At 42.6% G+C, this 72,089-nt stretch overlaps 1 protein-coding gene across 1 annotated transcript; it reads left to right on the top strand.

Annotated features, from left to right (window-relative positions):
- Positions 1–17,138: 17,138 nt before the first annotated feature.
- UGCG (UDP-glucose ceramide glucosyltransferase) lies at positions 17,139–50,156 on the top strand. Its single transcript, XM_087742465.1, has 9 exons — positions 17,139–17,506; positions 36,814–36,955; positions 40,574–40,676; positions 41,671–41,772; positions 42,206–42,318; positions 44,213–44,391; positions 45,654–45,740; positions 46,160–46,349; positions 47,703–50,156. The coding sequence occupies exons 1-9, from the start codon at positions 17,409–17,411 to the stop codon at positions 47,871–47,873; spliced, it is 1,185 nt and encodes a 394-aa protein (XP_087598591.1). The 5' UTR covers positions 17,139–17,408; the 3' UTR covers positions 47,874–50,156.
- Positions 50,157–72,089: the final 21,933 nt, after the last annotated feature.

The raw sequence follows: 72,089 nt of genomic DNA, 5'->3' as shown, positions 1-72,089 counted from the left end.
TGCAATCGAAATTCATGGTCTCACTGGCCATAATCTGCAGATCAATGTGGTCAGGTTTTGCTTAAGCACTACCAAATTTCACACCATTTGAATTCATGTTCTCTGACAGTGATGCAAATTAGCTTTTTTCTAAGAGCTAAGATTGCAAAATATGTGGGATAAATATGATCACCTTACTTCTAAGAAGGTTTGTCAGAAATCGACTATGCATATAGAAGAGGAAGGCAATGGAGTGTTAGCACTAAAATATCACCTACCACATGGGGTGGGGCCTAGCATGCAGTGAAAAAGCAAGGTCTGGGCATAAATTTGGAAAGCTTTTTTAAAGATGTTTAAAGGCATGACTCTAAAGACACACAGACCACATAATTCTAGGTCTCAGGTTAATGTTTGTAATGGGGAAAAACTTCTGTGGGGTGACAGCAACTATAGCCTTGGTGACAGAAAACCAAAGTTCTGCCCTGACAGGAGGACTGGAAACAAAACCCGACTCCATTCTGAATGGGCTGCAAATCAGTATAGCATTTCAGTCCTGTCCATCGTGCAAAACTGAGTTTTTTCTAGATCTGGTACACTTAGAAAAGAAGAAAAATTAAAAAAAAAAAAAACATAAATGGGTATAAGTTGGAAGAAAAAGTAGAAAAACATGTTGAACCTTGGGGAAGGTGGGAGAGGTTTGTTTTCTGCCCTGTGTATTGCTGGTGGCATGGTTGGCACTGTGCGCATCATAATCACAGCCATTAGAGATACACAAGTGTATGCTGCAGATATTCTCAGTAAAGCTCAGCCAGTAATGGCTCCTAGCACTGCACTTCATTACATATCAGCAGAAATATGTAATTCTGTGGGCCAAACATTCCTGCACATTGCTGTGCCAGCAGGCCACTCATTCATTTCAGTGAGAAATCCAGCTTGCAGAACAGTGATCGGGATTTCTCTGTTTGGAAAGCTGCGCACACAGTGCTTATTGCAAGCCAGACACACACATAGGCTTTGTAAAAAGGACAATGTGCCCCAAATCCGTACACACATGGCTATATTTCCAAACAATCTTGCCACATATTTTTCTGAACGACATTCTTACAACATATTCTGGTGACTGTCAAGGTTTATGAAGGCCTGCACCTCCCTGGCTTAATCCTCTTTTCCTGTTGCCTACCCAAGCTGGTTCTGTAACAACAAACATTTTTGGTTTTGTTTCTGTTGTTTTTTTTTTTTTTAAATCGTAACCTCTGCTTTTTGTTTTCATGCTTTACCACCCTTTCATTTCATCCTCTTTTTTGGTACAGGATCCCTCTTCTGTTCTCAGCTATGTGGGGTGAGATCTTTGCTCCTTTACAGCAGACCTAAGGCAAGGATGATAAAAAAGTGCTTGAAAAACTCCTTTGTCTAGCCAGGAGAGGATTTCTTCCATGCACGCACTTCCAAAGGCAGATCTCTGAGCCACAGACCTCCTCAGAAACCCCGAGGGTGGGGATGGTGAGGAAGCTGGGACAAGCGGCATGTGCTGGGGAAGATCTAAGCAGACCTGTAGCGTGTAGGAACATGCCAGGAGGCTTTTTGGACTTCAGCTAGTCCTCCAGGGCTACATACCTGGAGAGTTTACAGCCACCATGACCTTTTTGCCTGGCCCACACCTATGGCAGACAATCTCAAACCCTGTATTTTAAGTATGACTTACAATGTACTTCATTTTACTGTAATTTGTATCACTAAGGCTGGAGTGCCTTGGCTAGCTCTCTTTAAAAATCAAGGACCTGCAAAGGGATCTCAAATGGCAGCCAAGAGAGATTAAGTTGGACTGAAATGGAAAAATTATGGTGTCATATAACAAAGTTTAGCCAGTGTGTGCTCTTGACCATTGAACAGGAACATAGCACAAAGCGACTGGACTGCTGGAAATTTCAGCATCAAGCTACAGTGAGTAGCAAGAGCACAAGAGTCTATGTGCCATGTCAGTAAACGCACATGTAAGGTTCTAAAAGTGAGCGTTGGCAACAAGAGAGGTGCTTAGACAGCAGGGTCACTGAGGGGAGGTAGGTCTCGACGTCCTCCAGGCTCTGAAGGTCAAGTTAGCTCTTTGAAAACTTTGCTCCTCATTCTGATCTCACTGCTCAAGGTACCTACATCAAACACATCAAACAAACTACACTAAGTCTCTCTTGCTGACTTTTGGAGTACTCAGTCTCATGTTTTAAAGCAGGCATCTCCTTCTCTCTTATTTCAAGCTGACCTCTGCCCAGTTCCCCAGGAACAGATCTCCTTCAGCTGTGAGATGGGAGTGATCTTCCGAGGGGAGAGACAGAGGAGCAGATTCAGAGCATGGTGTCCACTACAGGGCAGACGTGGGGCAGCACAGCCAGGGGGCAGGGGGTCGGAAGGCCCTTCCAAGTCAGATGGGCACTTTCCTCTTCTATCCACATGCGAACGGATTGAAGTTCATGAAAAAGAATGAGGAGGCGTGCACAGATAGTACAGCACACAAAAAAGAGCAAAGTGTTTGGGGAGCACCTACTTTGCTCAGGGACATCCCAGATATTAAGGGTAGGGAAGGCAAAAGTTGAATCCATAGACAGTAATCTATGCATGCCACAGAAAAAGATGTGTGGCATTTGCAGTATCAGTATCTCCTCTCATATAACCTCTCTACTTTGGGGATGTTCTCCTGGTGTCCCTTTGGCACTGAATATGAGCACAGTTCTTGGGTGGAAGGGGTTTTTGAAATGTTGTTTCCTCTGTGGTTCCAAAGAGGATACACAGTGCCTCTGAATCTCTGTACATTAGATAGGTCTGGTGCTTCGTGAGAATGGGAAAGCTGGCTCCTCGACAGATTCTCATTCAGTAAAATGGGTGAATTGGAAAGGTAAGAGAAGTGCAGCAAGCTTTGGGACTAGAGGGGGAAAGCGCCTGACATATCTATGTATGTCAGAAAATAACTGCAGTATTTAGATTCTAAACTCAGAAGCAGACCTCAATATAATAGAAGAAAATTATTCTTCATGTTTGTCTCTTAAAAAGAAGTCTCAGTTCATTGGAGCCAACAGGCAGGAATCACGCAATGTTAGCAACTTGCTTAGAAAGTGTAACAAAGAGATTCTCTTTTAATGAAAACATTTTGCAAAACACTTCAATAACCTTCAGAATCAGTAAGCAGCTTAAGTCTGTTGTAACAAATATTTAATATTCCTCATGTCCTGAAACTGTTCTTTTGCTGTTTACAAAGCTCTGTGAAGCTGCTGAGGATCATTTCACTGGTCAACTGATGCATCCACTGAAACTGCATTTGCTTTTCAGTTGGGAATAAACAGAAGATCCCAGTAATGTGCCCAGTGCAGATGAACACAGAGGTTGCTTTCTTAAGAAGGCCATGATTTAAAACTAAGCTCTAATTTAATGGTGTGTTAGAAAGTGAATTTGTAACTCTAATACAAAAATACTTTTATAGTTTTGTATGGTTTGTATTTCTGAGGACACTGCTGCTACTTGCATTCTTATTTGGCTTACTCTAGAACTATCATAACAAAAATGATTCAGCTACTGTGCTTAAACATGTCTTTTAAGATATGGTCTTGTATTCTATATTTGTTACATTGCTGTAGAAAGACTATGAAATGGATTTCTGATGGCGTCTCTATACTCCACTGTATTAAAACTGTAAGCTAGTTGTAACCTTAATTCCTCTTATTTATCTCCCACTCTTTGTTTATTGTCTTTGTAGTACCATGGCTAAAATCTGACCAGAAGCTCCTTGAGGAACAGTCTGGTCTCTTTGTAGTACCACAGAGTATGCAACATAGAGTAAAAGTGAAATGAAATTGTAACAAAAAATCTAGAAGATTTTTCATGTAAGTATCTACGTGAATTATAACATGATTAGATCACATTGCACATTTGTAAGTTGTGTTAATTGGAAATGGTATCCTTGGGAATGATACTCCTAGCCCTCAGAAATGCGGATAAAATCTAGGAACAGTATATATAAGGAAGGCTGTTGGTGTTCATTGTATTTAAGGAAATAATAATCTGTTGAGCAAAGGTTCAATTCCATATGTGTAGGTAAAGTGGGAAAAGTTTACAAACATAAATTAATTCAGCATGATCAGATGTGAAACATCCTATATTTCAGATACCACAGTGAGATTCATGAGAGCAGAACACGGTTTTGTTCTGTTTCGGTCTTGGCACAAGAAGGTACACTGAGGTTTCTTTAAAACTTCAGAAAATTTCTAAGATAAATAATTAAAATCTCGGTAACACCTTGGACATGCAGCATGGACTTATTTTAATATCAGAGTTTTCTTTTTTTTAATGTTGGGCCAGGCTTTAGGCTGGTATAGCTGAACATAGCGCCATTGCAGTCAGGGTTCAATAATCCTCAACAACTGACGGTGCATTGCTTCAGTCTGGAATCACATTATGGGACATCAATTACAACAGTTGCTGACATGCTGCTTGCTCTTTTGCTTTAGTGATACCTGGTCATGAACTACTCTATATTTAATGTATAATAGCACGTATGAACATATAATAGCATCCTATCCACCCCTGAACCCAGGACCTAGTTAACTGTGCTGATATCTGTCCTTTAAATCAGGGCATATTAACAGATACGGCAAAACATAGCAGAGTTATTTATTTTACTTTTCTCAGAATTACGTAGACACTGCAAAAGTATTCACAACCGTAATATTCCTTAACCAATTGACTTTGATTGTTACATCTTTTTCATACTGCCTTGATATTTAACTGTCTCCATACAAGGTAGAATACCTGTAGGCAACAGATCCAGAAAAACAGTTGGAAGTTTTCTTGCTGGAGCCTTGATGCTAACACAGCTACAACCTGCCAGTGTCTTAGAGGGCAGACTCATACCACTATGCCAAACCCTGCCTGTAGGACACCGGGGGCCTGTGCTCTTACCCCTTACTAACAGGTTTCCCTAAAGATGCTCGAGGAGGTTGCATTCAGACCCTGTGTGGTGTGCCTGCTCCCCATGAAGGGTCTGGCACCTGCTCCCTATTCTCTAGGGATGGAGAGAAGCACTGCTGTCAATCCATCCCATCTTCTTTGGCCACACAGCCCTCTAACCAAAGACCAAGTTGCCATGCAAATATCTGAACTGGCAGAGAAATCCCAGTTTTTCTTTTTGCCTTTTGGGAAAGCCAGTTACTTCATCCCATGCATAGCTTTATTGCCCAATCAGAGTTTGCTTACCCGCTCCACTCTCATGAGTAGATAACTGTGAAAAGACTCAGTGGCGAATAAGTTCCTGTTGGAAATAGTCTGGAGATTCTTTTGAAGCCACACCTGTTCATATGATATAAGCCTCTTAGGTGAGCCTCCTGCTCTCTCATGGCATTGACAAACATATGTCACACCCCAGTGAAAAGCAAGGTAAGGCTGTATTGAGCACACAAACACATCTGCAAGAAAACTAATGTCTTTAGACTGCCAAGCAACATTGTGCATTTAGCCATATCTAATGTTTGCACTCACACACACAGTATTTGTTGCCTGAGTAGTATTTCTTTTTGCTTGAGAGGGAAAAAGAAATAAAGGGCAAAGGCAAGGTTTCCAGGAGGGGGCACATAAAATATTTTTGATTCAACTGTGATGGAGTCAGCTGAAGACAAAATGCCTACTGGTTTCTACAGATGCCGAGGTCCTTAAGGGTGTGATAGACAGAAACAGAATATAGTACTTCCATATCCAAATCTACCACAATTACATGCCTGAAAAGAACCTTTAACTGTAATAAAAACCAGAGCAAGTCTCTAAGAAATGGATGAGAAGATACAATCTTGTAATAGCCCCTTTCGGAAGATGCAGTAATTTGTAGACATTTGCTTCCTACTTATCAAAATTAACCGTCACACCTTACACTGACACCGTGGTGTTGGAATATATGACGCAATGCAACAACTCACAATGACGAGTTCATGGCATGAACCTGTCCCGTGTTTCAGTTAATCCACCAAGTTATGATTTACTGGTGAAGGACTGAACTGCTTGTCCTTAGGCAAAGGGCACAGCAGCTGTGTCTCCCAGACACGGTGCCAATGCTTCCATGACATCTCCAAGCTCACTCAAAGGAAGACCCATTCAAGAGCTGTTTTGTCTATCACAGGGCTTTTTGGCACAGACAGATGAGCAGAAGGACAAAATCAAGGGCTAACCCTGTGCCTTTCACTTCCATGCTCTGGGCTGAGGTCGCAAACTCAAAAGAAAGTGGAGGAACTTGCTCAGTCACCTGTTTATTCACTTTTTTCAATATATGAAGCAGATCATGCTCCTGAACAAGGCGAAATTTTGATGGATCCTGCATTGTTCCCGCTGTTTCTTCCTTGATGTCAAGGCTGATATCACCAACGTTGACACAACAGCAACCAGCTGCTTCTACTTCTGTTCCTGGCAAGCCTCTGCTCTTAGAAATGTAAGCATGCTTGATGACAGACACTGATAGTTGCTAAGGGCAGTTGATTCCAGAAGCAGGCGAGTATATACGCCATTTCAGGGGCATAATTTTGGACACCATTCTGCCTTTCATCTGTACCAAATCAAATTCATTCCTGTCTGTACATCTTTATATAAGTCACTCTCTGGGTCAATGGCAAGAACTGAACTGGGAAAAAAACTCCTGAGTAAAAGCAGAAGTCACTACATGAAAAGACCATAATGCTAAGAGCTCTAGTAATCCCACATCTTTTCTAACTAGTAGTCCCCAGTATGTACCAAGTTCACACAATACCTAAAAACTTAATATTTACAATAAAGAAACAAAAGTATGTTCTTCTTAGAGAAAGGAATATGTCTGTAGAATTTTATAAAATCACTATTTAAAAAGCAGGAGTTCGGACTTTCCTCAGAGCTGCCTCCTTTGTAATGCATCAAAGCTCAGCCTTCTCTCTCACCTGCTGTGTGATTAATTGTAAGAATATTCCATTGCAAAGAAATTCAGAAGAGCATTAAACTATGGGGCTTTTGTAATGGCCTTAAATGGTAACTGAAACTTGTTAATTTCCCCATCAGCTTTCCCCGCTTTCTTAAGGAGTAACTCGTGTCAAGCAGGATGTACCAACATAACCAAGTATGATCTTTCATTTCCAAAGAACCTAAAAATGCTATGGAAATGCTGAATATTTTTAGAAACAGAAACTCAGATAGCATCGGTTATCTAGAGAGAAACTGAAAACTCTGGTTTCAAACTGTGCCTGTCTAGACTCAATGTATATCAGTCTTCTGAGCCACTTAACAGCTGCTTCACTGTGAGAGTGGTAATTAAATAACCACAGCAGAAATACAAAGGACCACAAAGACTTAGCAGCTCAGACATGTCAGGTCACCGTGTTAGTTATCCGTTGTCATTGCTTCTAACTGGATGCTCGTCCCTGTGCAAAGCCAGAGCCTGTAACTACTGTGGAAAATGGGCATAGCTCAGAACAGATGATCCCTGTGATCTGGGTGAGCATGGTGAGAACATCTGAGGTGCCGATCTGAAACTCTCTGCGTGAAGGACACCCCGCTGTTGCAGTTAGTCTCGGTTCATCACACTCTGTGCACCTCCCAGCTGTGCAGGAGTGGCTACTGAGGTCATAACGACCTATTAGCGTTGCCCAGTTCAGCATGTAATTGTGAAAATGGCTGTGCAACTGCAAGCCCACAACAAAAGAGTGGTTGTATCCTTCTGGAAAAAACATTTCTCTATTTGAAATAGCAGGTCTGGACTAAGCTATAAACACATTTTGGGACAGTGGAGCTTCTTAGGTACAGAGGCCTGTTACTTGCAACTCCTTTAAACAGCAGGTTTTTTAAAAAAGCAGTCTGGAAAAGCCAGATGAGTTTTCCTCTAACACTTTTAGCAGTGTATTTTTATCCTCAGGCTACACTGTCCTCAGTTTCTTTCAGCAGCACCCAGGTAGAGACTGGACAAGTCAAGCTGTCCCTTTCAATCGCTGCTATGAATCTGTGGCTCTCTGTGATGAGAAGCAAGCGCACGGGTAGGACAGATGTCTCGGGGAGTTCTGGCTACTCATACATAACCTTTCTTTCCATCCTCAGTCTGCATCTCAATTCAAATTCTGGGAGATTGCATGCAAATAGTCACGGGTATCAGGAAGGAGATCTCAGCACTCCATACAGGAGTGCAGAGTGATTCCTGTATGCTTGGCAACCGTGCAGCAGTTGGGGAAGACAAAAATACAGCTCATATCTTTGCAGGCACTTGGGAAAGAGACATTCCTTAGGGATGCCTCTGACAAAGCTAGGGGAGCATGCTGTAATTCTAGCCCTTGAGACATGAGTAGGAAACCCTGTGAGATGTCTTGATGACTATATTCAGTCACAAGAGACATCTTGTAATCGGTGTGTTAATTGTGGACTTCAGAAATTGCCAGCCCACCTACTTCAAGGTGGGGCTGAACCTGATTTCTAAGCCAGGTATCTTTCTAAAGCACGTATTTCGTCCACTCCCCTAACAGTGGGGTGCTTTGATAAGTAAGGGCCAAAACATCTTCATGATTTTGCTCACCTGCCTGGCCAAGGTGGTTTTGCTTCCAAGCTGTTATGGCTGCAGTAGTGAGAAAGGACTGGGGGCTTTGCAGCTGCTCCTGGATCTGCTTCCACTGAACTCGGGAACCACCTCCCACCCTAGCCTCCATTTTTGTACCACAGGTGTCCAGTGCTGGGGCCCAGGAGTGCACCAGTTGCTTTAAGGGTTAATTTCTGTGTCGGTATCTATACATACATCTAGCTTATTATTTGCATCTATTTGTATTCTCGGACCATCAAATATTTGTTGACGGAAGCATCAAACACTAGTTTTAAATCTAGTGTCATATTCAGTCATGAAACATCACTGCTTCGCTCACTTCTTCTGTGGATGGACTCTGTTCCCCTTTCATGTTTCCCCTCAATTTCATCCTTTTTGGCTCTTGCTCTCAGCTTAAAAAAGCATTCATATTTTTGGTCCTCTAGCCCAAGGGTGCCCTCTGACCCCGATTTCTGTCCTGTTGCTCCCAGACCAACTTCTTTCCCCCGGTTCTAGCCCTTGCTGGATGCCTTTGGTTCCCAACTCCCGGAACAACCTTCCCTTTACTGAATCCACAGACTTCAAAATCGGGCTCTTCACTGCCCTTGCCTGGGTTCAAAAGAATGCAACAGCTTCACAGCAAGAAGGATTGCTAGATGCTAAGAACTGGGAGTGTCTGCTTGGATCCAATGTTTGCAAAAAGAACCCTGACTATAAGTTTCTATTGGTAGTACGCTTTTTAACTTACACTCAGCATTTACTTATGGGAGATTTTTATTTGCAAGAATGTTTGTATTGATGCAAAATCTCAGAAACTCTCCCACCGAATGAATGCTTGCTCTTCTAAAAGTCACGCAAGATTTACCTATATCTAATCAATTTGCCATTTTGTTTGATTCTTCTCCTTATCTTTATAAATCTGAATTGTCCGTACAGGACACTAACTATTATAAGGTGACTCCAATGGTCAGTTAAGCACCATGAATAAAAAATAAATCATAGTCAGAGTGAAAAGTCCAGGCATAGTGTGTATCTGACTGGACAATGAACAATAATTTTTTTTTTAAGATACTTGTGAAAAAATCAGTTTATTCTCGGAACTATTCATGAAAAACATAAATTTAAGACATTACCTAAACAGAACAAAATATTGTAAGACCTGATGACCTTCTCTTTCCCTCTTTATGTTCATATTCAGTATTTCTCTAATCTGTTTTTTGGTCATAGAAAAACAATTATATTTTGACATATATTCTGCTCAGCATGTAAAATTCCATGGACATACCTGCAAAGAGATTTAGCTCTTAACGGGAAGCCGTTTGCTTAATATTCCTTAGAGGGGTGACTTTTTAAACACTGGAACACAGAGATTATTTTTGGAACAAAGCTAGCCCCCAAAAGCAAGAGGATTTAGAGCTTAACCCCCACCCCCAAGCCTACAAACATATATATACTGTTTACTTTTGTACCTCAGATATCATTGTCCATGAAACATTCACATAAATTCCATTAGAAAAACTTTAGATGTGAAAAATATCACAGATATTGAGCTGTTTCAACCAGATGCTCTCACTGCTGATTGCCATCCCTTTTTCTCAGATCACCACACAGAGAGAGTCTTGGCCATCCTCCTCAGCCTGTGGCTCAGCAATAATTGAAATACTGTGGCCAGATGGTATTGTTTTCCAGGAGGTGAGGATAGCATGATATTCCACAGAAGGAGCATGTAATTTGTTTATAGGACATTACGTTTTTTAAAAAGCAAAAGAAAACACTGGTGTGTAGATATGACAATTTTGTGGCAGTCTGTATATTGGAAAATAATGTCTTTTTACCTTAAAGAAATTATTCTTGTCCTGAAAATCTCACAATAAAAATGAATGGAGACAAGGGAAGGTAAAGGAATTTTTAAAAGGGCAGATGAAAATGGGAAAAAGGAACTGTTAACACTTACTTATAACAAAACCACATTGTTCTTGCTCACTGATAACTGAAAATTAAAAGGAGAAACTCTGGAGTACCTCACAGAGGACGAGATAGAGCAAACACATTTGCGGGTGGGCCTCAGAGGGCAAACCCCGGTGAAATGTGGCAGAACATAGTCTAGGAAGCAAGCAGGGATGGAGTAAGTTTGAATATAAAAGGAGACTCAGAAAACAAAAGGACAAGACAACTGGGCAAGGCAGGAGAAAGAGCCATTAAAATGCAAGGAAGATTGAGCTCTACTGGGCCTCCAGAGTGAAGAGTAAGAACTTCAAAGGAGAGTCAGGGAAAAGCAGTAAAGAAAGGGTAGATATTCAGAGCATATGAAGGAAAAAGGCTGAAAAGGCCTGCATGGGTGAGCAAGGGCTCCTGACCAAAATCAAACATAAAAAGGAATCTTACAGGAGGTGGGAGCAGGACAGGCAACCCAGGAGGAATACAGACACACTCTCTGAGCATGTAGGGAAAGCCACAGGCCGTCTGGAGTTGAATCTGACAAGGAATGTGAAGGACACTGCGAAAGCATCTACAAGTAGCCTGCAGGAAAAGGAAGACCATAGAAAATGTGGGATCACTGCTGAAGGAGCGAGGGTACCTGGTGACAAAGGACATGGAAGTACTCAATGCCTGCCTTCAGTGGAAGAGGATCAGGTTAGGGAGCATTGAACTGAACTGGACACACGCGAGACCATTGGATCTGATGGGGTGCACACAAGTGCTGAAGGAGCTGGCTGACATCATCATGAGGCCACTTTTGATTGCCTTTGAAAGGTCAGGCAGAACAGGAAAGGTTCCCGAGGACTAGGAGAAGGCAAATGTCCCTCCTGTTTTCCTGAAGAGCAAGAAGTTAGAGCCAGGGAACTACAGGCTGATTAGCCTCACCTCAGATTCTGGGAAGGTGATGGATCAACTAATCCTGGAAATAATTTCGAAACGTATAAAGAACAAAAGGGTGATTGAGAGTAGTCAGCATGGATTTATGCAAGGGGAATCACGCTTAACCAACCTGATAGCCTTCTACGACCAGATGACTGGTTGGGTGAACAAGAGGCGATATCTGGATGTTATGAATCTGAACTTTAGCAAGGTTTTCAACACTGTCTCCAATAATATCCTCATAGACAAACTGACAAGGAACGAACTAGATACGGGTATGGTGAGGCAGACAGAAAGGTGGCTAAACAGCCGGGCTCCAAGCCTTGCGATCAGTGGTGAGAAGTCCAGCTGAAGGCCAGTCACTATTGGAGTGCATCAGGGGTCAACAGTGGGGGCAATGCTGTTTGACACCTTCATTAATGACAAGGTGCATCCTCAGAAAGTTTGCAGATGACACTGGAGGAGTGGCTGATACCACACATGGGTGGACTGCCATTCAGAGGGACTTTGACAGGCTAGAGAAAGGGGCTGACAGGAACCTCATGAAATTCAAGAAAGGGAAATGCCAAGTCCTGCATCGGGGGAGGAACAATCCCAGGCACCAGTACACACTGAGGGCCAGCTGTCTGGGAGGCAGCTTTGCAGAGAAGGACCCGGGAGTGCTGGCGGACACAAAGTGGACCACAAGCAGCAACGTGCCCTTGTGACAAAGGCGGCCAACAGCATCCTGGTTTGCATTAGTATGTGCATTGCCACTAGAGGAGAGGCATGGACAGAGCGGAGTGAGTCCAGCTTAGGGCCACAAAGATGACAGAGGGACTGGAGCATCTGACATATGAGGAGAGGCTGAGAGAGCTGGGATTGTTCAGACTGGAGAAGAGAAGGCATGGAGGAATGTCACCAGTGTCCACAATTACCTGGGGGGGGTGGGGAGTAGTGAAGATGGAGAGACTCCAAACTGGGAAAATTGCTCTAGTTGACCCTGCTTGGGCAGTAGGTTGGAATAAGTGATCTCCAGAGGACTCTTCCAAACTCAACTATTCTGTGACTCTGTGAAATTATTTACTTTGGTTTTCTAAATTTAATTATTCTCCAAGTATCCCATAGTATAATGCTGACTGCATAAGCCTAACTGTTTTCAGCACCAATACTTGGGAGAGGGTTTATAGGTTAGTGCAGACCTGGATCAGTTTCTCAAGAAAAATACCACATAACTGAAACATTTGCATGGAGATTTTTTTTTTTAAAAGTGCTTTCACATTCTCTTACAAAAAAGAGAAAGATCAAAAGTAGTGAAGCCTCATTCCTCACAGATTTGTACTTTGAGGTTTCACTGCAAGCTGTAGGTTTAACTTTTTCCGTTCTTGGGCATTTGTAAGAACTCTGGTGTCTAATTTTTCTGGTGTTTGATTTGTTGAGACCCTCTACCAGACAAGAGACAGCCTGCACTACGGCTAACCTAGAACTGCATTTGTTAAACCTCATGGGCCACTTTGTATATGCTGATTAGATAGCTTGTTACTGCCAAATAAAGAAGATACTGGCAGAGTTGCCCGATAAGTTGGGTCTCTCTGCCTCCCCCTCTACTAGACAGACATTTCCTCAATATTAACAAGTGCTGTAAGACTTAAATAAAATTCTGAACTCACTTAGGCAGGAAGACTAAAAGGCAGAGAGCAATTGCATACATTTCTATATCAAATCCAACTAATGACTGCATGCTTTTTTTCATAATCTAAACAAAGGAGATTTAAACAAGAGGAAGCTGCAAAAAAGAACATTTGTATAATAACAAACATGCTGAGCAGTAATATACAAATTTCTTTAATTCAAAGAAAAGGAACAAAAAAGGTGTTTTAATAAAAGGTTGCTTATACATACCCAACATCCTGCTTGGCCTTGGAGGCAGACTTTTCAGAGTTTAAATTATTAAAACTTAAAACTTCATTTCAAAGACACACAATTCCTACCAATGCATATTCCCTTTATGATAAGGTATTTTACAAAGCAGTTTCACACTGTAGATGCATGAATGGATCTAATCATTATGCACAGGGAAAACTTACACTGTCTGTCCCCTTATTTCCATATTTTCATAAAGAAAAACGCACATAAGCAAGAGAAAGCTAATTTGTCCTTGCTTGCTATTTGCCCAGAACTTCAGTGATATCATTCTGAACAGAAACAATAATAGTACAGTGAATTGGGGAGTGTATACTTGCAAATACTAACAAAAGCACACACAAGCTGTCAAATAGCATTTCAGCAGATTTTGAATACATTTTTAACTGGAATTCAGGTGACAAACTGTTTTGCCATCTGAAGATGGAGAACTAAAGCACAATTTTCTGTCTCCAAAGTTTATGTAAATGGTTTTCAACAGAAACTCTGATGGTTTAGGAGGAAACTGAAAAGCCTGCGTAGGGATTAAAGGTTTCTACAGATATACTAGTAATATAAACTTTTGTAGTTTTGGCTTCGAGTCTTCTTGGAACTAATACCAGTATCACTACAGGTTAACACACTAATGTTCTTTTGCTAATGATCTAAATATACATATCCCTTTTTATCAGTTCAAACTTACATAAGAGTGTTTATATTGCATCATTTTTGCTGTCAGAACAAGTAGTCTCATATCTAGGCCATTTAGGACCCTTAGGAAGGAGATTTCTATTAAATTAATCTTTTTTCAGTCTGCAACAAAGCTACACTCAAAACACTGTTAACTAAATTCATCAGTATTTTGGCAAAATAATGAATGAACCAAGAACAGTAGCTCTATAGCACATTGGAGGGCTGGGGTTTGTTTGTTTGTTTGTTTTTAATTTAAATACAGTACACATTAGCATAAGTCCAAAGCATTTGATTAAAACACCAGGGTGCATCATGCCTCCGAGGCAGGATAAGGCATGTTTGAGGAGGAGGCAGATTTGCATTATCTGAAGAACACTGCTTTCTGTGAATCGTTGCACTCCGTATTAACGGAGGGGAGATCAGGAGCATGTCCTCTACCACTGAATCGTCACAGCTCCAGATGGCCCCTTGTTCCAGGGAACCTTTACTCTTTTCTTTGCTCCCCCACTAAGCTTAGTATATCTGCTCGAAGAATCCATGTGGCAGGGTTTGACTAGAGAAGTTAACTGAGGTCAAAGGCCTCACCCTGCCTGACTTTCCTCCACCATGCTCCCAAAGAATCTCCTGAAAGTATATTGGAGCTTCCTATTTTAAACCAGACAGTGACTTGAGCATTGGGTGCTGCAGCTTTTTACCTTAAACCCCTCATGAGAGAGAAGCTCTTTCTCCCCATACAACAAAGCCAGGAGGACAGAATGGTGTCCCAGAGAGGACGGCAGGAAGACGGGTCCTGTGCTAAATGAAAGTTATTTATGCCAGCTTGGCATTTTCCTGCGTAATATTGTTTGAGGACTGCTCATTCATCGGTATGGTTTGCTGAAGTATAGGAGTCAGTAGCAGGTTAAATAAACGTTATTCATTTTATTTATGATGAAGCCTCAGCAAAGTTTGTTTGCATGGAGCCATTGACCCTAGCTATTGCAAAATACGCAGCCTGTCAATGTAATCTCCCAGGCAAACACCTTCTAGGACAAAGAATGAGCTTTATTGCTTCAGCTCACTACTTCTTCAAAACCAGAAAAAGTTTAATAAACTGCGATTATTTGCTCAACTGATTATTGAAGACAGGCCCTCAATCTTCCTAAATTCACTGTACTGTCATATTCTAATGCAAGGTACTGTTTTGCATAGGCTGTTCCTGCCTTGGAAGAGAGATGCAATCCAACCAGATAAGGGTTGTATCAGCTATATGCTAACAATTCATACGTATCAGCTCATAATTCTCTGGCTAGACTAGTCTTGTGACAGTGCCAACACTGCGCATGACAACTTCTGGCTAAAAAATGTATATAAAGCTCATTGAGGCAATCTTAAGTCAATATAAATGTGATTGTTAGACTGTAACTGGAGGAACAAACAGAAAAATTAAAAACTGACTGCCACTTTCAGTTACAAATGAGATACGGACACAATCTGTGATAGGGGAATTTGAAAATCAAGGTAATTTGTTTTACTTGAAAATTTTTTAAGGAAGTTTTACTAAGAAAACACTGAAGCCAGTGTAAGGGTATGTTGCTGGCCACCATGATTTATGTGGAAACTAAGGTTAGGCAGGAACTAACAGACTACACAGGCAGTGCTGCCTCTAGGACGGACTGATACCTCACCTCTTCCTACCAGAGTTATCAGTAGCTTTTCACTTTCAATTCTGAATTGTGTTTTTAATTTAAACTTAGTCAATTTCCTGCCACACCATGTGAGACCCTGGCTTTTCTGACAGTAAGTTGCCTTAAAATCTCTACATCCTAACTTCTCATACACAACTACAGCTACCCTGAAACCTAATTCTCCTACCGTTTCAAAGCATTATGGTGACTAGAATGTTTTTTAAAAAAAACCATGACTGAGTTCTTAAGCACAATTTATGAATACTCCTTCATCTACATGAATAATTGAGAGCTGTGGAAGAAAAAAAGATCTATTAGAAGAGTGTGCATACACTGCAATGTTCAGCTTGTGTTACTGGTCAAGAGTCCTGAGGAAAAAGTGTATCTTCTCATGTACAGGTAACCATAATCTCTTATGTACAGCTATGCTTCTCCCAGACTAGAACTAACCTACATTTGGCAAGCTCAGTATGCTGGCACAGGCGCTCAAGTAATTTTATCTTTCTGCAGCATACCCCAGATTAATGGAGTTAAATTTAAAACGGTTAATGCAATGCACGTTTGCCTATTACACAATCAGCAGAAGAGATAAATTGCCGTTTCTGACCCCAGATCCAAAATGCTAGTGTAAACTGTAAAAGCTGAGCAGAAGTGCTGGGAAGTTTCTTCATAGGAATCCCCTCAAAAAGGGGGGCACCACCACAGTAGTAGGAATTGCTATAAATACTGTAACAACGTAAAGGCAAGCCTAGATGGCTTAGGAGATGAGTAACAAGCAACAGACTCTTTCATTAACTGGGCACTAACCGCAACCGAGCCAAGGCTGGCAGTCGCCAGGCTGCTTTATCACTGCCGGCTGGTCTGGCGGAGGGAGGACCGGCACTGCCGGTGACTACCAGGCGCACACCTATGCTGGAAATAGCAACCCCATCCCGCAGCATTCAAGGTCGCCGAGCAAGCTTTCAGACTCAGAAACAACAAATAAAAAATAATAAAGGCTACGCAGCCCTATCAGCCCATCTGTGCTGGATCAGCTCGGCAACACCCGGCTGCCCCGAGCCCGCCCTCCGCGGATGAAGGCCTGTGCTCTCCCCAGCTACGGCCACAAGGCCTTTGCGGGGCAGGGAGCGTTTTCAAAAGCCACCGGCAAAGTTTAAAGACAAGGAGCGAGCGCCTCCGCTGCTCCCGCACCCCTCGGCAGCAGCGGCGGCCGCTGGGCCGGGCTGGGCCGCACCCCGCCCGCCCCGCGCCTGCCTGCTGCCGCGCCTGTCGCTACCGCGGCCCCCGGGCTCCCGCCCGGTGCCGCCGGCCCGGCCCAGCCCGCGGGGGACGCGCCCAAGGGCGGGCGGACGGGCAGGCAGGCAGGCAGGCAGGCAGCCGGCGGCGGCGATGCCAGGCGCCGCGCCGGGCCCTGCGCTGCTGCGCTGCGCCTTGGGCCGGCGGGGCGCGGTAACGGATTTACCCGCCCCCCCGCCGCCAGCCCGGCCCCGTGACTCCGCGCCCCGCCTCCCGGGGCCAGCCGCGAGCGGGGGGCGGGCGCCGGGCGCCGGCTGCGCCTGACAGAAGGGCGGGCGGGGGCGGGCGGCGGCAGCGGGCAGGCCCGGCCGGTGCCTCCGCAGTAGGCGAGCGGCTGGCGGCGCGGAGGCCGTCCGAGCAGCAGCAGCAGTAGCAGCAGGCGGCACCCCGGGAGCCCGCCGGCGGCAGCCGCCGCTCCGCAGGCCGACAGGCTGCTGAGCCAGCCTCCCTCGCTTCGCTCCCGCTCCGGCCGCCGCGCCCCGGGGATGGCGGTGCTGGCCCTGGCCCTGGAGGGACTCGCCATCTTCGGGCTCATCCTCTTCGTCGTGCTCTGGCTCATGCACTTCATGTCCATCATCTACACGTAAGCGCGGGCCGCGGGGCGGGGGGGGGGGGGCATGGCGCCGCCGTTGTTCCCTCACCCCCTTCCACCCCGCCCGCCATCGCGCCGAGAGCGGCCCCGCCGCTGAGGAGCAGGGCAGCGGGCCTCGTCCCCCCCCGCCGCACCGCTTGCCCGCGTCTCCTCCCCGGCGTCCGGCTCGGGGAGCCTCCCGCCGCCCTTCCCCGGGCGTGGGGCCGGCGGGGCACGGCTGCGGGCCGGCGTGTGGCAGCGCCCGCCGCCGGGCTCCCGCGGCCCCCCGGCCTGAGGCCCGGCGCGCATCCCGGCGCTCGGGTGGGCTGTTGTGTGGGCGTAGCTGGTGCCCTGCCATCGGTCTTGGGGTAAAACCCCTTCTCTGTGGGCTTCTGCCCCTGCTTTTGCGCCGTGATCTTTGCTCCTCTGCCTTTAGCGCTGCTAGGGAAGGCTTGGGTTTTGTTGTTTGCGGGTACACCTGTAAAGCGAGGCTGTTCTGCTGATGGTGGGAGACCAATGTACACAGCGGTTATAAAATGTGTGCCTTTTGACTGTGCGATGAGTGTACAGCAGAACAACTGAAGTAGTGCAGTACCCTGTGCTGACCAGACAGAATTTTTGCTATAAGTACTCTTTTTTTTTGAGAAATAATGGCAGTACTAGTAAAAACAAGTATATACTGTGTGTCCAGACCCTTCTTGGATAACTCTAGGGAAAAATGGTTTAAGAGTTTGTGAGGAGTGTTTGCATTTTGGTGTCTGACAAACAAAGCATTCCTGCTTGAGCATGGCAGAGGAATTGTCCGTGGGTATGTGGGGAAATGATTAAGAATGCACCTCTCCTTCTGTAGAAGGCCATGTTTTTACTGTCTTAAATAAAAGACCACTGTTGCATCACTGCAGGGATTAGAAAATATCTGAATTATTGTTTGCTTTGCTTGTCCTTATCTGTTCTCCTTTCTTGCTATTCCACACGCATCTGATAGGTATCTGTGATAAACCCCAGCCCTTGTTGAAGGCAGGGTTCCTTTTGAATTCATGGATGCTAGAGATGTGCTTCCACTGCCCTTGGTCATGGTTGCCTTGTTCTTTTTTTATGCGAAATCACTTATAAGCTCTAATCATTTTTCAGTTCTGTAGTTTGGCTGCCTTTAGATCTTATGTAAGATCTTGTATCTAACTCGGATAATTAACTTCCTTCTTGAAAACAAGCTGTATGGGTTGTCTCGGGCACAAATGGCAGGATTTCAGTTCTGAGAAGCTGCAAGGGTGCCTGGTGGGGGAAGAGACCGTGGACTACCGTGGGCACAGCTGATTCTGGACGGCTTCGAAGCAGATGAAAACAGCCCATTGCATGCTAAAACCTCAACCTATCAGATAAGTGTGTGTGGTGCTGCTGCTCATAAATCTTTAACAGTGGCAGCTGCGAGGGGTAGGAAACACAAATGGAGATATGGGGGAAGATATGTGAGAGGATAAACAGGAGGAAAAGGATGAGATACACTGAGAGACGTGAGAGGAGAGAACAGAGGAGAACCAGAGGAAGGGGATGTTCTCGGGCAGTCCATGGCACAGGAGCTACACCCTCAAGGGGACTGCCTCCCACGGAGGCTGCACACCGGAGCAGGGACACTCCTGAATGGACTGTGGGCTGCAGGGAAGCCATGCCAGAGCAAGTGTATGGACCCCTGAAGGGACTGGGACCTGTGGGCCACCCATGCTGGAGTGGGGACACCCTGAGGGACTGCAGCCTGTGGGTGACCCACCCCTGAAGAGACTGCAGCCTGTGGCAGACCTGTACTGGGGCAGAGACTCTGCCAAAGGGATTGCAGCCTGTAGGTGAGTCACTCCAGAGCAGGTACACCTGCTAGAGCAGAGTAACAGTTGAGAAGCAACCGGCAGCAGAGGAAAATGAGTAAGACGCAAGGCGTGGCAGAAAAAACATTATGCACTGACCCTTGCCTTTTGCATCGCCTTGCTGAAGGGCTTGGGAGGGACTGAGTATAAGAAGCAGTGAAAAGAGCAGTTCAGATAGAAAGGTGGGGAGGAAAGGTCTCTGACTGAAGCTGAGCCTGGGGAAGGAGGACAAAAGGTGCTTCCCTAAAAGTTGGGTTGTTTGTCTTTTTTTCTCAATATGCAAATCGGTAATTAATTGTCTGTTAATTGGCAATACTTTAAAGTAAATAGAATTCCCTGAGTTGAGTCTGTTTTGCCTGTGACAGTAACTGGTGGGGAATGCAGGTAGCAGCTGGACCTCGTGTGGCCTGGGGCTGGAGCATTTGTAGTGGTGTGAAACTTGGAAAGAGTTGTGTTTTTTGTTATTAGGCATTTGTGTTGCAAGTGTATGTATTGTGTATGGGGAGGTAATGGATGCAATATGTTAACAGGTGGACAACTTGCCAGCTGCAAAGGGGATGGGTGAGAATTGGGGTGGTCTTGTCCCAACCTGAGAGACCCCTGGAGAAAAGTGTGCTTCCAGCAGGGCTCTTGAGATACCATCCCAGCAGGTCCAGAGCCAGGAGCTGACTGTCTTTGTCAGAGTAATGGGCTGGTGGTAACAGGAGCATTTAGTGTTCAGTGCGAAAAGGTGGCCCTGGGTTGAAGGTGAGCAGCTTCTACCACTGTAGTGACCAAATTGCAGGCTGTGCTGGGTTGGCAGGCTGTTGTGGAGGAGCTGCCCCAGTTACAGTGATCTGGCAGATCTGCGAGAAAGAGGACCGCTGCTCCCCATAGTGCGACCGCTCACCTTCCCTTTGCTTGTAGTGAAATTAAAGAAATACTGGACGCCTACAGCAGCCATCCCAGGGAGATGTCCTTGCAGTCGCTGTGGTGGTGCTGGGAAACTGGAGCTGGGGGGACATAGCTGATGGCTGGAGAAGGCACTGCTCTGGTGAGTTTGGAGCCTGTGCCACTTGCAAGTGCTGGCCTGCGCAAGGGAGGAGGGCTGTGGGGTTGTCTGGAGAAATGGCCTGGTCCTGCAAGTAAGATACTCCTGTAAGGGGAATTAGCAGAAGGAGGTAATCAACTGTGCTTCAACTGCTGGAGTGCATGTACAGGGAAGGGACCTCAGATAGATTGTTAATGCCATGGCCTGAAAACTCCGGTGGCTGGACACTGTTACTAGTGCCCCTCATCTCATAGAGACTGTTTTGCCCGGGCAGCAGGCACAGCATGCTGCACCCTTTCCTAGACCACTGAGGTATGAAGGGGTCTTCACTTGTAGACGGGTGCTCCTTTTGATGTCAGTGGGAGGATGTAGTATTAGAGTAGAATTATGTGGTGCTTGTCATATACGGAAAACTACTTACACTGTACCTGATACAGGAAGTAGAGATGAAAGATTAAAGTAATTAGTCTTCCTGTTCTCTCTTTTTGGACAGTATTGTGGTTTGACATTCCTTTTAAAGTCATTGGGGTAGGGGCTGTTTGTCCTTGATCTGCTCTGTGCCTAGCAATGCTGAACTGGTGAGTTGGAAGGGCTGATCTGTGCCACTGGAGTACTAAAATAATGTCGAAACCTGTCAGCAAAGCTGTTGTGGCTGAGGCAGTCCTCCTCCTGTGGTTCTCCATTGGTATTTCAGATGTTTGATTTAGCAAAATACTTTGAACATGTGTGAATTAAGTAGATAAATGGGATTATTCAAGAAAGTAAGCTTTTTTTTTTGTCTTGAAGTGCTGTCAGCAGTTGTCAAGGTTAAGATCATGACAGCATTTCAGCTGTGTTGCATTTGTGCTGTAATTGATTTAAAAGATGTAGGTTTTCGATATCTAAGGTACTGTACAAGGTTTCAGCTGAGGAAGAATGTCTGTTCTTCCATACTGCACTTGCAAAATCTGCTTCTTGCCACCTCTTTCCCCTGCTGCACTTTCCTTCTTTGAATGGTTTTGATTTATAAATAAGTATAGTAGGATGGGTTGATTTCCTTTAAAATAAACAGGTGGTCTGAAGCAATGAAATGCAAATAGCCACACTGTTAAGTCCAAAGGCCAATCTTTATAAATTGTCTAATGTATATGATTATGAATGGGTCTTCGTTTGGTGCTCTCTCAGTAATACTGAGTCAGTGAAGTAAATGCAATAAACATGGACCAAATAGCAGGTTTTTATAGCTAGGAATTAGAAAAAGTGCAGTTTGCATGTATTACTCTGCATAGTAAGGCTGTGATATGTGACCTGTTTGAGTTGCTATCCTTTATATCCAACTCAGGACCTTGACTAAGACCCTTCCTTGCTTGCATATAGGCTCTTCAGTTGGAGTTGAGCCACCCGCTGATCCAGTAGGAAGAGTTCAGTGTTGGAGATTATCAGATATGCTGACTCTGAAACCATCTGAAGTTGTGTAGTTGTATGGACAACTAAAATGAACTTTCAGAACTAAAACCAAATGTATAGCTATATCTGAAATGGAAGACTGTGTGTATGATGTGCTAATAAGGAAAAAAAGATTTATGGTGTTGGCTAAAGTGTTATTCAGGAAACTGAGGAGTAAATTTTGATATTTTAGCAGTCTATTAAAATAGTTATTTAATGATTCTTACTAACTTCCATTCTAAGGACATGCCAAGAGCGGAACAGAAGTCTTATGAAATCAGGGAAAAACCAAAAAAAAAAACCCAAAACACAACGAAAGCTGTTTTCTTGGGGTTTATGGCATTCTAACACATGTAATTCTGAATCGCTGGCTAGCAAGATCTGTGGCAGTGGATTTGCTGTTTTAACTGTATTTCAAAATAGATGGTTCTAGTTTAATAATGATAAGAGCTTTCTGAACATGGTGTGCCTCTTTCTAAAATAAAGCTGGCAAGCAAAGCCTGCAGAACCTAGAAAATGCCTTATTTAAGCATAATCAATCTGATCTGTTTCCCTACTATATCTTCAGACTTTATTCTAAAAATGTATGAAACATTTTACATTTTTTTTCTCTGAATAAATCTCACTTTTGTTGTTGATGGTTATTTCAACTTGAATACCAAGTAGAGGTGTGTGTTGTAAATTTATTCTGGGACTTAGGAGAGGCAGTAGAATGGCTTTTAAGTTAAGGAAGTCAAATTCAGTCTTTGGTGACTTGCACTCAATATTGCCTCTGCCACAGAGTTCCTAGAAAATGTTCGGTAAATCTCTTAAGCTGTTTATATCTTGCTGCTTTATTTGCCTGGTCCGCAAATCTGGACTCATGGAGTCATATTCTGGTTTTGAGTCTCCATTGTTCTTGTAACGGTTGTCAGTGGCAATTCTAATTATAGCACTTAATGTAAATCACTTTCTTTCTTGAAGGCATCCACAGTCAGTTGGTACGGAGGTTGTTCATTGTCTTGGTTCCCAGGTGTAAGTGGGAAGGGTAGTGCATGTCATTTAATTGATAAACATATTGCTGGTTTTAGCTTCTCAAAATAATTTAATTGTCTAGAAGTTACAGTAGTCAATGAAGAAATAATGAATTCAGCATTTGTGTGGCATTTGGAGGTAATTGGGCCCATTGTGCCTTGTCTGCTGAGTGAAACCCAAGACTTTTAGAAACATATAAATGTAATAAAACACCTGAATGTAACTAAAAATAATTAATAGCCGTAGTGTACTGCATGTACATACAAGGAGGAAATTCAGTTTGCACAGATGCATAAAACTCAAGTTTCCTGAAGTACTTACGTAATGTTGAAGAGCTTTCTAAACATGGCTTCCAGACTTAAATGAAAAACCCCACATAATGTTTGACTTCTGTTTTTTTTTTGTTATGTGAAGTCATTTTGATCTTTTGGTTAATAGTCTATTGCTGTATAGTAATTGTGACCTGTCATTCTTAAGAAAATGACAATTCTATTTCTCTTGGCCCTATATGATTTTCTTGTCACCCTACTTTTCTCTTTGTCCCTCCCTTGCTGCTCAGTCCATAATTTGTGTCCAGACTTACCCTGCTCTGTTCTCTGGCCTCTGTGCTTGTCTTCTGTTCTCTCCTTTTGACCTTTTTGTTTGTTGGTGGGGCTGTCTCTTCCTTTGGGCTGTCTTATGTTTTCTACTGTCAATGTCTGGCAATAGATTGGCTAAAGTAGCTGTTAAGAGCAGTAGCCGCTATTCACTTTGCCATCGTAGGGTTGAATTTTTTTTTTTTTGGTTTGTGGAAGTGCTTCAGAGGCAGTCTCGTCACAGATAGGAGCCAGGAGGGGATGTAGCGTAGATTTAATTTAGACGGTGAGCTTGAGAGAACTGGCCTGTTACTATCAAGTGTTACCAGGCGTAAGTGAACGAACATTTTGATAGACTTTGGACATAATGCAAATACTCTTTTCTGAGATTAAAGGTACTCTTCCGTCTTGTTGATAATCAAACAGAATTGTACTGGAGCTTCTCCAGGAAGTGGCTGGAAGATGTGTAGCACGTGCAGAATGCTGCGTCTGTTGTGGGGTTTGTCGTCATTTCTTAGTTGAATCTTCATTGAACTTTAACCATTACGCTGAAATTTTCCATACAGGTTGTCTGCCTCAGGGTGAATAGTTTTTTTCAATTACATAGCTGATGAGAAGCTTGATGTAAAATGTTAGTAACTTTAACAATAGATTGTTGCTTGTGATCTTGTACATGTGGAACAGGGAATGGGGCAAGCTCATGATCTATATTAGCAATCTCTTTCTGCAAAAAATCTTAGAGGGTTAAAAGCAAGTAAAAAAGGACTTAAATGTTTGACCACAAACGGGGACAGTGGAGAAGCATGAAAAGTTGGAAAGTTGTCTGAGGCTTCTGTTTGATCTTTGGTAACATTTTTATCTTCATGCTCTTTCTGTCAGTAACCCTCTCTCCAATAATCTGTACATTGAGGATGGATCCTATCTTATGCAGAAATCTTAAGGTACTCACTGCAAGTGTTACATCCATACAACTTGATGGGTTGCTTTTACTCGGCAAGGGAATGACAGGATTGTAGCAGAGGCAAATCTGAAGGATTGCAATGCAAAGATATGAAGTCAAGTACAGTTACTGGGGAGGAACACAGGAACATGAGAGAGTATAGGAACACACAAATGGCTGAGACTTTTCTGTAACAGCTTTAGAGGCAGAGGTGAGAGTTTTTTCAGCACTGTGGAAGAAATCAGAGTGCTTCAGGCTGGAAATAACCTGTTGAAGGTTCAGTTCCAACCCCCTGCTCAAAGCTGGACCACATTTCAGTGGTTTGCTCTAGGCACAGTGCATAGATAGGGTTGTATCTTGTGATAGAAGATGGAAACCACTGAAGGGATGCTAAGTTTGAGATGCACAAAATCATCAGGGGTCAGTGCTGGGGCCAATAGTGTTTGGCACCTTCATGAATGACCTGGACAATGGGACGTACCAGCAAGTTTGCTGATGATACAGAACTGGGAGGAGTGGCTGATATACCAGGTGGGTGTCATGCCATTCAGAGGAACCCGGACAGGCTGGAGAAATAGTCTGACAGGAATCTCATGAAACTCAAACATGGCAAATGCCAAGTCCTGCACCTGGCAGGAATAACTTCATGCATCAGCACAGGCTGAGAGCTGACTGGCTAGAAAGCAGCTTGGCAGAAGAGGACCTGGGAGTGCTGGTGGATGCCAGTTTGACTATGAACAGCAGTGTGCGTGAGGCAGCAAAGAAAGCCAACAGCATCCTGGGCTGCATTGCTGGCAGGTTGAGGGAGGTGATCTTTCCCCTCTATGCAGCACCAGTAAGGCCATATCTGGAGCATAGTGCCCAGTTTAGGGCTCCCCCGTATGAGAGACATAGATATACTGGAGCAGGTGTAGCTTAGGGCTACAGAGATGATGGTGGGACTGCAGCATCTGACACACAAGGAGGGGCTGAGAACTGAGATCTGGAGAAAGCAGGGGTTAATTTTTTAGTTATTTATATGAAGATTGTGGTTGAACGAGTTTCTGTATTACAGGATTAATAATTAGGGAAAGCAAGACAGTGCAGAACCAGAAATCTGAGAGTGATAACAATGTGGGAGAAAACCCATAATATTGGAGGCAATTAGGGAAGGCCAATTTTTTGGTAGTGTGAGTCAGGAGGATAAGATACAGACTATAAACTTTGGGATGACAGAATGGTAGTAGTGGCTCTGAACAGGAATGATTTAATAGAATGCAAGGAACCAAAGCCTAGATTAAAGACTGTTTCAGGTAGATTTAAACAATTGTGGCAGACTGGATGGTATGCTTATGTTGAGAGAAGGGACCTTGGTGCAACAGATGTAACAAGTGGGCTTTAAAGACAAAGCACATCTGTTTGAGTGATTTGCTTGGAAGGAAAGATAGAAGACTGCATGATTTAGAGCATGTAAGATGGAAATGAAATGGGTTGGGTTACTGGAGCAAGTGGAGCTGTTGGATGGCAAATAAGCATCCAGCCTTGTATGTCAGCTGGAGTGGAAGAAGCTGAGCAGTGGGATAAGTAAGAATATAATCTTTTTGTCAGCTTTTGTCGGGATATGAAGATTTCAAAGAAGTTTGAAGAAATTGAGGCTTTACCTGAACCATGTTTCCATGAAGGCATAACTTTTGATTAAGGTGGGCGAGTAAAGTAGTAGATGATAATAAGTGACTTTAAAAATTAATTTGTGAAATTTGTCAGAACTGCTCTGTGGCATGCTAAGTATGTAACTAGTTTTACTGGTTTATTAGAGCACCCATCAGTATTGGTGTCCATCACACCCTGGTAATTGCATAATGCCGAATAGTGGTGTCAGAGTTCACTGGGATTTTTACCTTTTATTGTAACTGAAATGAGGTTTTGTGGTTTTAAGACACTTAATATTAGTTTTGCATTTTACTGAAGACCTTGGTTTAAAAGAAATGATTAATTACTTTATTGTGAGAAATGTTTTGCTATAGATCAAAAAACCTTTTCATTTTGCTAATCGCAAGGTGAATAGTTTTGCATTTTCTTAAATGTTGTGGTTTAACCCCGTCTGGCAAATAAGCACCACAGAGCCACTCGCTCACTAACCGCCTCAGTGGAGTGGGGGAGAGAACTGGAAGAGTAAAAATGAGAAAACTCATGGGTTGAGACAAAGACAGTTTAACAGGTAAAGCAAAAGCTGTGCGCACAAGCAAAGCAAAACAAGGAATGAATTCCCTGCTTCCCATCGGCAGGCAGGTGTTCAGCCATCTCTAGGAAAGCAGGGCTCCATCACGCATAACAGTTACTTGGGAAGACAAATGCCATCACTCCGAACATCCTCCCCTTCCTCCTTCTTCCCCCAGCTTCATGTGCTGAGCATGACGTCGTATGGCATGGAATATCCCTTTGGTCAGTTGGGGTCAGCTGTCGCAGCTGGGTCCCCTCCCAGCTTCTTGTGCACCCCCAGCCCACTTGCTGGTGGGGTGGGGTGAGGAGCAGAAAAGGCCTTGGCTCTGTGTAAGCACTGCTTAGTAATCACAAAAACATCCCTGTTTTATCAATGCTGTTTTCAGCACAAATCCAAAACAGAGCCCCATACTAGCCACTATGGAAAAAATTAACTCCACCCCAGCCAAAACCAGCACATAAATATGTTGCTTTTAATAATAGTTGATGAGGACCTCAGCTAGGCTATACATTCTCATAATTGGCCTGGGTGAATTCATACCTTGAGTCAAATTATTGAAGTTGTAGCATGCATAAAGGAAGTCTTACGCTGTCCTTTGGACAAGTAAGGTAAAAACATGTTTACAAGTGTAGACAGAGATAGAAAGCTGAAGTGAAGCATTTTAGTAAGTGAAAGATTAGGACTATCTTGACAGTGCTACTTGTAACTTTTTGCTTTGGAATTGTCTGTCTTAAAGCAATTTTTGAACACTTGATAGATTCTTCTAGTGGACCAGTCTTTTCTCATTAAAACAGCAGGATAACTAATAACATCCTTGTTGCCAATTTGTGCTGGTAGTTGGTTTGGTCTGTTTTAGACCACTTGAATTATTCGCCCCCCCTTTGTAAATCAAAGACTGTTTTAGTTTTTTTTTCCCTTGGTAGGGCGCATCTCAGCTTTGTCAACAGGACAGTCCATGAGGAGGAATCTGTAAATGAAGTTAAACATTCATTTTTATGTTGTTTGCAAGTGTCCTGTTTTTATTAAGTACTTGTCTTGAGGTCTTGATTGAATATGCCTGTATAGTAATGACTTCCCAGGTGACTGTTGCTTTGGTTTGATAATGAGTAGTGTGCTACACTTCATTATGAAGCAGAAAAAATATTTCTGTAGTCATATGCACACCTTGTTAGACATAGAATAATCAAGCTGCTGAAAATTAGATTTCGGTCAGTGTACTGAGCTGTTACTGAGGAGATATCCTAAGCACTTTCTACTGAAATACTTTTTTAGCTTAAATCAGCATGCATTTTTCTTGCAAGCCTGGCTAAAGTAAGGTTCTGGGTTCAAAAGAGGTAGAAAACTTCCAGACTCATCTCCTTCATGAGAGCATATATTTTGAACAGTTGAATGTTAATAATAAGAGGAGTGGCAACTAGAAAGTGAGAAATTTTTCCTGCCTTCGTCCTTACAGATCTCTACGATAGGCTAGGGGAGAGGGGGGAGTAGACAGGATTTTCAGGCAGCAGGAGTCTGTGGGGTTTTTTTGCTTTTTTTTACCTGCCTGCTATACTGACTGCACATATGAGGTGGTACAGTGGGTGGTTAAAACACAGTGTCAAGGGTTGTACCTGTTAACCTTCTGAAATACGAATGAGATTTCAAAATTAAGATACTCCGCACTTCCTTTTAAGCATTTTTGAGAGATAATACTTATGTTTCATAACAGCATTTCCAAGCAGATTGTTTTATGTAGATTGTGCAGTGGTGAGTGAGGTACAAGGGTTTTTTTGAGAGTCTACAAACCAAGTGTTGTGTGTTGTGTTTTATATAGAGAAGACAGGTGAAATTTACCAAGTTAGTTTTTCTGTTTTCTATCTGTTGGAAACATAAAAAAAATTGCTCTTCTGAAATGCTGTCAAATATGGTGTTGAGTGTAGACGTGTTACTTTAACATTCTCTTTCAAAGGTTTTTTATAATTCCTTTCTTCAGTTTCTGATGTTCCTTATAGGAGCCTTATTCAAGCTCTCCAAGGCATTTGCAGCATGAGGGCAGTGACACTGTCTCGCTGACAATTGTGTAGTCCAGCGAAAGCTTACAGCTTTTTTTTGTTACCCCAGCTGGGGGTAATAGGACCTGGGACTGTGTGTTTAAACTTGTGTGAATTGGTGCTTTGAGTAAGGTTTCTGCTTCAGTGGTAATGCTGTTTTGTACTCTGGAAACACTTGCAGCTGAGTTAAATGAAAAATGGCCTGTCATCCACTGAAAATTAAGAAAAAGATATTGTCATGGTATCTGCTTTATGATTCGTTAATGTAGTTTCTGTTTAGTCATTAACACAATTCTGTTACTGGCAGTTACCTGTTTTGGAAGGTTTTGGGGAGAAGAAGCTGGAAAATGTTGGTGGGTGGCAGGGATCTTTGGCACAAAGGGAGCAATAAGGAGCAACCTGGGGTCTGTAGGAAGCCATTAGCAAATGGCGTCATTTAAACTTGTGCCTTATGAAATGAATAGGGCTGAACTATTTTAATCTTACAAATTTGCGAAATAAAAGTCAGAAAAACAAACTGAATAACCTCAGTAAAAAAATGTTCTGAAGCTTTGTGTTTTAAAAGATCCTATACTTAACATCGAGGGGTTGATCCTGTACTAAAAGCTCTCTGCTGTGGTTGGTTTGTCTGGCCCAGAGTTACTGCTGTCCACTGGAGATGTTTTCATAAATAAAACACAAATCAGCTGAATGCAGTTCTCTGAAGTTGCGTACCGTTTGTTGCAAGGAGTCTGTATCAAAAAGCATTTCTATGCCTCAGTGGCTCTTGATTTGATGCTCAAAGGGATAATCTAAATCCCCTCCTACCCCTACACCTTTCTAAACATTTCTGCCATTCTAATCTGCCTTTAGTGAGCATGTGGCTACGTGGTGACTCAGATCAGCAAGCTAGCTTTTTCTGTGGGATAGTTCCGGATAAATAGATATAGATAGATAGATATAGATAGAGGGATAGATCAGCAGGCTGATCCAATTTATCTTGTAGCACTGACAGCTTTATAGCCACCAGTAGGCTGAGGGTGTGGGAAAGCAGAAACAGGGAATGAGTTGCTATTTTGTTGGCAGCCTGCAGATAGACTACAAGGAAAAACTGTGTGTTCATTTTAATGCTTAGTATGATCCAGTAATGGCTCTGTTTTACACAACTTGCTGTTTTTTTTGTTAAGCACATTTCATTTCAGCTTGCTGAATTGTAAACTATCTAGGATTTGGACAGTAAAAGGGTTCCCATTACTTCGGGTTTAACTACAAGCTATTGTATGGGATCATGTTTGTTTCTCTTCTGTTGTGCAGGTGTGTGGTCAGGGAGGGGCGTAGGAGGGGAATTTCTAGATTAAAAAAAAGGAGTGTTTGCTGGCTTTAAGTTGAGGTCTGTAGTGTTTGCTCTTTCTTCTTCCTGAAAGATAAGGGTTTTTTCCTACTTAAAACTCCAAAACATGTTTGAAAAAAGTTTCAATTCCGCCCCGCCCCCCCCCCCCCCCCAAAAAAAAAGATTGTGTCAAGTTATGAATTGCACCTACTGAACATGACTTTTGTGATAAGATTTGGAAGATGCTTCTTAAAGAATTTCAGCTGTGTATAAAGATTTCAAATTCAAAATGTCAAATATCACTCAATAGGATTTCTACCATTCTGCATTGTATGATTTTATTTGTCTTTATTACTAGCCACCGATTGAACTACTACTTCCAAAAAATGGAAGAGCAAATTGATGTTTGGTTTTTGAGAACATTTACCTTTTGAAAAATGACAGTGATTACAATCTAGGTTCTTTCTCACTCAATTCTATCTCAAGACCTTTAATTAGACTTTTTTTTTTTTGTGGAAAAGCTTTGACTCTTGCTATTTTGGAGGTTGTTTTAAGGTTGTTTTTTTTTGTTTTGTTTTTTAAATCATTCCCCTTCCTCTCCACTACCCATTGTGATTTCAGTGCATTACATTCTAAGGTCCTTTTTTATTGTCTGTGGGGTATATGTAGTACAGGAGAAAATAGGCATTGAAAGTGAATGAGATGTTTGGTCTGCCTTCTACCCTCAGCTGGCATGTGATGAAGCACTAACCAGTTGCAGCATGCTTTTCAACGTAAACTTCTAGTATGCAAACAGTAGGATTAGATTTTTTTATTTTCAGGTTTTTTGCAGGCATGCACAAACCTATGACTGTTTCTCTGCTGGCAGACAGCCACAAGAAGTCTGTACTACAAAGTGAGCACCTGAATCTTACCCACTATTTCCTTCTTTCAGACTTGTCTGCTTCCCTCTATCTCTGAGCATTTTATCAAGGTCAAGTGACATGTTAATTGTTTTTAATTGCAGTTGCTGTCATACTGAAAGTGACATTAGGGTTTCCTCTTAAGTCCTTTCCACTTGTCCCCCGCTATGCCTTTCTGCTCCTGCCTGTTGTTGGATCTGACGCTTGTGTAACTGTTAGGTCGCTGGGTGGGTGGATTGACTTACCCTGTGTCCGTATGGCTGTTGAATTGGATGTAAGCAAGGGGCAAGGGTGGAGGATGGGGAAGACTGCCTGCCTGAGAACCTGCTGCTTGGCTGGTGGGATGGGTTGACCCCTGCCAGCAGCCAAGCACAGGTGTCCTGAACTGGCACCAGCACATTTCTGTGGGGCAATGTCTTCCTCTCAGCCAGGAGGGGCAGAAGGGTGGCATGTCTTAGGTATTACTTCAAGAGTCGCTTGTGAACACTGGCAGTATTTTCTACTAGTAATCTGGTTAGCTGTTTCTGGTGGGCAAATAAGGGCAGGGAGCAAGCTATAAGGGAGTGAATGCTGTAAAGGAAAACTGTGGTGCAGAGTTGGTTGTGGAAGAGTTTTCAGGGAACTGACTCTGATCCTCACATGTTTCTAGAGGAAGGTGGTGTGCCCCTGATGCTTCCTTTGTGCTGACACTGGTCCTCCTCTGACTCCATGGTCAGTGGGCTTATGCTGCTCATCCACGGGCAGCTCAGCTCTGCTGGAAGCCCGCTGAAGCCTGAGGAGGAAGGAGACCTTATTCCTTCTCTTCTCCCATGACCTTGGCAGCACATTCACAGCCACCTTCTGGAACATGCTCTGGTGCTTCTTGCAGCCTTCCCTAAGGTGCTCTGACTCTATTTTGGTAGAAGACAACCTGAAGTGGGAGGAAAAAGCCAGATTTAAGTTTCTGTTGAGTGAGTTGAAGCAGGATTGTATGGCCATTGGTACTGGCGCGATGTCTTGTTTGGCTGGTGTTGATGGCAGCACAGAGGAGAAGGAACATTGGGGGATCTTTGCTGCTAGTGAAGCTGCATGGTCACCTTGCCACATCCTTTCAAACTGTGTACTTGCTAAGTTAGACTGACAAAATGCTAACATTACAAATGGGGTAATAGTTACATGGTGGTTTAAGTATCTCTACTAGGTCACTGTGGGATCAGACAAGTGTCAGCACCACTGGGAAGCACAGCACATGCCAGAAAAAGAGGGGGTGCCTCTGAGCAGTAGCTTATAGTTAAACTGGTTCAGCTATGTTATAAAATTCCACTCGAGGGAGAAAACGATTGAAAAGAAGATCAAGGTGTTTAGTTCTTGGTTTAAGAGTAATTCTGTCCATTCGCTAGAAGGTCTGTGGCCACAGGTGATGTTGGTTTTTGTTTGTTCTGTTTTGTGGATTTCAAATCTGTCTGAAGTCTCAGAGGTCCCTGAAAAGGAGTAATACTGTAGTAGGCCTCTTAATGCATGGTAGTATGCCTGTGTGCTTAAATCTCGGTAGAGCAGTATGAGAAATAAGTACTCGATAATAGTGTGTTATTCAGGCTTGGTCGTGTCATTGCAGAGAGTCCTCTCGTGCTTCTCTCTGCCTCCATGCCCGAGTGTCTTGTTTTGCTTCCCAGTGGGGTGGGCCACAGCTATGACACAGGCTGCTCGTGCAGACCCCTTCCCTCCCACCTTCACAGGCAGGCAAAGACTTGCACTGTAGCTCCTAAGCCAAATGCTGTCTTGAATTCATGACTCTGATATCTATAAATAAAATCTTATTCCATCTATGAATATATAATTATGCATATATTATTCTTATGTATAAAAGTACCATCTCTATATAAAAAGTGTTCTTGGTTACTTAATTGTAAAATGGTCAGATGACTGTATGAAGAGTTACTGCTGTGAGATACTGAAGCTTATTTGGTAGGTATCTATGCCTTCTTATGTGGAATTGTCTTTATACCATTACATTAATGTGGTAGGATTTTAAATGGGCTAACATTAGTCTTTGTGAAGCAATGGTGCTGTTAACCCTTTCATAAATTTAGGGATTGCCTCTAATAGTTTTTGAACTCCTTCAGTCTTTGTTTCAGTTGTATTTAATGCTCTGACCAGTGTGGTGTATCTGTAGCAAACTTCTTTTTTTCCTCTGTACCTACTTTTGGAGATGTTTTAACACAAGATACATATAAAAAGTGAGGAAGATAGGGGAGCTCATCCTTTTTACCTTTCTGTTGCTAAAAGAAGCAGGATAACCTTACATTTTACTTCTCCTGTTCAAGCAGAGATCTCCTGTCTGTTACTCTATACCAGACCAACACTCCACAAACACCTGTGTGCGATGGTTCAGCTCACTACTGTGAAAACAGAGGAAGACGAGAGTGTGTAAATTCAGAAGTAGGAGTGGGAAAACAGCCCCTTTCAGAAGTAATGATCTGCTGGCTTATCTCGATGGCCTGTGGAACCATAGCCTTCAAGGGGTGTCTTCCGTGCTTCCTGCATCTTGTTAGTGCTGTCTTGCAATATTTAAGTATCTGTTACAAACTTCTGACCAAGAATTACTTAACTCCCCCTAATAGGATAATTCTTTACGTAAAGTAGCTGCTGAGGGAAGGTTGAAATGAGTGAGGGAAGAGTGTTTACGTTTTTTTCAGCTGCTTTTAAAAGGCATATGTTACTATCCCAGCTGAGAGACCCAGCAGTCTGTCTGCTGTGGCAAGCTTTTTGTTTTTGCTAGAGTATTCTCCTGCCCTTAATGAGATGGGGGGAGGAAGTGTAGTCTTGGCCTTTAAAGAAACCAAAAGTTTTGTTGCTTAATTTGATACAGGTTAGCAAGAATTCATCATACAGTGTACTGGGCAATGATAACTCGGTAGCCTGGATTTGTCTTTGGAAACACTGTTTTCCTCTGCTGAGAGAAGAAATCTAGATTACAGTTGCTTCTGTGGGTTAATTATTACCGTAGGATAGGTGAACTATAGCTCCTGACACCATTATGCACCATATAGTTGAACTATAGCTCCTGACACCATTATGCATCATATAGTTGAACTATAGCTCCTGACACCATTATGCATCCTGCTGCTTTTTTCTTTCCCCACCTACATACACCAGCACCAGACTTCTTAGAAGGAATGTCACAGTTTCACTACCTAGGGATTGCAGGCTGATCTATTTAATATATGTAGGTGCAAAACTGCTTATAGATAACCTGGCTACTGGTCTTTCACACACAGGATCTGAAAGTGCCTTTAAATAGTGCTCTGCCAGCATCTCTTTCAGAGCTCAAAGTTTTTATACATTCCTTGGTGTAGTGTTTTTCTGCAGCTTACTGCATTAGGCAGAGGTAGAAAAAAATGCGTTAAGCAAGTACATCTGTATAGTTAGTTTTTCACTGCTTTGGGCTAATTTCAATGCAGATTAATATATAATATTCTATACATGATGCAATTGGAAAGGATTGCTTTCCTTTATCATTTTGAACTGTGTCATACATGCTCCATGGTAATGAAGATCACTGGGATCACAACACCTGAGAGAACTGAACCACCGTAAGCACAAGTTAGTGCTCGAAAATACCAACTTACTGCTTCACCTTAACTCTACTTTGGAGACTTTGGTGCATGTTCTGTGACACATAACTTCATTTAGAACATACCTGCATCAACAATGTTAATGTTGTTTAAATTTAGTCTATTATTTTGACTTCCATGTTAAATGTTAGCCTTAATTTGATTTATTGTAACTTGTTTTTTATAATGGTTGGTCTGTTTCTCTGGTGATGGTAGGTTTTCAGTTGTAACCTTTTAATTCTTCAGAATATGCCACATCACAAATAGTCCTTTTCACTGTAAAATGATCTCGTTTACTGTTAATTTGCCTCTTGCTCCATAAAGTGTAACAAAGCATTGCAATTACTGGCGTGGAAATTGCTTTACCTTAGTGTCACAATACCACAGTGCTTTCAGGATGGCAGGCTGCCACTTTTGCGCAGCATTATGAATAGAACATGAACTGGAGTCTTATTTTTAAGATAGCGTGTTAGAGACAGTCCTACCATACTGAGCTGTACTCTGTCAAAAGTCTTAGTGTATGGTGTTTCATAGCTGAATAGATCTTGGCAATGCTGTATGCCTCATTTGCATGTTTTAAAGGTTTCCCTCTCTTATACCGTGTGTAGGGTTTTCCTTATGTCATTCAATCACCTGCATAATCCTGTGTGTCAGCATGGTTTGTACTATGATACCTTGCAAGATTCTGCAGTTTTATCACTTGGTGCTTATTTTTTATCGCAGTCCTGCCTCAAGTCTGTCTTCATCCTTTCTCTCCTTACCTTTTTCCATTTACTCTGCCATTTCTCTTATTTCCTCTTCATTAAGGCTTTTGCCTCTGTACAAAGCTATGTGCATTGCTACAGTCTGTTCTAAATGGTGCATTGGTTTTGTTTTCTTTTGCTTGGTGGTTTTTTTATTATCTACCTTTTTCCCCTCCTGGTCAAAGTTGCATTCTTGACACTCTCCCTTCTTATTGGCACTAAAGCCCTTGTTTGCTGTTACATTTGTGAGAATTGGTAAGGAAATCTTTATCTGTGGTAGCTGTCTGAACTATTGTTTTTTTTATTTTGGTCTGACTGTCCCTTGGCTGTTAATTGCTCAGCAAGGCTATTTCAATTTACCTCTGCAGTGCCTAGGCTTGGACTCAATAACAGTACAAGGACATCATCTGCTTTGTCCTTCCGTCTTTTTAGTGAGCCCATCGTTTGCTCTCTGTAACAGCATTATGCTGCTCGTGTCCAGCTGCAAACCTGCCTGAAGGGAGCATGCGGGGGCGGGGGGGGGCGATGGGGTAACATGTGTAAGGATGTCACTGTCCCATTTCAGGGAAAAAAAACTCTAGAGAACTACCGGAGTCTCTTCTTAATGGAGCTCCTTCGTAGTTCAGTAACTTCACTCAGTCAGGCACATTCTTCAGGAGCCTGCTTCCTAGGAACTTGACTTTTTTTTTTTTTTAACCATTTAACCAGGATGAAGCAACCCTAGCCCCATTTTTTGTGTGTTTGAGGCAGCATCTTGTGAATTTTAAAGTGTGAAAGTCTTTAAGTTAAGAATTGATACCATTAGGTACATGCTGCAACAAAATATTCTTTCAATCTTACTACTATGCATGTTAGAGAACTACACTATGCAGTATATACACTAATTTGCAAATTTTAGGTTTCACCACATACTTTTTCTCCAGTTATTTAAATTATATATATAATTACTTGATGCACATTTGATTGTGTACTGGCTCATCAAGCTTTCAGAATTTAATTTTGCATTTATTCACACAGCAGTGTAGGATTAAACATTCATGTTAGTGAGTTGTGACATGATCGTCAATTTACTTTGTATATTCATTGCTGAAATACTAGTGACTGTTTGGAATTGTGTTCTCAGTTTATCTATGCTTCTGACCCAGCCTGATTTCCAGTTTCTAGGATTTTTATATTGCAGTTGATTGATCCTTATCCTTTTCTTACAAGTGTTTGTTAACAAGTTGATCAGTAGGATCAACTGTTTCCCCTGTGCTTTCAGTTTGCTTTAAGTTTTGCATAACTTAATGCAGGAAAAAGCACCTGACCCTTCTCTTTTTTTGCCTTGTTTACGGTAAATTGTTTTTTCCTGTTATGCTGTTATAATACTGTGACTTTTAATGCTATGGAGGAAGGCAGAAAAATCTTGTCTCCTGTGTAGTTTGAAAAAAGTGATACTCTTATTGTTGAAAAATGCATTAATCAGACATGTCTAATAAGTTGAGTAAGGTTGAATTTAACCTACATACAATACTAAGGTTTTTTTAGGCATTGTCTCTGACGTATCAACTGTCAGATGTAAAAATAGCTGTTGTTTCTACAACCAAAACTAATTTTTTTGCAGCAATTTTAACTTCAAGCTTTCTTAGTTCTGACTGTATTCTGAATGGAGTTCTCTAGCATATTTTCTTTATGTGGTGATGTATGTTATTTCCCCTTACAGACGCCTCCACCTCAATAAGAAAGCCACAGACAAGCAGCCATATAGCATGCTTCCTGGTGTTTCACTTCTTAAGCCATTAAAAGGTGTGGATCCTAACCTGATCAACAACTTAGAAACGTTCTTTGAACTGGATTATCCAAAAGTATGTATAACATTTAGTGTCTTTTTTTTCCTCCCATGCCTCCAAAAGTCATATCAGTAGCTTGGGCTAGAACTATGCAACTTGATTATGTCTTGGATTGTTCTTCCTTCCACAGGAAATGCATAATTACACATTTTACGTGTTGCAAACAAAAGTTACCGCTTTTTAAAAAGCAGTAGATGAACATGACCAAGGCTTAGGGACGAAACATACTCTGGACTTCACTAAGATTTATTTAATCATTATTCCAGTATTGTGGTGTTTATAGCAGTATGAAACCCTTCAGTCTGTAAAAGATTCTATAAAAAAATCATTTGAGAGGCCAGACATGCTCCCCAATTAGGTACTTCTCTGTAACAGATTCTCTAAAAGGGAATAAAAGAGAATCTAAAAGATTCTCTTAACTGATAGCCTGAAACTTTCAGGTGGTTCTTACTGATGGCTTATCTAAGGAAGAATTGCTCGATGAGGAGGTGGTGTACCTCACCAGTTGTTGCTGGGTAGGATAGTCTCCAAGCCACTTACCGGTGTTGGGAAACATAGTTAATAAAAGCTTGCATTTGCTCTCGAGCACTGTTTGACTTTGTAATATAAGTGATAAGTCATATAAGTGATAAGCACGTCAGATGCTGTCCTTGCTCTAAGGAGCTTATAACTTAAAGGAGAAATCTGCAAATGCTTGCTGCATTGTTCATGCTCCTGTGGATGGAAAAAGGACTACATTTTCTACTGCATATCTCGGGAGTTCTAAAACTTGTAATTTACTTTTAATAAAAACTCTTTTCTCAATTTTTCTCAAAACTGCTTCTGACACTGTGGCTTCAGCTGTAAAAGGTCAGAGGTATGTGTAAGCTGTATAGCGAGTTTCATTTGTGTATTCTGAGAGCTTTACACTTACTTCTAAGTAGGCAGGGTAAAACAAACAAAAAAAACCCCACAATTTGAAACTTATTAAAAGTTGGATAGTTCTTCTGTAGTGAAGCTTGGGGCCTTTTGAAAAACTTCAGGCATGAACATTTGAATCCTTTCAATTCAACAGAAGTGCAATAAAGATTAAGTGTGGCCAAGATAAGTTTAAAGCATACTTGAGTGCAAAGAAGCTGCAACAATATGTTAAGCTATTTTATGACTATAATGAGCATCAAAGCATTATGCAGCTGAAACATTTGACTGCAAATAGAATTTGTTTGAGAATTCAGGAAAATAGTTATGCTGGATCTTGCTTTATGAGAGATAGTCTTGACCCTTCTTGTAACTTATACATATGGGTGGCAATCTTAAAATATTGCTACTCCACACAAATCTGAATTTCTGGTAACAATAGTGACAATCATATTTTTCCTAAAGAGAGTGAAAATGGGAGGTATGAATGCTTCTGTTTACTAGGGCACAGATTATAGAGTACAAGCAAGATCGATAAACTGTTTGAAAACACTTCTGTACAATAACTACAAAAATACCTCATTTAAGAGATTGACATTACACCGCAAAAATTAGAACAACAGTATTGCCTGGCATTCAAAATTCAGCTCTCCAGGGAAAAATTATTAGGAAAGAATAATCTTAAACTTGTTCCAGTGAAGCTGAGTTCAGCCTGCAGGGACACTGATTCTCTGAAACTCTCCTGTGATACCCCATATACGAAATAATCTTGTCTTGCATAGAAGCCAGTTATGCAGCTTCTAAATTGCAGGACATAAGTGTAATATTTTTATCAGTGAACAGTTCTTACCTACTGAGCATTGTAAATTTGACAGAAATCTTTCTATTCATGTTATGTCCAAATGAACCTGATTGTAATGTTTATGTAGATAAGTATCTTTGTATTTCTTCTGCTTTAGTCATACATTTTTTTTTGTTCTTTACTTTGTTACTGCATACAAAGGCCATTTACTGTGAATTTTTCTGTTTTCAAATACCACAATGTCAAAGTTTTTTATTATTTCTGGTTGGATTTCTTGGAGAATAGGGATATAGAAGTGTCATTGCAACTGTGGACTGAAGATTAATTATTTCATCACTAGTAAAAATGGTTGTTCTTTTACATGTTTAATTGGATGAGCAATAAAGAACTAATTTCTTCAGTTGGCAATTTCTATGGTGTTCATGCCGTCAGGATTGTTCTGTTGTGGTGGAAAGACCTGTCTGCTTAATGAGACAGGTCTTTTACCCTTTAAATTCCATTTTCTGTGCTGGTAAAATGATAGGAATCAAATACTACCCACTCTTTAGGCAAATTGGCTTTGAGTTTGCATTCTGAGAGGTAGAGATGTGTTTGTCTGACAGTTTGTAGTGCTACACCAAGTCTTACCAACTCTCATTTGGTTAATGATTTTAAGCTTCCACAATATTCTGAATGCAGTTAGAGTTGTTGGGTTTTTTTGTGTTTAACAATACCATTTTTTCTTGAAAGAATGTATTTATTTGACTTAATGTCTCCTGTAACATGAAATACTTCTTACTGAACAAGAACATCAGAGATTGTCATCATTGAGCCCAGAGGCAGCTTTCGAAGTTTGGATTATTTTTTGCTTAAGTAGTTTACTGAAAATAAAGTTCAGTGAGGTGATAGAATAGTATAAGGGAGAATGAGAACTGTTTTGATCACTAGTTGGGACTGTTATTTACAACGGCTATATCAAATGAGGTCCAAGAAAACTGTTCTTAATGAGACTGAATTTTTAAATCTTGGACTTGAAAAAATGGCTTCTAGGTATCTTGATCAGAAATTTGCATTTTCTGAATTTTCTTTGGATTGGAGCTCTGATAACTTGTTGTAATAATTCAGTAATCTTAACAGAGAGGAAGGTTACGTCAAGTAAGGAGTATTGAAGGAATTTGCTGTTAATGCAGAAACAGAAATACCTCCATCAAAGCTTGCAAAGCTGTCTCAAAACGTTGAGTGATCTTAAAACGCTGTTTCTTCCCCCACTGTCTGTAGCTCGTGTAACAAGCTTGTAGCTTGATTGCTGATACAGCTACAGTTTTCCCTTACCTCTTGTTGGTTTTTAACCACTATTCTATTAATAAGGAAAATACACATACATTACATATGCATATACATGTTCCTGAGCTTAGCTTTATTATACTATCAAGTATACATATAGTGTTCTCTGTGGGTTGTCTTCCAGCTCTGTTCTGCATATGCATCTACAAAATAGAGGAAAGGAAGGTGTAGTTCAGAGATATGTAGTCAAGCGTATCACAACATCATTCCTTCAATATTTTGTGTGCTGTAATTTCATTGAATATAAGATTGGATTTAAGATTGATATGTGAACAAAAATGGAAATGGAAATAAAAATTTTATCTTGTGTCCCAGAATGTCTTGCTTCATGCCTAAAAGAAACCCTTCTGATAACAGGAAAATTAATGTTCCTCAGTACAAGAGTTTATTGGGATAGAGGCTTGGTGGTTTTTTCCACAAGTACTTCGTAGTGCCCTAAAAATAGTCTTATTTAGCTGTAAAATAACCGCCTTGGTTTTATTTTAAATTCTATAGCAGTGCTCCTTATTTTTTCAGTTTGGTGCACTGTTGATCTTTATTCCCTAGACCATATTGATATTAAGTGTGTGTGTGTAAATTAATGTGAGTGTATACATTTTTGTTTTTACTAGTATGAAGTACTGCTCTGTGTGCAAGATCATGATGATCCAGCTATTGATGTGTGCAAAAAGCTCCTTGGCAAATACCCGAATGTTGATGCTAGACTGTTCATAGGTAAGCAGTGCAACTCAAAGGTGGGACTCTTGTAAAATGTTACTAGGTCTTCAACTCCATCCACAGTATTCTAAAATAAATAGTCGTCTTGTTCAGCCCGTGTTGGTTCTATAGCTTAATCATCTGTTTGGGGTAAAGAAGTAAGTTTGCAGTCACAATCTGTGACATCAGTCCAAAAAAAACTCTAGGAAGAATGATTTATGCAACCCCCACAACTTTTTACTTCTAAATCTGAAATACAGGAGTTTAAAGACATGGTTTAGCTGTGGACTTGGCAGTGCTAGGTTAATGGTTGAACTCGATGATCTTAAGGATCTTTTCCAACCTTAACGATTCTATGATTCTATGATATTCTGTCTTTGCACTGAACTAAATGTGTAGGAAGTGACTTGGAGTTGTGGCTGTATTTGAGTTTGAGGTCCTGCAACAACTCATTTTCATCAGCTTAGACTGTAGGGCTCTCTTCACTTTACATTTGAATTAGAGGAGGTAAGGTATATTAGAACTAGGTAGTAGAATGTCTCTTTTTTTTTTTCTCTGACATGAAAAAAACCTGAACCATTCTCTAAGTTAGGAGCAAAAGAGTGTGTCTCACTTTATTCTGCTGCTTTTTCATTTGTCTGCTAAAATTACTGTAGAGTATAATGATCATAATCAGTACTCTTAAGAGGTAGAGAATATTTACCTTACTGAATGTAGTAATAAATTTTGTAGCTCTGCTGCCCTTTAATTACATTAACCTTGTAACCCTGCCCTTTTGAGGAAGTATGTAAATATTTTTTCCTTTTAATTCTCTGTGTAGTTGTAGTAAGATCTAAAATATGGAAGTGAAGAAATACTTAAATTTTAAATTCTTTTCATAAAAGTGGACTTTAAGAATTCATGGGTAAACATTTACTGTTCTTCAGTTAATATCTCTAAATATTTTGGGTGTTGAGTCTGAATTCCAGAAAAACCCCATACATTATTTGTGTATGATGTTTGTATTTTTTAGGTGGCAAGAAGGTTGGCATCAACCCCAAGATTAACAACTTAATGCCTGGCTATGAAGTTGCCAAATACGATCTCATATGGATTTGTGATAGTGGAATCAGAGGTAGGTGTGTGGTGTAATGTGCTGACTGTTACATTGCTCTTGCTTCCTGTAAACAAGCAGTTGTTGGAGATTATTTTGACTGAGAATACACGTAGAAATGAAAGTTAGAAATCTGGAAAAATATTTCCATGGTATAAAAATTACCTTTAATCTCTAATGTCACCTTAATCTCTAAAATAACCTTTAATCTCTAATTAAAGGTGAAAATTCCATTTAAAAAATACTGTTCAAACCGTTACCATTGTATTTGTTGTTGATCATAATAATGATGTTAATCACTATTACTACTCTTCTGAAACTTTGTTGCTCCAAAATACTGTGCATCAAAATATATGTGCTCTTGATACTGGTAATAGAGGAATTAGTGTCTCTATACAGTAGCCTGCTAATGACAGAATTGCTCAATGAACTCCCTTTTTCATTTGTTACATAGTAACACCAGACACCCTGACAGATATGGCCAATCAAATGACTGAAAAAGTAGGCTTGGTCCATGGGCTTCCCTATGTTGCAGACAGACAGGGTTTTGCTGCTACCCTTGAACAGGTAAGTGCGATGTTGTCTCTTTTTTTTTTTTTTTTTTTTTTTTTTTTTTCTTCGAGACCTTGCTGACTAAAAGTTGTGTAGTGCCTCTTGCACTTTTTGAGGGAAGACGTGTTAATTTTCAGCTGCAGTCACACTTCAGACTACCTAGGATAACTTAAATGCTTCAAAATTCTACTGTGGTGCTCTGAACATTGATTCAATATTTAAGTTTACAGTGCAAACAATAAAGATTAGAGGATTAAAATGATTAATTTTTTAAAAAAATTAATTAAAAACTGAAGAACTCTTTCTAGTGGCTAGTCAGAAAGGGCCATTAATTCTATTTTGATGTCTGAAAAGGAACACAGAAATGGCCACAACAAGTCAGAGCAAAGTCAAGCTCACACAGTACCTTATTTCCAGCAGGGGTTCTAAGCAGAGCCTTTGAGGAGAGTAGAACACAAGCAAGGCTTACATCCTGTTTTCCTGTAATACTGTCTAAACTTTCTGCAATTTTCAGCTGAGAGACTTCCTGAGCAGGAAGCAGACTTGTATATTTACTAATCCTCAGTATATTAGTATTTTAGTAAGAACAGATTTCTTACTTTTCCATTCTTTCTTTGAGTCCGTATGGATTTTGAACGTCTATAACTGTCTTTACCAGGAAGTTCCATAGATCTACTATCTGTTACAGGAGCCACCACCTTGTTCACTCTGACCCTTGTTCTTCTATAGTGCTATTTCATGTCTCCTAATACTACTTTTGGAAGAGAAAGTGAGCAGTTGATTCCTATCCACCATCTTCATATCACTCATTCTGTCCTATTCTCCCCTCTCTTCTTTTTCAGTAAGTTCTCTTTTGTAGAATGAAGAGGTTGAGTTTTCTTGTTTGTTCCTTGTGTCTCAAGGCATGTAATTTAATAAACTATCTTTTATTCTAAGCTGACATGTATGAGGCATTTTGGCCCCAAGGCTAACTAATGTGTGTCAAAGGCAGAAATGTGAGAGATGAAAGTGCAGTGAAATTCAGTACTCCTTCATTGCATGGAGAGAGGGCAGCTCGTGTGATTTTGGTGACAGAAAGTCTGAATTTCCTGTTACAAGAGAAGAGCAAGGAGCTATAGCACAAAACTGTTAGTACTGCTACATGCTACAGTAGCAAGAATTACAACTTCTGCCTCTCTGTTCCTGGAAGGTGTTTTTGCTTCCAGATCCAGTATACTCCAAGATGAGCATGCCTTTTCTTGAATGAGTTACTGCATTAGTAAGACCAGTGCGAAGGCCATCTATAGGAAGAATAGTAGTGAGAGGTGCTAGCATTCATTCCTGCTCTCTCTTTATAGGACACTCCTAGTTTTAAGTTATTGAATCTTGTAAAAGACTTGCTAACAATCTGAGTTTTTTCTTTGCTCTTTCTGTTAGCAAGTTCATTAAGTAAAAAAAATTCACCTGCTTCTGTACAACCATGTAGTAAGTTTGTAAGAACATATATGCAGTAATGCAGTTAATCTTTATAAGGGGCAGGAGACAGCATGTCTGTCAGCTATCACCAAATGATATGTTAATCCTAGTTATTAGTAAATTACTTAATGGATTTTTAATCTATGTATTCCCTGAGAACAACCTCAATAAATTAGAAATTAAATACCAAATGGAATATGGTAGTTTAATATGTGGATTTAAAACCCACATATAGATTTGTAAAAACACAGCCAATATCACTACTAGATTTCTCAGATTTGGTGGTAGACTAGATTTCTTAGATTGGTGGTAAAGATCTTTCCAAATGCACCGTCATAATTGGCCACGTCTAGCACTTTTTGCCCTCCAAATGTTTTTGGAGGAAAGAGTTGTCAGTGGGTAGTACTTGCATAAATACATGTAGAGTTTTAAAAGCCTTATCTTGTTTTGGCAGGTTTATTTTGGAACTTCACATCCAAGGTCGTATATTTCAGCCAACTTAACTGGCTTTAAGTGTGTAACAGGAATGTCATGCTTGATGAGGAAGGACGTCTTGGACCAAGCTGGAGGACTGATAGCTTTTGCACAATATATTGCTGAAGATTACTTTATGGCCAAAGCTATAGCTGATCGGTAAGATGACTGAATCATAGAATCGTTTAGGTTGGAAAAGACCTTTAAGAGCATCAAGTCCATCCGTTAACATAGCACTGCCAAGTCCACCACTAAACCATGTCCCTAAGCACCACATCTACACCTCTTTTAAATACCTCCAGAGATAGAGACTCAACCACTTCCCTGGGCAGCCTGTTCCAGTGCCTCACTACTCTTTCAGTGAAGAAGTTTTTCCTGATATCCAACCTAAACCTGCCCTGGTGCAACTTGAGGCCATTTCCTCTCATCCTATCGCTTGTTACTTGGGAGAACAGACCAACCCGACCCCCACCACGCTACAACCTCCTTTCAGGTAGTTGTAGAGAGCAATAAGGTCTCCCCTCAGCCTCCTCTTCTCCAGACTAAACAACCCCAGCTCCCTCAGCCGCTCCTCCTAAGACTTGTGCTCCAGACCCTTCACCAGCTTCGTTGCCCTTCTTTGGACACGCTCCAGCACCTCAATGTCCTTCTTGGAGTGAGGGGCCCAAAACTGAACAAAGTATTCCAGGTGCGGCCTCACCAGTGCCGAATACAGGAGCACTATCACTTCGGTGGTCCTGCTGGCCACACTATTTCTGATACGAGCCAGGATGCCATTGGCCTTCTTGGCCACCTGGGCACACTGCTGGCTCATGTTCAGGCAGCTGTCAACCAACACCCCCAGGTCCTTTTCCGCCAGGCAGCTCTCCAGCCACTCCTCCCCAGGCCTGTAGCATTGTTACATGGCGTGGTTGTGACCCAAGTGCAGGACCTGGCACTTGGCCTTGTTGAACATCATGCAATTGGCCATGGCCTATCGATCCAGCCTGTCCAGATAACTAAGTTTATTGCTTTAAGTGCAGTTTAAATCTTCTTTTTAAACACATGGTACATACTGTAAGTATAGGTGTTCAGGTGAGCTTCATATGTGTACAGCAAACATGCTTATGGCATGTGCTTTGTCCTATCAATGTAGTCTTTTAGAAATAATTAGGCCATATCATTGTCAATTCCTTTAGAAAAAAGTTTCTGAGTATTTAATTATTTTCCAAGTTTAAATATTATTCAAGTGGTATTTGCTCTTTTCCAATGAAGAGACTTGATAAAATACACTTAATTTTTTTGCTTATACCCATTGTAATAATATGGCACATATGCCAAAGAAACTTTTCAAGCCTAATAAAATTCTTGGGTGTTTGTTCTCTAGTTGTTTTTTGCATCTCTTATTTGTGTGTTTTTATAATAATACATTCATTTTTCAGGGGCTGGAAATTTGCAATGGCCACGCAAGTTGCAATGCAAAACTCCGGTTCATATTCTATTTCTCAGTTTCAGTCCAGAATGATCAGGTAAAATTTTAATCCTTACTTCCTCTCCCACCCACCCCTGTCACCTGCTTCTGATGTGGATAACCTGAAAATGAGAGGGAATACATTTTCCAAGCTAATTTGATCTAATGTCCAGAATGCTGAAGTTCCAGTGCACAGCTTGATGCACAGTCCTTGTTAGCATTGGGAGAGAGGCACTGACTTTCCACAGAAGTATGAGTGATACAAGTATTAAAAAACCTGCTTAGTACCTTTTAAATGCTATGTGCAGTATCTTTGACGGGGAGAATTTTTGCAATATTTTATTTGGAGGTGTAAATGAAATGAGATTAAACTAACATTGTCAGAAAAGACCATGATGGCTCATCATTTGATGAGGTGGGGGAGGAGGACATAAAGAATAATGCAAAGTCAGAACTGATTTGTTTGTCTTTTTCTAGGTGGGCCAAACTGCGAATTAATATGTTGCCTGCCACAATAATTTGTGAGCCAATCTCAGAGTGCTTTGTTGCCAGTCTAGTTATTGGATGGGCAGCTCATCATGTGTTTAGATGGGATATAATGGTATTTTTCATGTGTCACTGCTTGGCGTGGTTTATATTTGACTATATTCAACTAAAAGGTGTTCAGGTACGTAGCTTCACTTTCTTTGGAGGTTATTAAAATTACTAGTGCCATCTACTTCAGCAAAAAGCTAAGCCTAATTATAACAAAATAATTCTCTTGACATCAAGGAGATAACAGGTCAAATCCTGTTACTTCTCAGTATTCCAGCTTTGGTTATAGTAGCACGAAAAAGAGTAAGTGTGCTTGGTTGTAATTTTGTTTTCTATATGCACCTGCCTCTACCTAGGCTCTGAAAGTTTGCATATCTGTCCCCTTAATCTTCATGTTTCCAGTCTGGTCTACCTAGGCATATCCAGAAATTTTAAGCTTTTTTTTTAACAGTACAAGAACAACAGCTTTGTGGTATTTTATGGTTTTTTCTTTTATCTTAGTTGTCACTTTGTCTTGTATTTATTGAGGTGTATAGGTACTCTGTTTTTCCCTCTATTTCGGCAATAATGGACTTAGAAGACAGCTGTAGCCTACTTCTAAGAATAAAATCTTCCCCTCACTAGAAGTGAGGCCTCAAAAAACTTGTAATATAGAAAGATGTCACAAGTCAGAACAGCATTTGTTCTTCTAATGCTGTAGGAACTACTTAAACTACTTTCTGCTGTGACCATATTCCATCCAAATCTGATCCAGAATTACTTGTGTATTCAGACTTATCAAATAGTTCTCATAATACTGAAAAATATTTGTTTAGTAGTCTTAACACATACTGGAAATAAAAAGTTAGGCCTTGTGTTGATTCTGTAGGACTCCAGAAGGTCAGTTTAAGTCACCTTTCTGATTACTTTTCTCACCATCTGCAGCATGTAAAAGAGCTTTGTGCCTACTCTTCTTCTAAAGCCTCTTTGATTTCCAACTCTGCGTGTAGCTGGAAATTCTCAAAGGAGCAGATAATATAGAGAGCCTATAAGCTTTTTTTTCTTCGTCTCATTTTTCCTATGCAATAGGCCAAAGTCTTGTTTATTTGAATTTCACTCCTCTGGGAACATGCAGGAGTGTTCTGTCTAGATGCTCTTCTTCTGGGGTCTGTGGCAAAAACCCAGTGTCTGCTTGAACACAGTTTTACAAAGCTTCAAAATGAAAAAAGTGAAATTATCACACTTTTCTTGCCTTTTGCTCTACATACAAGTCTTTCTTCAAACCTTCTGGGTCATTCTGCCAAGGTCCTCATGTTTAATATGGGTAATCATATCTTGAAGAGGAAAATGGTTTTGGCTTATAAAAAAATACACTATTGATGTAAATCTGTATAATAAGCTTTAGAATAGATTTATCTGTAACACAAATGTTTTAAATCATTTTAAAATTTCTTCTGAATAATCAGTATGTTGAAATACTTTTTTTTTTTTTTTTTTATATTCCTAGGGTGGTGCTCTGTGTTTTTCAAAACTTGATTATGCAGTAGCTTGGTTCATCAGAGAATCCATGACAATTTATATTTTCCTATCTGCTTTGTGGGACCCCACTATTAGCTGGAGGACAGGACGCTACAGATTACGTTGTGGAGGCACTGCAGAAGAAATTCTTGATGTATAGCCACAGCTTTATAACTGTGAATGTCAAAAAGAGAAGGGGGGGAGAAAAGTATTATAAATTGTTTATATAAGTACTTTTAAGAAAATCTACCTTCAGTAGTTTTATTACTTGTATGTTTTGGTATCTGTTCTTTAATTTATTTTTGCATGGCACTTGCATCTGTGAAAATACATCTGTAGTCTTGGCCAAATGGTACCTTGCTCCTGTGTACAAATAGAAATGGAGAGAATTGGTCCTGACATCTACTTTCTATAGGAATGCTCTGCAGTAAACTCTTTAAAAAAAAAAAAAGTATCCACCTGGATATGAACAGCTTCTTACTCCATGGTGTGCTAGCCTAGCAAATCCAGGGTTCACATAGCTATTTTCCAGCTGGATTGTACAAGACTGTACCTAGTAAAATCACAGAAATACAGCTGATTTCTGTTTTATCCCACTGAACTGAGCTAGTAACAGGACCTTGGGAAAGAAGCTCTTAAATGCTTTATGCCTACCTCTTGTAGTTGCTGCAGAACAAAAGGAATGGAAAGGTAAAAACGCTTTGCAAAAACAAACTAAAGTAAAGCTGGAGTCTTGTGTCTATATGTATATATGAAATACTTTAGTCATTGCAATGAACCAAAAGTGGACTGAGTTTGATAGAATGAGTTGGAAGGAATTACCAGTCAGGCATGTATTGTGGGCATCTTTTGGCCAACTCTGATCTGGTTCTGTCTTGAACCTTGTTAAGCACTGTGCTGTAACTAGCCAAGCTGGTCCCCTTCAATATTTCCATCCTTTTTTAAGGGGTGTTTGTTTTTCCCTGTGAGTGAATGCTTTGATGGGGGGTGGGGGGTGGCGTGTGTGTGTGGGACATAGTAGGTGGTAGAGGGAGCAGAAATACGTTTCAGAAACATTTCACACATGAGCTATTTTCTTACACAATGTCTTAAGAATGTAATTTCATGATGCAGGTATTTAATATCTTTTTAAAGTGAACATACATACCTATACTAGTCATAATTAAGTATTCAATTGCAGTAGATATTGTGACTGTATAAAAAGGCCAGGTGAGTTTGCTGTTACTGATTAAAATTGTAATCTTAATTTAAATATCAAACTAAGTCTACTCTTGGCTTTTTGCCTTCTACTGTTAGTCTAGCCTTTAAATTGGACTTTTGTATTCCAGTGGTATGACTAAAAGGACTAGATTATAATGCATGCCGTGTTTTTCCCGTCTCTGCTCCCTGTAGCTTGGTTTCCAACCTCATTGTGAGACTTCCTAATTTGTGGTGAACTGGACTTGTTTTCTTCGAACACTTTTTAATTAAGAAAACAAAACAAAGCTAGAGAGGGATGTTGCATAAGCCTTTTGTTTTCCATAATTGTATTTATGCTGCTTTACTTTTCTTCAGATGGAATAGCATATTGCCACCATGAATGTGAGCTGCTAATTACAAGGCTCATGCCAACAAAGCAGCTTTAAAAGCTGGATGATAACGTGTAGCATATTAGCAATAATGACATGTACTTATAAAAATGAATACTTTTACCTTACTGAGCCAATCCCTTACCTGTCATATGCTACACAAGTGTAATGTGTATGTATGTGTTGTAAAACATACTCTGGGCCAAAATGCTTCATCCACCTTAATATCTCTTTTGCCTTATGATACCATGGAACTCTTTTAATGGGCATTTCTGTACGAACAAAGGCTTTTGATGCATGCTTCATTCTTTTCATGTGAATCAGGAAGAAGCACTTTTCCTGAGGAAAGCCGCACACTGAAAGCTAGTCTAGTTGTGACCCACGAAAACACTCTGGCTTTAATATTGTTTTTTACATAGTTGAATTTTGCTGACAATGTTTGTATCTTCATTTATTTCATGAAGTTTGATGCCATTCATTGCACTGCTGAAGTGAAGCTTAGCTTGCGACTTAGCTTTATGCTGATTTCTATGCAGGCAATGGAACAGAACCAAAAAAAGGCTGAACTGACTTCATTTTAAAAAATTAGGTGGGGATAATTGTTTAACAGGTGCTTTTGTATTAGTAGAGCCATCTTTGGTCACGAAAAATAAAGCTTCACTTAAGCAAGTAGTTTCATTTGGGTATTGTTCAGTTGATTATGAAATGGAAATTGACACTGTCAAATGTTGTAGAAGATGCTGCAATAGAATTTCTAAAAGTTAAAAATGGCTAATGTAAAGTTGTGTTGATCTACAGATGTGTAGAATATACCATGTTTATTTAAAATCATTGTCTTGTTTCTTCTTTTATTTAAAAATAAATTTTGACTACAATCTGTTTGGAATACATGTCTTTTTTGCCCTTTGATGCTGTAACATGACAGCTTTAAGTATTTATGGCAGTTTTGATGGATTTGATTTCTAATTAATCTTCATAGCAATAAATGCCTTTCTTTTCAGTTTTTACACCTGGACCATCTATTTTAGATGTTATATTTTTGCTGAAATTAACTCGTGTGCTTAAATCTGATTTTGAGTTATCCTTAGTTTTTTAGAATAACTTCAGTGTGTAAAAACCTCACAACTGAACAGGTAGGGAACCACTTCTTGTTAACTACTTTGCTGGTTTTGGCTGGGATAGAGTTAATTTTCTTCATAGTAGCTAGTATGGGGCTATGGTTTGGATTTGTGACCAAAACAGTGTTGATAACACAGAGATGTTTTAGCTACTGCTGAGCAGTGCTTGCACAGAGTCAAGGCCTTTTCTGCCCCTCACCCCACCCCACCAGTGAGGAGGCTGGCGGTGCACAAGAAGCTGGGAGGGGACACAGCTGGGACAGCTGACTCCAACTGACCAAAGGGATATCCCACACCATATGACGTCATGCTCAGCATCTAAATCTGGGGGAAGGAGGAGGAAGGGGGTGACATTGGGCGTGATGATGTTTGTTTTCCCAAGTAACCGTTACGCGTGATGGAGCCCTGCTTTCCTGAGGATGGCTGAACGCCTGCCTGCCCATGGGAAGCAGTGAAGGAATTCCTTGCTTTGCTTTGTTTGCGTGCATGGCTTTTGCTTTACCCATTAAACTGTCTTTGTCTCAACCCATGAGTTTTCTTACTTTACCCTTCTGATTCTCTCCCCCACCTCACTTTGGGGGAGTGAGTGAGTGGCTGGGTGGTGCTTATTTTCCGGCTGGGGTTAAACTGCAACAGTCCTTTTTGGTGCCCAACGTGGTGCTCGAAGGGTTCAAGATAACAAGAAGTTTGACTGGAATGCGCTAGATCAAATTTATAGCTGTTATTGCTGTTTACCTATTAATTGGCAAGCTCCTGTGCTTGCCATGTGGCTTGTTTGCCTTACTGTATATTAGAGTCTCGTCAGCCTAGATTCAGGTTTTAGAGATGGGTATCTTTGCCACAAAACATGTTGAAACTGAGGAGCAGTGTTGATAACTTTGCTTTGAGGTACTTCACCAAGAAAGCACTCCGTGCTTGTTCCATCATCTGACTTGGCTTTTTCTTATCTCTTCCCTAACACTTACTAAGATTTTCACATGAAACTTTGTGGGTGTGTGTGTGTATGGCAAAGTTGTTGGAATTTGGGAGGCATGGCAGAAACAAACACCACTGGAATTACTTGAAAACTAGTTATAGAAACATCAACAATCCTGAGTGTATTTTGTGCTTGATACATTTGCAGCCACACAGCACAATACCTAAATCCCCTTTCCTGAGTCCTCTTATTATTTTCCTGCCTACTATTAAATAACGTTTTGATTTTATTCTGTGCTTTCAAATGAAATCTTTCCCACTTGAATTCTTTTCATGGCCACTCTTCTGTCCCCTGATGCTGACTACCTGCATTTCCTCTCAGTCTGTTTTGTCATCTGGAAAAGTTTGTCTCCTTCTAACCGCCTGCTTTCATATGTCGCTCCTGGAAGTCGATTCATTCCTCTTAAGGGCTTCTTTGAATCCTCACACCTAATTTCTGATCATCTAATTTTAAGGTGGGTTTGAGCTCTAGCCATTCTTCGGTTGAACTGGGCCCCTAACAGCTGTGACACTAATTCTGGCTGTTGAGGCTAAGGAAGCCTAAAGCTTTGCATGGCAATGGATAAAGTTTTTACAGTTATACAAAGTGACTTCAGCTTAAATAATCTCTAGGTTTGTGTAAATAACACTTGGAAGAGAGGATGGCAGTGTATAGAACAGCAATAATTTCAAACTTAATCCAGCTTTTGGGTCTGAAAATGAATAAACTGAAGTTTCTAACTAATTGTCAGATTATACTGCATGGGTCTACAACTTGGATATTCAGAGTGAATGCACGAGTTTAAATAAAGGTGTTTTCTTAGCTCTTAAACTAAATTTCATGACAGAAATGCCCCACAACAGGGAGTGCTGCATATCTGGGCAGATGAGAACTTCCCCCAGGAAAGTCGTCTCCACCTTTATGTTGGCTTTGGAGAAGGTGTGTATGATTCCTACCTTAGTGTTGTAGAACTGCACTGTAACTCAAATCAGTGATCCGGGATGTACTTTTAACAAAAACAAAACAAAAACCCCTAAAACTAACCCCACAACAATACACAGCCCCCAAAACCCCACAGAACTAAACCCCACTGGCTTTGTATATCCTGTAGATCCTGAGCGTTTGAAGTCAGACTGCTTTAAAGGTTGTTACCTCTTCTGCATTGCACAAACAAATTCACATTGCAGGCTCAGACAATTGAGAACAAGTGATAATTCTTATAGTCAAATTCCCTACATTCTGCTTTCACCGCTTGCTTGACTGGTCCTTAGCATTTGAACCTTTCACTAGGGAAGCAAAGTTTAATGCAGCACTTCAGGCCAGTTTAACCACTGCCATGTTTGTGTTAAAGAGTGTAGTTACCTGTTTCATGTAGAAAGTTGCTGTTGACTATGTTGCAAATCTTTGCTGAAAATTTCTTTTTTTGCAGCAGTTTCTGCTGACAGCTGGCTCTGTTTTCAGTTATAAGTCCTACATGCAGATCTGTGTCCAGTTCTCCCTTCACATACATTTTGTTCAACTACAAGCAAACCAGCCAGTCTTGAGGGTCCTAAGGCTTGGTCAACGTTCAGCTGTAACCTTGCAAGGTTATGTCCAGTGTGCTTCCTTTTCAAAGGCAGTTTTAGGTTCGTGTCTTGTAAATGTTCTCACTGTGCTGAAACCCTGCAGTCTGTGTATGGAAAGTAGTGTGTATAACTAGCCTTTTCAGTGGTAGATGTTTGTGATACTTGTCTTCACATTTAGTTCAGGTTAAAATAACTAATCAGCTTATTCTTGTAAAGTAAGAGACTGTAAAAAAAGTAAAGTAGTATTTCTAATACTCTCTAACACAGCTTTTGGAATGCTTTATTTCTTACATTCTCATCAGATCAAGAGTGGGCTGCTACTTACATGTCGTTCATGCTTCTGGGGAGAATATACTTTCTCTTCTTGATCTTAATCAGCTCTAAGTACTTTTGCCTAAATGTTGGCGTGACTGTAGGCGATCACGTAAGAGGTGCAAACCAGACAGCTCGCAATGGAAGTTTGTGGGTTGCTGCTTGTTTCTGTCTCATCCCCCCACATCCCCCAGCTTTTTCCCCTGTTGCTGGCAGGAAGGAAGGGCCCCAGCCAAATCCATGTGCCAGCTGGAATTAATGGCCATTTTATATGCGGCCAACTTGTGGGTGAATGGGAGAGGTCAGGCTCGTATGCCTGTGCAGGAAGCCAGTAAGCTCACTGGGAGCGTGAAACAGGAGCCGTCAAAAGAAATCTCTTCACTGGGCTTTGACATGAAGCGAGTTATTGTTCTTGACTCGGGCTTTGCATCCTCTGGGCCTGTGTTAAACTTAGATCTGCTCACAAGGTTGCAGTGAGCTCAAATGAATCTAAAGCTCTGCTAGTCTTCCCCCCACCCTGACTGGATGATGAGTAGCTTTTCCTCCCTTAAGGCTTGCCTGTTGCCTGGAAGAGTGTATTTTTATGTATTCAACAGTAACTTACTTTTGGTGGCAATGGCTCCTTCCTTTCTCTGATACCAAAATACTGGGCGAGGTGCTGAGGCAACAGAAGACCCATACAGTACATATGTAAAATGTACTAACACATTCAAAAGTGACCCCCTAACCCTGTGGAAATGAGAAAATATGGAGAAACTATGAAGCCTTTGGAGGATTACATCAGTATATATAATTCAGTTTATTTTTCTACTTGCACAGACATACAATTATATATATACTTTTATATATGCATACATTTTTATATATGAACTTTTATATATAAATCATGTATGTACTAATACCAAAACAAAACCTTGCAAGAAGCCTTGAATTTGACAAGCCTGTTCTTTTTCTGTAGGTGGACCAGACAGGTAAAATAATGTTTTTTCTAATATAAAAAGCCGGCAGCTCAAAGTTAAATAAATCATGAGCCATTGAGGGTAGTATCCAGTTTCATTTCATCTCAGTAAGCACACAGAGGAAGGCCCAAAAAAATGTTAGAGGTTTTTTTCTGGACTCATAAGCTTGAACAATGTTTTATTCGTCTAGCCTTATGGGTCATCTCAGTAACTCCCCACTGAGGGAGAATTCAGAGACTGCTTCCTTAGCTGTCAGCCCCCCAAAATCTGAGTAAGGCAAGGCACACACTTTTGTCACTTGCCTCCTTTTTCTGTTCAGGGTCACTGGCTTCTGCTCTTCCCTCTTGGGACAACTGCTTTGTCCCTCAAAGTCTTTGTAAAAGGAGTTTTCCCCTAGGCCAGAAACACATGGGAAGGAGAAAGAACAGAAAGAGGGAGAGAACTGTAGTGAATGCAGTGTTAAATTTGTCTGTGACTAATGGTCCAGAGTGAAGGAGTACAGGCAAATCTGGGCACTTTTGCAACCTGTTGGGTAATAAGGAATAATATCGCAGAGGTGAAACCTTAGAACTGTTTTTAAGGGCTCTTGCTTAAGAGAGAGGCTGAGATCTCTGAGATGTTCCTCAAGGCTAGCTCTCTAGAATAAGCTTGTTTCCCTTCAATTACATGGGGTTTTCAGCAAGACGTGCTTTAGGGTTATGTCTGGAGGTCAATAGGTGGCAAAGGAGGAAAGCAAGCCAGCAGGGGTTGCTGCCCACCCTGCAGCTGAGTAGCAAGACATGAGGACTTGCAGCCGCTATCTCCTGGTTACAGACCACTCAGAGACCATCTCATTTTCTGTCCCCATGTCTTGGAGCATTCAGTTAGTTGCATGCAAACTCCTGCAGATGACTTGTAGGATAAGGATGGCTTGTCACTCTTGGCTCATTGGCTGAGCAGGGAGGGAGCTACAGCTGGAGCAGACAGATCTGTACCTTCCCCAAGTTTGGGAGTGTCTACAGCCATGGGCTTTATTTGAGATGACGATGTTTACTCTTGAAATTGCTGCTGTTGGATTTCCCTACTGTGAAGGGTCCCTGCCAATGGTGTGAGACGTGGGGGGGCCGTTTGTCTAAGGCAGACAGTGTATCAGGGAGGGACAAGGGAGCTGGCAGATGCTTGAAGGATGTGTTGTCCTGTGAGTACAGCCTAACCCTGGAAGTATGGACTAGCAACCCTCTTGCTTTCAGACACTAGAATAGCATGGACTTAAAATGTTGGTGTGTTTCAGGCATCCTCCTGCAATTATGATGACAATTAAGCAGAGTTGTGTAGCACATGGTCAATGATGACTGCATGTGAATATAAAGTGTATCTTGTCTGTATGCAGACTGACACAAACAATGATCTCATCATAATGCGTCAGCAATATGCTCTACTCTGCTAGGAGTGAACAGTCATATTTGACATCCAGTGGTACTTTCATAAAGGCAGTCTTTGTGCAGCCAGAATACAACTGCATAATATTTTTGTGCTTTGCCTGTCAAATAGATTGCTTTTGTATGCAGCAGGTGATGGCTAAAGAGATTATTTCATTTTGCTTAAAGCTGTAGTTGAAGTGAGCACCAGAAGTGAAATTTGGCATTTCCAGCCCTCTGTTCTATGATTAACAGAGAAGCTGGTGCATTTCTGCCTCAGGCAGTCTGTTGCTGTTGAACAGTGGACCCATTCTTTATCAACGTATAAAGTAATACAGCCAAGTCCGTAAAGCAGGAAAGACTGCACTTGTGCATAGGGTCTGTCTCAAGGCTGGTTTTTGCAGAGCCTCAGCAAAGTAGCCTAAGCCCAGCGGCAGAGTTATGCCCAGAGGCTGTGTACCTGTAGAGCTGTTCAAAGTAAAAGTGCTACAGCTATCCCAGGTGAAATTGCCCTTCAAATACCTGGCATAAGTGATGATATCTGTTTTGGAGGACCACAGAGGCCAGTTTGCTGGCCGCAAAATTATGCTTTTTTACACTGTGCGAGCAGCATTTCCTGCTGTTGCTTTAAGTCTAAACACAGATCACATCCTAAAGGAGAGTATCTTACAAAAAGAGGCCCTTTTTATTAACCCCTTTCCTCCACCTCCAAAACCCAGTAGCTTTCCCCTCTAAAAAAACATTGTGGAGTTAGTCAATTTATTACTCCCAACATCACATTGTTGTTTTCCCTGCCCCTCTTGTCTGTGAATTGTTTTGAGCTTCTCACTCCCCAGGAAGCTGATGTTGTCATTGTTAATAGGATGGACGCATTTTTCCTCCTTTTTTTTGGGCTACTGGAGGTGGCAAGGTGCCTGAAGGGACTGAAGCTCTGCTGTTTCATCACTCTGCACCAGAACTTCCCTGCTGTGTGCCTTCACCTGGTTTGCACTGCAGCCACTTCTGATCTGCTGCATCTGGGACAGCCATTTGCTCCCATTGTGACACTGCAATTGGTGGATTAAGGTGTTTCACCTAAGCAAAGGAAAATTACTGCCTCCTCTCTGCTCTTAGCAATGGATGAAAATCAGAGAGCAATCATGAGCACACCTGAGTCCTGGCTGATGAATGTTATCTCCATGTTATCTCCCTTGCTGGGAACTGGTTCCTGCTAAGGTGGCAATAGAAAAAAAAAGGTTAAGCCTTCACTTAGCATTTATTCAGGGATAAATAGGTTGTTTGGAGTGTGTCACTGTAGTATTCCTGTGAAAGACAGCAGTCCTTGCCACCCATCTCCTTAGCAATGTTTCAGGTTCCTGGACTCTTCTCCATACTTAGCTGAAACCTATTGTTTTGGGGGGAGAAAAGTGCATCACTGCCCACCTGAGCTTGATCAGATTGATGAAATAATGACCATCCTTTTTCCTCTGTCCGCCCAACTGATAGATCCTTAAACTTTTTTTCCTGGATGGTCTGTTGAAGGCTTTTTGTGACAGGGTCACTTTGCTTAGTTACTCTCTGTGTGTCCTTCAGAAGTACTCTACAGATGTCCACAAGTCCATAGGTAATGAATCAGAAGACACCAGTCTAAGAAAACTTTCTGTGACAAAGAAATTTCTACTCCCCACCAGAAAGTGTCCATGCTGCCTTAGGGATCCTCTCAGTTAAACTGAGAATCGGACTCTTCAGTGGAAGATAGATATCACTGCTGCTGCAAACAGCACCAAATGGCCTACCATGTAGCACAGGACCTTCTTGCTCCCTTGCCCATCCAAGAGTAGATGTATGTGCTGCTGTCAGGGAGCTGCAGTGCAGTTCTCCCCACAAAGAATTAGGCAGGAATCTTGGACTTGCAGAGTAGCTGAGGTTGGAAGGGACCTCTGGAGACCCAGTCCAGCCGCTGCTTGAAGCAGGATCAGGTAGAGCAGGTCGCTCAGGACTGCGTCCAGTTGAGTTTTGAGCATCTCCAAGGATGGAGACTCCACAAACTCTCTGGGCAACCTGTTCAGTCATTCTCATAGCAAAAGTGTTTCCTGATGTTCAGAGGCAACCTCCTGTGTTTCAGTTTGTGCCCACCGCCTCTGGTCCTGTCACTGGGTACCACTGAGAAAAGTCTGGCTCCGTCTCCTATACTCCACCCTCATCGGGTATTTATACACATGGATAAGATCCCCTCAAGCTTTCTCTTCTCCAGGTTGAGCAGTCCCAGCTCTCTCAGTTTCTCCTCATATGTCAGATTCTCCTGTTCCTTCATCTTTGTGGCATTTCCATGGACTTGCTGGATGGGTGGCCTCACCAGTGCTGAGCAGGGGGAAAGGACCACCTTCCTCGACCTGCTGGCATCACTCCTCCCTGTGCAGCCCAGGACACCGTTAGCCTTCCCTGGGGCAAGGGCACACTGCTGGCTCATATTCAGCTTGGTGTCCACCAGCACCTACAGATCTCTTTTTCCGAAGATGTTTTCCAGCCAGTTGGCCCCCAGCATGTATTTGTGCCCGGGATTATTCCTCTTCCTCTCCAGCTGCAGGACTTCAGACTTCTCCTTACTGAACTTCATGAAGTTCCTGTTGGCCCATTCTTCCAGCCAGACCAGGTTCCTCTGGATGACAGCACAACCTCCTGGCTGTCATATGTGCATCAGCACCCTGTAAAAAGGGAGCATGTATAGCAGAGTAATGCGTAACCTAATATGGTTTGGTTCTCTGATAAAAACCCTTTGTAGCAAGTGTATTTGAGTCCTCTTGATGGCAAGTCTTAGTTATACAAATCAGGTTATTTTATTGGCTTCTTCTAAGTCCCTACAATTTTTCTTTGTACAGACTAGATGCATAACTGGTCTCTCAGTTACATTTCTTTAACCTTTGTGCCCTACATCTGCCTAACTGGCAAGCTATCCCAAGCAGCTATTTAAAGCATCTGAATATTTGGTCTCTTGCTTTTGCCATGTTAATTAAGTAACTGTAGGTAAAGCTGGCTGCGGGAGAAGCTGAGTGTTTCGTGATGCTTCCTACCAGCAGGAATCAATGACTATGCAACTTCTCATTTTTGCACCAGATTTAAAACAAACAAAGAAAAAATCCCAACCAACCAAAAAAAAACCCAGAAGGACACCAAGCCTGGGTTTCACACACTTAGTTTCTGGCTACTGTGTACTGTTTGAGGGTCTGACTGGAGCGGGGCTTTTGAAGACTTTCAATTTCTCTTGCTGTGAACTGGAACTACACTAAGCATCACTAGGCTGCCTGAGTAAAGCTCTCCTGCCTACACCCAGACTTCAAGTAAAGAATACATTTGTTTCAGGAGTGTAAGGCAGGCAGGCAGGCAGGACTGCCAAATCTTCATGTCTGCATTATGTGTTAATGAGCAAGCAGATGCATTCAGCCAGGGAACAGCATTCGAGCCTCTCTCCAAGCATTCAGATTATGAATCTGAAATTATTTTACTTCAGTATAAATAGGGAAAAAAAGCATTCTATTACTCTGAACCAAAAGCAAATTATCTCCTTCTCGGTCTGAAATGGAAACAATACAAATGGATTGCTGATTGTAATCATTGGCTGTGACTGCTGGCTCCATTGCTCATTCCTGAAATAACTGGATGAAAAAAGAAAATAAGTGGCGTTTGTATATCCCTGATGTATGCATCTGGGCACAAATTCTGAGTGCAGTCATTGCATTTTGGATAAGAGTAATCTTTTCTGGGTGAGGGAACTGACAAACGTCCTTCACATCACGCATTCCTCTTTGCCCAGGTGCCCCCTGTCTCTCTGCCAGGCTTCCCCCTTCGCCTGCCCAATCTCCTCACTGCCATCATCTTACCTCTAGGTTTGCTCTCTCCCCTCTTACTTCCTATTTCTTCCCTTCCAGCCAAGTGCAGACACAGGCTGCTGGTCACTGCACAACAGCGTGCCTATGGGAATGAGTTGCATGTCCTCCCATGTGTGTCTGGTGCAAGGACAGACATTGCTCTCTCCACCTTTGCTCTTCTCCATTTCCAGGAGGTACCAGTTCACGCAGAAGTGAACCATGCATTCAACCATGCATGCGCTGCTGGTGTGCACCCTCCTGGAGGACTTACATGTGGGAAAAGCCTGCAGCTTGCTGGAGCACAAGTACGGAGGGAGCCGTGGTGGCTTGACAGCCACCATCACACTGACCACCAGCTGGTCCTGCTGCTCCATGCCTGGTGGGGCAATGAGCAGTGGGAATGGGCAGCACATGTGGTGGGTGTAGCTCGGCTTTCTGCTGGGTTCAGGGTATGTCCAGCTTCTGTGCCAGACCCTACTGCCTGAAACCTGGTAAGTGGAGCCAGGGGCTGCTGGAATGGGGTGCTGAATGCTCTGGAGATGCTTCAAACTAGTGAGGAAGGCAAGCTGGGGAATAAAACAGAGGGTTCAGCTGCCGTCTGAGTGTCTTCTGGCTTGTGTTTTTGTCTGGCTATCCTGGCATTCAGAAAGCTGGCGCGAAGAGTTGCTGTGTGTCCCTGAGAAGTGCAGCTCTCTTGGTTTAGACAAACCTGCCCGCTGGTCCTCCAGCGGGCTGAGGCATGGGGCATGCGCTCCTGAGCTCGACAAGACTATGCAAGCAGTAGGCATACCTTGAAACAGACCCTTAGCAGTAGAAACTTGAGCACTTGCCAGCTTCAAGACATGGGCGCAGCTGGGCAGAGGCCATGGAGGTCGGACAGTTTCTTTGCACTGGTTGCACTGATTGCTAAACCCTTTACAAAGCTGTTTCAGCAAATGAAACCCAGTTGCAAAGCAGGGGAAGCAGTCGGGTTTGGGTTTGGGGGGTTTTCGAGGCGGGGATTTTTTTGTTTGTTTGTTGCTTTAGGGGTGGAAGAGCTCAGTGAAGGGTCTGGTGGCTGGCAGCAGCCAGCACCAGCGCCAGTACAAGCTGCTGAGGGCTCACACCCTCAGACAGTGATGCCTTTAATGGCTTAGCCCAGGTTCCAGTGCACATGCTGATTTTTGGATGTTGGGCTAAGTGATTTAGCTTTTATGAATGGCCATTAAAGCATGCAGCTTAGTCATAAAATGTATTAAGCTGTGGGAATTTGAGTTGCATATTGGATTAGGTTTAGCTTTAAGCTAGCTAAACAACATTAAGCATGTGCATATTGTATTTATATGCAATATATTCACTTTCAAACTAAATATATTGACTTTCATATTAACTCCTATTTTTTTTTCTTTAGGAGGATGCATTTTATGTAATTTTAAATAAACATAAGGCATGCTTGTTTGTGCATGTAAATAGAAAAAAAAACCAGAGAATGTGCTGTTAATAAACCTCCTCCTCTTTGTTTTCTATTAAATATATAACATTTCTACTTTAGTAAATGAAAAAAGTTTTTGATTTGGATGCTTGCATGTCTGCTGTCTGGAGGTGTTCGCATTCCTACTTGCTAGAAAGACCTTTTGTTCAAACACAGTACTCTTTCAGCAGGGTACCAGGTATTACAGAAGTACAGGCAAATCGAGCTCTTAGCCTTGAATTTTTCCACAAGGTGGTACATCCCATTCCTGAGAAGCTTTAGTATTTATCTAGCAGCTACAGGGTTGGATTCCTCACTGTCTTCATTTGTTCCAGTGCAAAAGAGGGGGGAAAAGTGTAAAATGCTGCCAGTTTGAAATCTAGTGTCTTCTACCCTCTTTATTCTGGTTTGACTGACATAATGATGCATAAGGCAGTGGATGTGTCCTCCCTGTGTCTCATTTGAATGGTTATACTGGTATTTGCAAGCAGTGTTATTTGGAATTAGTCTTTTTTAGCTATAATTGCTGTTTCCTAACCAATGCTTTTATTGAGACTAGCATTTGTCAGGTCTCTGTGTTTGCAAATGTCTCCTCCAGATTTAAGTCATTGTACGTGTACCTTGGACTAGCTCTTTCAGGCCACATTGTGTGCTCAGGAAGGAGTACAAAGTTTTGTGGCTGCCCTCCTGCCAAAACAATGCACAGAAAGTGCTATATGCTGATGAATGCCCCTGGACACTGCCACAGGGGAAGATGAACATTTTTTTTCCCTTGGAAACACATGTGGCAAATGACTGCGTACCTACCAGGACACTGCACTTATGCCTGGGCCAAGGGGCAGTGAAAATACCATGCTGTGGTATTTGCCGTGTGCCCACAGAGGTGGCTGCGCCATGCAAGAGCAGGCACCAAGCTCAGGACCTTTAGGTTTCATTGACATGTAAGTAAATGCCACGAAGACCCAGAGCCTCCACTGTGCATCATTGTGACCCACATGGTGTCACTTGCTCTGAATGACCTCAGAGCCGTGACCTGAGCAGAGTCAGACTGAAACTGAGCACCTTTAACCAGTGCCACATACCATGTTGTTTTTCTTCTAGGCTATTATCTTCATTCTGGGTATTTACTGGTAATCCCCATAAAAGGATTTTGAATTAGCTTTTGGACTTTGATATTTGCAGATAGCACTGTCCCCTTGCCAGTTTCTTGCGTTGTTTCTTTTATAGCTGAACAACTACTTAAGACAGGATGGTCTTCTGAAAGCCCACTCTAGTAACTCTGCATACCGTTGTTTTTGTCATTACCAGCCCTTTTCCCATTCAGCTGAGAGCACAGTGCCATCGTTGGGTCTGCGGTTTTGCTAAGAGCTGAGTTTGGGTGGGCAAAAGCTGATCCAGGGGAGCGGAGCCTGTGGGACACGCGGTGTCATGGCCAGCGCGGTGCTGGGGACATGGGTGCTACTGACTGTGTGGCGAGGTGCGTGGCTTTGGCAGCCCGAGGGAAACACCCATTCCTCGAGGTGTGCCACTTCCATGTGCAACTATAACGTAAGACTTGCATAACCTGGAAACTGAGAAATCACGGGAACAGGTTGTGCAAACCTGTCAACAGTGCCAGTTAGACTGAGCAGGGGTGGGTCTGAGGATGCCTTCTGCTGTTTTAAGTTATTCACCCTGCACGATTTCGGAGCAAAGGAGACTGCTGTCCATGAGTGTGGCTCCCACCACTGCCAATGGATGAACTTGGCTGGGTGCTGGGATCGGGCCTCTGCTGGGGAACTAGCTCCTTTGCTTAGAGGTGGTGAAACTATTTGGCCCACTTCTAAGCGAGCCAGGATGGATGGCACAGCATCATATGCACAGCAAGCTGCAAACGTCCTACTGCGACAGCCAGGGAGCATCTGCAGGCAGAAGTTGGGGGGAACGGGCTTTACAGCAAATTCAGAGAAGGGTAGTGAGGGTGGATGGAGCTGGGAGGGCCGCTTTCTCACCTGTGAAAGCACGTGTGCCACGTCCCCTTCCTGGGGCTGGGAGGAAGTAATTTGGAAGGATATCTTGATGAGTCTTCACTCAGCCCTGCCTGAGTTATCGCTACATGGGGAAACGGAGGTGAGTGGCTCCCTGCCTCATCCCTCTTTGTCGGCGATGCAACTGAAAACAAGTAGTCAGCATAGCCCATTTTCCCTTGTGGTGCTGCACAGGTGGAGCCTTTGCTGTGGCCCATGGCGTGGATTTTGCTGCTGGGGTCTCACGCTGGAGGAGAGAACACAAAGAGGCAGAAGTAAGTGGCAGAGTCAGCACAGTCCCCCTGTGCAGCTGGTGCTGCCTGTGCAAGAGGTGCTGCCGGCCCTGCTGTGCCCTCAAGACCCCCAGGGCAAGATTGTTTAATTAGGTTTCCATTGCTCCAGGAAGCTGCTGCCACGGGAGTCTCTTTGCCACCCACGACGTGCTGGTGCAGCACCAACTTCCCGCAGCCTGGGCAGCACCGACCTTCTGAGATGCCTTAGGGGGTCCCACTTGTCCCTGTCAGGGCCAGGCTTCACCTTCAGGAGGTGCGGAGCAGCCTGCAGGAGGTGCAGGCGGCACTTGCAAGATGTGCTGTTGCCTAAAAATTTTGCTAAATCTGGGCTGTTGGCAGAGGCAGCAGCCTTGTACTCATGCAGGGGGCAGGATCCTGGGGCTAAATGTTGGGAGCAACCTGTACCCCTGTGTCAGAGAGTACCCTGTTCCTTATTCTCTGCCCACAGCTATTGGTAGCTCTGATCATCTGGGCAAGTGAAATGGGGACCTCTGCAGCCTTTGTAGCCACCAGCAGTGCTGCACTGCCTGGGGCTCCGTTTGTGGTGCCACATGCTCCCAAAAACAGCTGCCCACTCTCTGGGGGTCTCAGTGAATGGGAGACCTCCTAGCAAAGGGAGATAGTCCATTTGTTAGTCACCCTCATCAAAGCGCTCTTGACTTTTTCATGCTCTTGGAGGTCTCTCCTGTGAGGCCAGGCAGGGGAAACAAGTGACCTCTCGTCACAGCAAATGATGTCATGACACTGCACAGCCTTTGCCACAATTGGTTCATTCCATTCAGAAATCACAGCAGTGCTAGATATTCAATTGGCACACGCTAATTACCACAAAGGTCTGTTTTGCTTTTTCTTGTTTTTCAAAAAGGAAGAAGGTGATGCCATTTCCAGAAAATGGGGCTTTCCAAAGCATACGAAAGAGAGTGAGGTTTGTGGCAGTAACACAAGACCTGGCAATGCTGCCATTTAGCAGAAGCATGTGAACAATATTCTACATCCTCTGCCCAGCTGCTTTTGTTGTGTACACATTACTCATTTCCTCCTTGCAGCCTGGATAGGAAACAGCAATGCTCGGCAGAGTTCATCCAACCCACTGCTAGACAGCGCAGCTGTTTTGTTCAAGCCCAGTTCCTCTAAGGCTCTGTGTGTTTCCAGAGAAGTGCCAAGAGCCTTTAATCCCCATGGTCGGGGGCAAGGTTCACACCTCTCCGGAGCTGCTGATCAGCTTGCAAGATTTCTCGGACATTACAGACTTGCATTTTGAAACATGAAAACTCTTTGCAGTTGCCAGAGGAAAGAGGATGTTATCAGCACTAAGAGAGACAGTGCCTGACCACGGCCTAGAGGTCAGGTATAGCTGTGTGAAGCAAGTGTCTTCCAGGTGTGGTTTCCCAAGATGTCTATTGGGCTGGCACCTGCAGGGCAACACCTCATATCCCAGGAACCTGCTGGTTACCAGGAGAGAGTTAAAGCCCAGCAAACTCATGGGCATGTAAGCAGCGTCCCACAGCCAGCTGCACTCTCTGGCTGAGTACTGCCCTGGTAGCAATGTTATGGTACAGCCCTTCTGGCAGTGGGCAAATGGGTTGCTGACCCGTCACTGACATTACCTTGTGAACACTAGCAAAGGGGGCTGGGGACATGATAATAACCCCCATGACAGTCAGCCAGGACAAACAGGCCAATATCTACTCACTATCGGAGCTTTCTATGGGCTTTTTACTGTCATGGAGCTGCGCTTCTGTTTTAGCTGCACAGAAATGCAAAACAGCTGAGCTCAGATCCCCTCCATTGCAAATGCCTGAGAAACGAGGGGGACCTCAGATCTGAGGCTCCAGTATAAAGTAAAATAGCTCTCTAGCAGTGAGCCTGGCTGATGTAAACTGATGCAAGTCCACAGCTGGCCATCACTATCGCCTGCTGTATTTCTGTTTCTCTGGCAGCATTGATTGATTTCACCTTGCTGAATAGAGTAGAAAGGAAAATAAAAGGCAAAGAGAAAAAAGGAACCACATAGTCTGCCTGAGAAAGGAAGAAGCCTTCATGTCTTTATCTTTAGTGCCATTTGTCTTGAAACACTCCTCGGCCTCAGCCTACTGCAGTTTTACAGTGTGGTGAGGCACAGATGACAGCTTTGTGCAAGGGGTGGAAGTAGGAAATATGTGGGATATACAGGCATGGATGCTACCTTCAGCATGATTCCTCAAGCTGAGATAATCTTACAAGGACATTGTTTCAAAGAAATGTTTCTACTAATGCACAAAAAAAGCACAAAAAGCGACAGAATCCTGCAACTTCCACATGAAATCAGATCTGTCAAAAACCTTTGCACTGCAGCCTAAAAGGAAACTCTTGCATACCAAAGTGTGGCTATGACCTGGGACAAGCCTATGGAACAACACTTAACAATTCCATGTGGTAGAGCGGCATTTCATAAAAAACTTCCTGAGAAAAGCCATGGGTTGACCCAAAATACCTCTGGCAGTAGATGCACTGTGGATATTGTTCAGTGTTTACTACCAGGAAACCCTAGGCACACTGCAGGAAGGTCTTGGAGCTCCTTGCTCCCATCTCTTCTGGACTGTAAATAGTCACACTGTTGACAGTGTTAATTGCCATATCAGCCATGTGGAAACTGACCCTTCATATTGTGCTGCAAATGGTGATGGGGTGTTGTTTTCTTTTAACACCTGGCCACAGACAAGACCACTTCAGGCAGGCAGAAGCCAGGCTGCATCAAACAGCCCAGTTTTGGTTTGCAGGAAGGCCTCCGCAGCACCAGATGGGCTGTACGGGGACAGGCAGGCAGCCTACCCTTTACTGCATTGGCACATCTTTGCAAACCACTCAGATATATTCCTTCCACACATTATAGTTTGCTTGTGTGTGATGGCTATAGAAACATCTGTAGGTGACGCAACTTTCTAATGGTGCAACCACCATAACTTTGGTGCCTTGAGATGGCTTAGTATAAAAATGGAGTATTAGTATTTTTATCAGTGTGTCAAAGCACAGTTGGAGTTTTGCTGGTTTGTAAGAGAGGAAATACCTTAGCCTCCTTGTGGTTTTCTTCCCAGGATTTCTTCCTGTGAAGTACTGAGCACGCCTAAAATTCACTGCGGTGAGTAATTTAACAAATGGTTTCACTTAAAAAGAGAAAAAAAGCATACTTATTTTGGAGAGGAATTGGTAAAGTTGCTGTTTTCCAGAAGTCTTGAAATTCCCTATTTCCCTCACCTCACTCCAAAGGTCCAAGTAAAGGATAACTTTCTGACCCTGAGGAGTTTAAAAAAGCATAGCTGGAAAGATCTAGTTAGATATAATCAGAAATTTGACTTAATAAAGTGGAGAAAATTGCAGCTCCGGAAACATGATGGGGATCTGCTGGCCAGCGGCTGAGGATGACTGGCACGAGGGGTAGGAGTGACGTGCGGAGGGTGGATCTCGCAGGGTGGGCACAGCCGGCGGGAGGGAGCACCAGCATGGGAAGCGCTTTGCGCGGTGCAGCCCTGCACCATGCTTTCCCGAGAAGGAGGGAGAAGCAGGCTGCAACCCTCAAACCTAGGATGCAAAGACCTCTGAGCCCTTTTACTACCAACTTCCAGACCTCCTGCCTGGGTGTCATCGTGCTTTCAGGTAAATGCTGAAAAAAACCACATACTTTTTCTTCTGGATGAGGCTTTCTAAGGGTGTTCAGAGGCCTCTGTGCCATGGGGTCGGGAGGTTGGGGTGGCTGGAAGTCACTTTGCTCAGTGGGTGCCAGAGTCCTGGCTCTGCCCCAAGGGAACAGGGGCACCATGCATGGCAGCAGGCACTGACCCTCCTGCAGGAGAGGGAGGAAGGGCTGCCAGCTTTGGCAGCCTTGGCTCATTGCCTGGCTCATACAGAGGTCCAGGGCGTGTGACATTGTATGTTGTCACACGTCATCACATGGAGGTGGCATGTGCTAGAGGAAGGTGGCTAGGACATGTGCATTTGTCTTCCCGAACTGCTTCTTCATATTTTAGATCTACTGGGAGCTTATGCTGTGGTTTCACAGTTTCAGTTGAATAAAAATACTGGGGTTTGGGTGAAATACAAATCATGTGGTCTTTGGTAATTACAGATAGCAAGAGCTGGTTGTCCCCTGGCCTGGACTTCAGAGGTTGGTCCTTGCATGTGTCCAGCATGGTCTCAGAGTTACTGATTTGTCTGCAGAGAGGTGCTAGAAGTGCTCAGAAATGCAACAGGACTTCAGCGGACTCACCACTGCCATCTGTTACTGAGAGCTCAACCCCAGCTTCACAGTCTGAGAGAGACATTCTGGTTTCTGCCAGGAGCTGCCTACTCTTGTGCTGGGTTTACCGCTTTTCTCTGACTTTTAAATTTTCTTTTTATTTCTTCTTCCTGTGTTGGAATGTTTATTCTGAATTTTAAGACTATTTCAGGTCATCTAACAGTTTAACATCTTAAAATTCTGGAGAGAATATACTTTCTAACCTTAGGTAAAGCCAAATGCATATGTTTGCCTACATTTAGGTATTTAATTTTGGGTATTTTAAGCACAGATAAAGCACTATTCATGTAAAATATGTCTCTAAAAAGAGCTTCATCTCTTCTTAGTGCTCCAAATTATCTGACAAAGCAGTCCCTGTGTTTAGCAGCTGATATAAAAGGATAATTAGATTTTTGCCATGTTGTCTCAACTTTTTTCCCTTCAAAAGCTTACCACCAAATTCAAGAGGAAGCTCGGTAGCTGTGTGTGGTATTTACCACAGCAGGCATTGTGAACGTGTATATTTGCTCATGACAACGTGCATGTGCGTGCAGGAGCCCAAACGATTTTGCAGGGACGTGTCTGGTACAGGACTACAAACCAAGTGTGCTGTGGGTTACCTCGCTCCCCTCATCTCCCCTGTGCAAAGCACTGGTGAGGAGGCTGCTGTCCTCTGATGCTGCCATAGTCTCAACAGAGGAAAGGGTGAAAGTTTTGATGGGCCTTTATTTTCCTCTTGCTTGCAGGGATTTGAGGAGCAGCAGTCGCTGGGGTGATGGTGCCCTGTGGGCAGCTGTGCAGTCCCCCTGCCACACCAGTCCCCATTCTCCCACCCATGGGTAACCCACCCTGGGGAGGCTGCTCAAAGGCAGGGTGCAGGACAGTCCTCAACAGTTATTCTGTCGCCTACTTAAAAGAAGAGTATTCTCTAATTCTGTACTGGGGCTCCCAGGAGAATCTCCCCTGTTCTCCTGCAGCTCAGGCTGTAGTGCTGCCTGTAGAGAACAACAGGAGAGAGGGGAGGAAATAAAAGCTGAAAGCGGACTCTGGTTTCCTTACAGTAGCTCACACAGCTCCTGTGCATTTATTTGAATACATCGCTGAGCACTGATTTCCACCTCTTTTCACTTCCCTCTCCTCTTCCTCTTTCTATTCTTCTTGATCTTCGCAGATGTACTTCTTCTTCCATGGGTATGGGAACAGTTCAGAGATGATTTATTCCCATAAAGCATTACCTGACACCAGAGGAGAGTGGGACCTTTCTTTATTTTGCCCATGGGCTACTCATGTTATGGAAATCCTGCCGTACCACCATGCCGGTTCAGGTAGGTGAGGGTCATGGTGGCTGGCAAGCTCTCAAGTTCCATTAACTGATGTATAAGCTTCAGATTCCCACTTGCTCTATGTATATTGGTCCTAATCACCACCTCTTTCAAGACTTCCCTTTCCCCTTCACAGCATCTCACCTGCCCTATGGTCTAAGAGAGGTGCTGAGATACACCCTTGCACCCTTGTCTGCCCTGCTTATTCCAGAGGGTCTGATATGTCCTCAGGGCATGGAGTTAGTGGACCAGTTAATTCTTGCACAGTCCCATTCTTGTGTGGCTTGACTCCCCTGGCCTGGTGGGCAGCGGGGTGGCCAGGTCCTGAGATCACTCAGTACAGCTACATTGCATGTACATGTCCTCTCCAGCAATGGTTCCCCTTTCAGGTTCATCTCTGCATTGGCAGCTCACATACCTGTGTTTCAACAAGGTGTAAGAAAGAGTTTGGAAAGGCGAAAATCAATCTGTTTCATACACTCTTTTTGTAAAACCAGTGGTCTGTCCTCTCAGTGATGAAGTTTGCTGTGTATGCACAATGTTGTGTGACTGTCCAGAGACCCAAGCTTTAGCATCTTCCTCCTTAATGGGTGTTCACACAGAATGGTTGAGATTGGAAGGGACCTCTGGAATTCACCTGGTCCAATCCCCCTGCCCAAGCAGGGCCACCTAGAGCCAGTTGCCTAGGACCATGTCCAGATGGCTTTTGAATATCTCCAACGATGGAGACTCCACCACCTCTCTGGGCAACCTTCATTAGTGCTCAGTCATTCTCACAGTGAAAAGGTGTTTCCTGATGTTCAGGCTGAACCTCCTGTGTTTCAGTCTGTGCTCATTGCCTCTTGTCCTGTCACTAGGCACCACTGGAAAGAGCCAGGCTCCATCCTCTTTGCACCCCCCTGCAAGTATTTGTACACATTGATAAGATCCGCCCTGAGCCTGCTCTTCTCCAGGATGAACAGTCCCAGCTCTCTCAGCCCTTCCTTATAGATGAGATGCTCCAGGCCCTTCATCATCTTGCTGGACTCTCTCTAATATGTCCATGTCTCTCTTGCACTGGGAGCCCAGAAAGTAAAGCTAAAGAAAGCTGCATGGGAAACTACAAAAAACATGAACCAACAGAGACGGCAGCTGTGACCTTTTCTCCTTTCAGTCCAGTGAAGGGGATTCAGCAGCGTGGGTTCTTGGTTTTTATTTCAACCTGCCTCCCCGGTGAATTCGGTTAAACCTTGCATGCTTGGAGAGTTTCACTCTCAGTGTACTTTCACCGTTCCGTTTGCCAGTAAATTTCAAATTGTGGTTTCTGTGACACTCTACGCTGAGCTGGTGGTTCTCAGCCTGCTAGGCCAGCAAAAAATAAATCAGTGGAAGAAACCTATTGCTAAAGGCTTTCACTGGCTAGACATAGGTCTCTGCCTCTGTCAGAAAACCTGGAAGCTTTGGAAATGAAAAACAAGTTGAAAACCACTATTGTAATGTAGCTACTATAATTCCAAATCAATGGAACACTGCCAGACCTAAGCGTTAGCACTCACATCTTGTGCTCAGAAGCCTAATGGTGCTCCTTGGTGAAGGTGCTCATCAAAATGCAAAACAAAGAAACACCTTTGCTTAGTGAGGCAGTCTGGTGTGAGGAACTTCATCCTGGGCAGAGCACTGTGGGGGGCACCAGCAGGGACCCACAGCTGGGACAGGGGCTGTGCCTTGGCCATTCTTCCATAGTGATGGGAATAAGACTGAAGAGATGTAAATGCATGGTGTCTTTGGTTGTTTGACATCCTGAAACACATCTCAAATGCAGAAGTTTTTTGGGCTGGAGGAAGTCGTGGCTTATTATGTGAAAGGAGTAGTTTGACTTATGGTTTGTTGCATTATCTCACACACAGCAGGGAGCCCTATTCATGGATCAGGCCTTTGGAGTGCTCGGAATGCACAGAGCAAACCCAGAACACAAGGGTGTCTGAGGCGAAACACAGGCGTTTTCTTTCATCTGCACACTCTGCAGGTGCTGCTCAGTTGCAGCCCCTCACTTTTGAGGAGCTCCTGTAAAATGTGCAGCTGAAACAAACTTCTTTTTTTTTACAATTAGCTGATGCAGCTGCATTGCAACAGCTGCCAGCCTGGCTGCAAGTATAAGCCACTTGTGAAGGTTATCATAGCTAGCCTAACTTGGGATACACCTGCGCAGCTGTAGCTGATTTTGTACTTAAAGGGACTGGTTTCATTTCACTTTATTGCAACCAGTTATTCCCTTTGAAGTGTCATCTGTCCTCCAGAACAGGGCTGCCAGGAGCAGCAAGGCTGGCTGTCACTAGAGCAGCTGACCTACCTTACTGAGACGCACACTAAATATCCTCCTGTAGAAAGCTGAATCCCATGCGTTCAGGCTTGGACCTGGTCTGCTCAAGCTAGCTCTGATGTACTTGAGAGTGGTTGAGAAGCTGAATGCTCTGAATTCAGTGAATTTTGTCTCATTTTGATTTTGTGGGTTTAAGGAAACTTTATGTCTGTTTCACAATGTCAGTTTGGGAGCTTCACATGATTACATGATTTTTAAATCACACCTTTTTTTTAATCTGCAGTGACTTGGAGGAAAAGAAGGGCTTAGATCTTCTGTGATGAGAAGCCAGAGGGCAAACTGAAAATGCCACGTCTGATCTATGGAAACGTGGAACACACAGGGCTGTAGACAGCGCAGTCTTTTTGGGGAAAAAAGAAAAGCCTCAGGAAAATCTGTCTTTCACAGCTGATGTCTCAATTTGCAATTCTGTCTCTGGGCATAGCATCTAACATGTGCCTCACAAAATTCATCAGGTGGTAGCTAATCTGCTAATTTTGTGACCCCAGCTGTACTTCGGTTCATTTCAGGAAAGTGCCTCCCCTTTTGCCTTTAACGGTCAGGAATATATTTGCAGGCTGCCCTAACAATGGTTTAAATGACTGTGCTTTGTCTGATTCACAAATGACTGTTTTGTCTAAGCAGAATTTACACATTTTCATTATGTTCCTTTAGAATATGTCACGTTTGTGCTGGGTTAGCTTTCACCAAAAAAAAAAAAGAAAAAGAGAGGCTGACAATGAAGCAAGCTTGGGCTGCGTGCTGCACTGCATTTTGCTTGCCTACATGCACTCGCTGGAGGCTGATGGGCTGCCTTGTCTGCTCTGGAGTGGCAATGCTCCAGTGCCATTTACACCAGGGTAATTCATGACAGCTCTTTGGAACTTCAGATCTAGAACAATGCCATTTGGCACTTAATGGGTCACATTAAACACCTTGAAAAATAATCTTCAGGTCTTAGACCTGCATGAGCACGGTGAGGCATGCATACGTACT

The sequence above is a fragment of the Nipponia nippon genome, unplaced genomic scaffold, assembly GCF_047370975.1.
Source record: "Nipponia nippon isolate SJK-2023a ecotype South Korea unplaced genomic scaffold, ASM4737097v1 scaffold_8, whole genome shotgun sequence".
NCBI classification, from domain to species: domain Eukaryota; kingdom Metazoa; phylum Chordata; class Aves; order Pelecaniformes; family Threskiornithidae; genus Nipponia; species Nipponia nippon.
Note: the sequence above shows the minus strand (reverse complement) of the source record. Positions and strands in the feature narration are given on the sequence as shown.

Bases quoted from the DNA above. Each gene is read 5' to 3' on its own strand.
- UGCG (XM_087742465.1), top strand. From the start codon at position 17,409: ATGGCGGTGCTGGCCCTGGCCCTGGAGGGACTCGCCATCTTCGGGCTC. The intron at 17,507-36,813 runs GTAAGCGCGGGC...TTCCCCTTACAG, and splicing joins TTCATGTCCATCATCTACAC to ACGCCTCCACCTCAATAAGA. The intron at 41,773-42,205 runs GTAGGTGTGTGG...TTTGTTACATAG, and splicing joins TTGTGATAGTGGAATCAGAG to TAACACCAGACACCCTGACA.